At 44.0% G+C, this 72,089-nt stretch overlaps 1 long non-coding RNA gene across 1 annotated transcript; it reads right to left on the bottom strand.

Annotated features, from left to right (window-relative positions):
• Positions 1–29,434: 29,434 nt before the first annotated feature.
• On the bottom strand, positions 29,435–71,856 carry LOC110598695 (uncharacterized). Its single transcript, XR_002484586.3, has 3 exons — positions 71,496–71,856; positions 43,185–43,263; positions 29,435–29,788 (listed from the first exon to the last, which is right to left on the bottom strand). It is a non-coding gene; the product is annotated as an uncharacterized LOC110598695 (long non-coding RNA).
• Positions 71,857–72,089: the final 233 nt, after the last annotated feature.

Genomic DNA, 72,089 nt, shown 5'->3' with positions numbered 1-72,089 from the left:
GGATGTGGCTCAAGCCGTAGCGCGCTCGCCTGGCATGCATGTGGCCCGGGTTCGATCCTCAGCACCACATACAAACAAAGATGTTGTGTCTGCCGAAAACTAAAATATAAATATTAAAAAATTTAAAAAAAAGTAAGTGCCTGTTGTCCAAACTAACTGTATTCCACAGTAATATATGAGAGTTCTGATTTTTCTACCTCCTTGCCAACATTTGGTATGGTCAGTCTTTCTAATTTCTCCATTCTTGTGTGCATGTCCTTGTGTCTTTTTGTGGTTGGATTTGCATTTCTTTGAGGGCTAATTGCTTGTGAACATCTGTTCATGTACTTACTTAACATCCACATATATCTTCTTTGGAGAAGGACCTATTCAAATCTTTTGTCCTTTTGAATTGCTGGTCTCCTTATATTCAAGTTTCACCAACTGTTTATATATTCCATCTACATGTCCCTTTTCAAACAAACTTCATATTTTCCCCTAGCATTATGGTTTACAGGTGAGGTATTCGCCAAAAGCTCATATGTGAGACAATGAAAGAGTTTTCAGGGGTGAAATGATTAGATAATAATGAGAAACGTAACCTGTCCGTGGATTAATCCAAGGATATGGGGTTAACTGGGTGTTAGCTCTAGGCAGGTAGGGTGTAACAGAAGGAAGTAGGTCACTGGGGGTCGTGCCTTTGTGGTTGATATTTTGTCCTAATGAGCAGAGCTCCCTTTGCTTCCTGGTTGTCCAGATCTGAGCTGCTTTCCTGGGCCATGCCCCTCTGCCCTGATATTCCTGGGCCCAGAGCAATGGAGTTGGACATTTATAATGACCTCTGAAACCATGAGCCAAAATAAAATTTTCCTCCTCTACATTGAACTTCTCAGGTCTTATTGTCACGACAGTGTAAAAGCTGACGAAAATATCTAGTCCGTGTCTTGTTTTTTTTTTCATTTTCTTGACCACATCTTTCAAAGAATAAAAGTCTTGAATTTTGGTAAGTCCAGTTTGTCAAGGTTTTTATTTTTTATTTTTATTTATTTTTTTAATGGTTTGTACATTTTTTTTTGTCTCCTAAGAAAATCTTACCTAGTCCCACGTCATAAGATTTTCTTTTCTTTTTTCTTCCCCAAATGCTAATTATTGTGTGTAGTGTAAGGTAAGAGGTGAAGCTTCATATTGTCCATATGGACACATAATTATGTCAGCAAGAGTCGTTGTAAAAAAATCCTCTTCCTCTTGAAAACCTTTGGCATCTTTTCAAAACTAAATCCATTGTACGTGGGTGGTGCCATTTCTGGACTCTGGACTCTATTCAATCGATCTGAACATTTACATGAATACTACATGACCTGGATTCCTGTGGCTTTTCTTCAGGAAGTAGTTTAGATCTTTCAATTTTTGTCAATATTAGTTTTACTTCTGCAGAATTTTTGCGCTTCCATATCAATTTTTATTCAGCTTGTCAGTTTTTACATTAATCCTGAGGTATTTTGACTGAAACTCCACGGAATCTGGAGATTCACTTGAGGGGAAATTAGATATTGATATTGTTTGAGTTTTTATCCATAAATATGGTATAGCTCTCAACATATATATATTTTTCTATAGCAATAATTTATAGCTCAATGTATAATTCTTATGCATTGTTCATTTTATCCTTGACTATCTCAAATTTTTATACATTTTTTGATATATTTTTTTAAATTGTGTGTTGCCTAGTTTTACATATAGACTTTATATCCTGCTATCTTGCCGAATCCTTTTATTAAGTCCATCTTATTTTGTCGATTCCTTGGTTTTTCTTCATAAATTGCTATGTTACCTCTAAGTCTTTTATTTATTTTTCTTGACTTATTGTGCTGGAGGGGACCTCTATAGCAAATTTTACTTAAGATGATAGAAGCTGACATCCTTGTCTCTTTCTCGATCATAAGAAAAGTGTTTAATCTCTCATCATTAAATATGATAACTGTAGGTTTTTCATAGATATCATCAATCAAAGAAATTCCCTTATACAGATGCTCCTTGTCTTACAATGGAGTTACTTAAATGCATTTAATACACCTAACCTAGTGAACATCAAAGCTTAGCTTTATAGTATTCTATAAAGCATCATTTGTTCCCCCTGTGATTTATAATGGTATAGAGACTCATTCTCATTGCCTAGCATCATCAAAGACTATCATATAGCATATCTGTAGCCTGGGAAAAGATCAAAATTCCAAATTTTAAGTTTAAATTTAAATTTTAGTTTCTACTGATTGCATATTGCTTTCACAGAATTGAGAAGGTGAAAAATTGTAAGTTGAACCATAGTAAGTCTGCATTCCTCATTTGCTAAGAGTTTCTTTTTTTTTATCATGAATTGGTGCTGAATTTTGCCAATGCCTTTTCTATATCTATTAAGATGATTGCAACTAGTTCTGCTATAACACGATGCCCGTGTTCCTAAAAAGCATCACGCTCAAGGACTTCAAGCTTAAAGAAAGAAAAGGGTCATCTGGACATGGCCGTGGTTACCTTGGCTGTGAATTCTGACCCTACCTTTGTGATTACTGCCTCTGAACCGGAAGTCTCCTGTCAATCAAACTGCCCCTTGCACCACTGCTGCCATTGCTGCTGCCTCTGATTCTGCTGCTGCCAGCCTGAGACTGCCTGGAGGTCTTCTTCCTAGGTGCTGCTGCCACAGAAGAAATCGCTTCTCCAGATGCTACTGAAGTAGACATTGCTGCTGACCCCCGGAGATTGCCTGGTGATGCTGCTCCCACTGCAGCCACCTACTGCTGACCTACTGCCAACAACCACCGCCACACTGCTGCTACCATGGCCTAAGGGACTGCTCTGGGGGAGACTCCAGGTTTGGTGCACGTGGTTGCACCCATTTTGGAACACCAGCCAGGGCCTGGGGCCTGGGTGCCAGCAGGTTTATCACCATAAGAGCCTCTGTCTGTGGACTCCGCTGGGACCTTCAGGTCCAGTGTGAGGATGCTTGCTGGTTTTGAGGATCCTGGGGTCTTCTGGCTGAGAGTGCTTGTGGCCCTTGTCCTGCTTCTGTATCTCGGGTTGCTCCTTTGCAGAGTGTATCCCTGGTGGTCTCTCTGCAAGTAGGAGCAGCACTGAGATCTTGGGACTGCAGTGTGGCTGAGCCTCGGGTATATGAAACCCACATTGGTGGGAGAGAGGCTGGGTTTGCAAGGGCTGATTTGGGTTTGGTGACCCCGAGAAACATTAGAGACAGCTCTGAGAAACTATTGAACATTGACAGAGACAGTTTGACTTTCCAGCAATATTTATTTTATTTTATTTTTCACTAATCTCTCTACCATACTTGGAACTGGACGTTTTTTATGCATCAGCGTGTGGAGGACAATGATATATGAATGGTGTTTTGCATTTTTATTGTATTCTATGTCTTTAATTTTTTTCTTTTTGTTCATACTATTCCTCCCTCATCTACTTTCTTTCCAACTTTTCTCCAACCAACAGCCAATCTCTGTCAGCTTCTCTTCCACTCTTCCTGTGAATTTTTACTTCTAGCTTCCCTTCTTCTCTTGCGAATATTGCACACTACATTACCTCTGTTCTCTCATCCACCATTTGAAATTGTAAATCGTTTTAACAAATATTCGGTGTGTACTATAGATAGTTATTGAACACATCATTTTGGTTTAATGCAAGAAAGTAGTGGGAGCTATTAGGTTCAAGGCTACATATAGTGGACACTGAGTGCTGTTGATATTGATCTCACTGGTAAAGGCAAAGAGCTGGATACCTTCAGGGACACTATAAGTCTACAGGGTAGAATTTATCCTGCCTTAGATCTATACTTTGAGATAGGAAAACACACACACACACACATACACACACACACACACACAAACAAGCAGACATCCTTGAAATGAATAAATCAGTAAACCAAATTATAAATTCAATGGAAAGCATCACCAACAGCCTAGATCAGTTGGAAGACAGAATCTCAGTCAATAAGGACAAAATATATAATCATGAAAACAGAGTTGAACATGCGGAGAAGGTGGTAAGAAACCATGAACAGAACATCCAACAATCATGAGATAACATGAAAAGAGCAAATTTAAGAGCTATCAGAATAGATGAAGGAGCAGAGATACAAACCAAAAGAATGCATAATCTTTTTAATGATATAATAGCAGAAAATTTCCCAAACCTAAAGAATAGAATGGAAAAATCAAATACAAGAGGCTTACAGGACCCCAAATGTATAAAATTGCAGCAGATTCACCCCAAGATACATTATAATGAGAATGACTGACACAGAGAATGAAAATAAAATCTTAAAGGCTATGAGAGAAAAAAAAATCAAATTACATACCAATCCGGATCTCAACTGATTTCTCAACCCAGACTCTTGAAGCTGGGAGGTCCTGGAATCGTATATTTCAAGCTCGGAGAGAAAATGGATGCCAACCAAGAATTTTATATCCAACAAAATTAAGTTTCAGATCTGAAGATGAAATTAAAACATTCCCTGATAAACAAAAATTAAAAGAATTCACAACTAGAAAGCCTACACTACAGAGCATTCTCAACAAAATATTCCAGGAGGATGAAGATTTGAAAAAAAAAAAAAGTAAAAACCAGAAAAGGGAGGAGATACACTAAAGGGACATTCAACCAAATGAGAAACCCGAAATCAAATCAAAAACCCGAAATAAATCAAAATGACAGGGCACACAAATCATAGGTCAATAATAAGCTTCAATGTTAACGGCCTAAACTCATCAATCCAAAGACATAGACTGACAGATGGGATTAAAAAGCAAGACCCAGGGCTGGGGATGTGGCTCAAGCGGTAGCGTGCTCGCCTGGCATGTGTGCGGCCCGGGTTCGATCCTCAGCACCACATACAAACAAAGATGTTGTGTCCGCTGAAAACTAAAAAATAAATATTAAAAAAATTCTCTCTCTCTCTCTCTCTCTCTCTCTCTCTCTCTCTCTCTCTCTCTCTTAAAAAAAAAAAAAGAAGCAAGACCCAACAATATGTTGTCTTTAAGAGACTCACCTCATGGGCAAAGACATGCACAGGCTGAAGGTGAAAGGATGGGAAAAAACTTATCACTCACATGGATTGTGTGAACAACAGGGGTTTCCATTCTCTTCTCAGATAAAGTAGACTTCCACCAAAGTTCATCATAAAAGACAAAGAAGAACATTTCATACTTTTTTAAGGGAAGTGTATATAAGCAGGACATAACAATTTTAAATATTTATGCCCCAAACAATGGAGCATTTACGTACTTCAAATAAACCCTTCTCAATTTCAAGAGTCAAATAGACCACAATACAATAATATTTGGTGACTTTAACACATATTTCTCACTACTGGACAGATCTTCCAAACAATAACTAAATAAGGAAACTATAGAACTAAATAATATAATCAATAATTTAGACTTAACAGACATATATAGAATATTTCATCCATCAATGAAAAAATATACTTTTTTCTCAGCAGCACATGGCTCCTTCTCTAAAATAGACCCTATCTTATGCCACAAAGCAATTCTTAGTAAATACATAAAAACAGAAATAATACCCTGCATTCTATTAGACCACAATGGAATAAAATTAGAAATCAATGATAAAATAAAAATAGAAGCTACTGTAACAAATGGAGACTAAATAATACACAATTGAATGATGTGTGGATAGTAGAAGAAATCAAGGATGAAATTAAAAAAAAATTCTTAGAGATAAATGAGAATACTGATACAACATCTCGAAATCTTTGGGACACTATGAAGGCAGTACTTAGAGGAAAGTCTATTGCATTGAGTGCACTCACTTGAAGAATAAAAAGTCAACAAATAAATGACCTAACACTACATCTCAAAGCCCTAGAAAAATAAGAACAAATCAACACCCAAAGCAGCAGAAGACATAAAATAATTAAAATCAGAGCTAAAATTAATTAAATCAAAACAAGAGAAACAATTTAAAAATTTGACAAAATGAAAAATTGGTTCTTTTAAGAAATAAATAAAATAGATAAACTCCTGGCCATGCTAATGAAAAGAAAAACAGAGAAAACTCAAATTTCAAAAATACAAGATGAAGAAGGACACATCTGGAATTCAGAAGATAATTAGAAACTATTTTGAAAATTTATATTCTAATAAAATAGAAAATATCGAATACATCAACAAATTTCTAGAGACATATGACCTACCCAAACTGAATGGGGAGGTCATACATGATTTAAACAGATCAATTTCAAGTAATGAAATAGAAAATGTCATCAAAAGCCTACCAACCAAGAGAAGTCTACCACCAGATGGTTCTCAGTTGAGTTCTACAATACTGTCCAAGAAGAAATAACACCAATTCTCCTCAAAGTATTCCATGAAATAGAAAAGGAGGGGACCCTTCCAAACTCATTCTATGAGGCTAATATCACCCTGATCCCAAAACCAGACAAAGACACATCAGGGAAAGAAAACTTCAAACCAATATCCCTGATGAACACAGACACAAAAATTCTCAATAAAACTCTGGCAAATTGCATACAAAAACATATTAAAAAGGTAGTGCACCACAATCAAGTGGGGTTCATCCCAGGAATGCAGGGTTGTTTCAAAATATGAAAATCAATAAATGTGCTTCATCATAATTAGTATACTTAAAAACAAGACTCCTATGATCATCTCAATAGATGCAGAAAAAGCATTTGACAAAATACAGCACGTCTTCATGTTCAAAACACTAGAAAAACTAGTGGTTCAACCACTATGGAAAGAAGTATGGAGATTCCTCAGAAAACTGGGAATAGAATCACCATTTGAACCACCTATCCCACTCTTTGGATTACACCCAAAGGACTTAGAATCAGCATACTACAGTAATGCTGCCACATCAATGTTTTTAGCAGCTCAATTCACAATAGCTAGACTATGGAACCAACCTAGGTGTCCCTTAATAGATGAATGGATAAAGAAAATGTGGTATATATACTCAATGGAATATTATTCAGCTGTAAAGAAGAGTGAAATTATGGCATTTAACAGTAAATGGTTGGAGGTGGAGAATATAAAGCTAAGTGAAATAAGCCAATCCCACAAAACCAAAGTCCAAATGTTTTCTCTAATATGCACATGCTAATTCACAATAAGGCAGGGGGCATGGGGAAGAATAGCATTACCTTATATTAGGTAAAGGGAAGTGATGGGAGGGGAGGAGGCGGGTGGTGGGGATAGGAAAGATAGTAGAATGAAACAGACATTATTATTTTATGTATGTATGTGACTACAATATGATTCTGCAATATGTACAGTCAGAAAAATGAGAAATTATATCCCATCTATATCAAAGTGCATAAATGTATTCTACTGTCATGTATAACTAATTAAAATAATGATTCTGCGATCTTTGTAATGTTTTGAATAACCAATAAAAAAAGAAATAAAATTAATTTAAAAATTAAAAAAAAGAAGAAAGAATAGGATGTCATCAAAGTAGAAGGCTTCTCAAGTTTGATATGACTGGTAGTTCACATTTTAAAAGTTTGGATATTTGAGCTGAAGAGATGGAAGTAAAACTTCATGAAAACTTCTGATAAAAAAATAAAAAGGTGATATCAAGTTAGAATAAAAAATTATCGGTGGAGAAAAAAATTTTAAAAGTCTAAATTAAAATATGAAACTTCCATGGGAAAATGTTTGACAGTACAGTTAGTTATTACATAAAAACCTCATTGCTTTTGATCCTAATGCCACCAAGACAAAATCAAAAGAAACTAGGCTGAACCATGAAAATAAGTAACTATGGGACTGGTCTGCCTTAGCACTTCTAAGTGAGTGGGTAAGAGGAACATGACATTAGAAAATAGGAGGATCAAGAGTAGTTTCTGATGAGAGCTATTTGTTCTCTCCTAGATGAAACAGAATCTGTCAAATACAGATAATGGGCTAATAGCAGGGTGGAAATAAGCTGTCTTCTCTGCATTCTTCAGATTAAAGGAATTTCTGAATCATATTAATGAAATATTCAAATTGAGACTGTGCCAATTTATTGTTTATCTGTTTGAATATAGACTTAAAGATACAAATTTATAATAATAAAAAAGCATCATGCTATTTAAAATCTTGCAGAAGAAAAACCACAGTCAAAACAATTGCAGAGGGATAGTACAACACTCTTGAACTTTGTTAGTGACACACATAAACCTAAGAAAAATGGCAGCACAGTTGTACATGGATTACATGGTTAGGAAATGCATAGGTATTACAATAAATATGGCACTTTTTAATTTTGAAATAGACCTGAAGTTTGCTGGTAGAATTCGGTATCAGAAAAGCTGTAGCTTAGAGATTTCATGTGAAATGGTGGAAAGAAGGTTATCTTAGATTGGGTGGAACACATCTTGTTCATAACATAGGAGGTTAACTGAAGTAGTTGGCAGATGTTTGAGGTGTGTGGCTGTGTGCTTTTTGTATATTACTACATGACTCATTTCAGCTGTGTGCAGCTTTCTACATTCACCTAGTGTTTTGCATAGACAAAAACTGTGCATAAGAAAACGCAAAATTCAAATTGTTACCTAATGTATCAATTGTGTTGTAGTAAATTCACATTTCCAAACAAGTGTTGTAGCAGAACTCATTTGCGGCTCTTTCCTCTTTTAGTTTGTTAATAAGGTGAATTGTATTTATTGATTTTTAAATATTAAAATAATCTATTTCTTAAATAAGCATATTTAGTCATGACATATTATATCTATTGCTAGATTGAATTTGCTAAAATTTTGTTAAGGATTTCTGCATGCATATTTATGAAGTCTATTAATGTGTAGTTTTCTTTTATGGTAATGTTTGTCTGGTTTGATAGCAGGAACACTGGCCACATAAAATGAATGGGAATATTTTCCTTCTGTATTTTCTGGAGTGTGTGTAGAATCAATATGGTTTATTCTGTAAATGGATGGTAGAATTCATCAATCAGTTGGTTTCTCCTTTGTCAAAAACTTTTAAATTTAAATTATGAATTCAATGTCTTCAATAAAGGACCGTTTAAATCAGTATGCATTAATGGTTTGTATCTTTCCAGAAATTTATCAATTTCACATAGGATGTTAAATCTACGGATACAAAGTGTTTCCTAATATTCCCCCATTCTCCTTATTATCTGTAGGATATGTAGTGATGACTCTTCTTTAAGTCTTATTGTTTGCTTTTTTTTTTTCACTGATTCATCTACCTAGTGTTTTCTCAATTCTATTAATCCTTTAAAGAACCAAAGTTTGATTGCAATTGTTTATCTGCTTTGTTTTATTAATTACTAATGTCTGCTCCATTTTATTTCCTTTATTTTTGCTCATTTTGGATTTCAGTTACTTTTATTTTTCTAATTTCTTCAAGTAAAACTGAACTCATTGATTTTAGTCTTTTATTTTTCTTTAGTTTCCCTTGCAGTACTGGGGATGGAACCCAGGGTCTCACACCACAAGAGGCAGCAGCTCTGCCACTGAGCTATATCCTTAGTCCAAGATTTTTTGTTTTTCTCTCTGATAACAAACAGCAAAATTATAAATTTTCCCTAATCCTTTTTTTTTTTGGTGTTGGGAATTAAACTCAGGGGCACTTTACCATTGAGTCACATCCCCAGCCCTATTTTGTATTTTATTTTTAGACAGGGTCTCACTGTGTTACTTAGCACCTCACTTTTGCTGAGGCTGGCTTTGAACTTGCTATCCTCCTGCCTCAGCCTCCAGAGCTGCTGGATTACAGGTGTATGCCACCATGCCCAGCCTCCCCGATCCTTTTTGAGTTATAATCCACACATTTTGATGCTTTCTTTTTATTTATTTCATAATGTTTCCATGTAATAATATTTTATTTTTCTTCCTGTGATTTCTTCTTTAATACATGAGTTATTTAGAAGTGCATTGTTGATTTCCAAATATTTGTGGATTTTTAGATATCTTATAGTTGATTACCACTTTACTTTCATGGTGGTCAAAAACATATTTCCCATGATTTCCATTATTTTAAGCTTATTAAAACTCATTTTATGTCCAAGAATATAGGCTATCTTGTTGAATGACCCATATAGACTTGAGAAAAAAAATGTATTTCTATTGTTTCAAGGGATTCTCTAATTGTCACTAAATGCCATTTCGTATTGACTGATTGATAATAGTATTCTGGTGAATGGTTATCAGGAGAGAAAAAGCATTTGTAGCATTTTATGACTTGGTGGTATAAATACTCTAGTCATGCCAATTTTAAGCTACTAGTGTGATGTCACTGGGTGTTGAGTTGAGAAGAGAGGAATACAACTTGCCATCACAGATCTCTGCAAATTGGCTCTAGTGCACTACTGAGAATGTGCACTCAAACCTTCTACATCTTTACTGATTTTTTTGTCTTCACATTATTTGAATCACTGAGAGATGAGTGTCTTTAAAAATAATTGTTAATTTTTCATTTCTCTTTTCTTTCTTTCTTTCTTTCTTTCTTTCTTTCTTTCTTTCTTTCTTTCATTCTTTCTTTCTTTCACTTTACTTTAAGACTTTACCACTACTATTTGTGTTTCTGGGAGTCAAACCCAGAGCCTTGCACTTGCCTAGCAAGTGCTGCACCACCAAGCCGCATCCCCAGTCCTAAGCTTTATTATTAGATACGGGTAGACTTACGACTTTAGGAATGCTTTGTGGTCTTGGCAAATCAATTATTTTATGCCATTATGAAATGTACCTCCTTATCACTAGCAATGTTCCTTTTGAGGGACAACATTTTAACCCCAAAGGCATGCCCCCAGTGACCCACCTCCTCCAGCCACACCCTACCTGTCTATAGTTATTACCCAGTAAGTTCACATCACGGGGTAAATCCACTGATCAGCTTAAGGTTCTCACACATCTCACCTCTAAACTTTCTTGCATTGTCTCACATGTGAGCTTTGTGGGGGGGGGGACATCTCACATCTTAATCATCTTAACACTGCCTCATGTTAAAATTTTACACAACTATTGTACATTTGTTAAAATTATGAAGTTAATAATGGCGCATCCTTAGTAACTGTAGACTTTATTTGAATTTCCCCAGGTTTTCCACTAATGCCATTTTCTGTTTCAAGAGTTGACATTTGTATTTAGTTGCCGTGTCTCCTCAGCCTCTTTTTTTTCTGTGATACTGTCTCCGTAGTTTTGTTTGTCATCACCTTGTACATTTGAAGAATACCAGCTAAGTAGTCTGTGGACTGCTCTTCCATTTGTGTTTGTCTGACATCCTCTCGTAATTCTATTGAGGCTATAGAAGGTGCAGAGCACATCATAAAAGGAACAAATGATAAAAAGTGTCATGAACTTGGTGATGTTAACTTTGATTACTTGTTTAATTGTCTGGTTTCTCTGCTGTAAAGTCATTGTTTTCCCCCTTTCCAAATTCTATTTATTAGAAGCATGTCACCAAGTTCTTACTTCGATGGAGGAAATTAATTTCCACTTCATAAGTGAGGGAGGAAGTATTTATCTATCTCACATAACTATTATGTAAAACAATCTATACAATTATTATAACATTTGCTGCCTCTTCTCATCCTCTGTCCTTTTGTGTAACTTCTTTCTCTAATAGAAATTTGACTTTTATTATCTGTAAATTACTGCCTTCTTTGTTCGACAACTATTATATATGTTTATATATGTTAAGTAGTTTCAGGCTTTTAACCTGTTCTGTGAGAAACAAGCTCATCACCTAGAGTAATGTATTTTTATACAAGTTTTTTTTTTGTGTGTGTGTGTGTGTGTGTCTGTGTGTGTGGTGCTGGGGATTGAACCCAGGGCCTTGTGTATGAGAGGCAAGCACTCTACCAACTGAGCTATATCCCCAGCCCTATATACAGTAAATTTTGTTTTTACTTAGATCAGCCCTTTCTCTTTACCCAATGGTGACATGCCACCCATTTGTAATAGGGTTAGAATAATTGGTAATGGCTTGCATTCCAGCTTGAATTCTTTCAACATCTAGTTAATTTTAAAAATGCAAAGTATAAGTTTGTTCCTTGTAGTGTACACTTATGTGGATTTCAAAAATATATATATATCAAAGTGATGTACTCACCACCCTAGTGCCATGCAGAACAATTCCATCTGTCCTCTGTGTATCCCTTAGTAGTTGAATCTTCCCCACTTTCTAATTCCTGGCAATTACAGATCTGTTTGATTATTTATAGTTTTAACTTTTCTCTAATGTCATATAAACAGAATCATGTAATACGTAGCCATTTGGTTTATTTTCTTTCATTTAGAAAATTGCATTAAAGATTTTTTCATATTGTATACATTGATAGGTTGTTCCTTTTTATTGCTCAGCAGGGTTATTTCATTTTATAGTTATACCAGTTTGTCTTTCTATTCATTTCTGAAGAACACTTGCTATCTTCTTTATTCTCTATTTGTAAAGTGCACACTTTTTCAGTCAATCTATAGATGGGCTTTATTTTTATACCCGATATGACATTCTTTTTCTTTTAGTAAGAATGTTTAGACCATTTACATTTAGTGCAATTTTCAAAATGGTTGAGTTTATTATCTTGCTACTTTTTAAATTTGTCTCCTCTGCTTTTTGTTCTTCTTCCCTATCTTCTTTTGGATTAACTTTATTTTTTAGAGTTCCATTTTACCTCCACTCTGTTTTCTTTTTCAAGTGGTTATTCTATGGCTTTCAACATACATCCTTAACTTCACTTTAAAATAATATCATGCCACTTCCCATATTTTAGAAGAATCTTACATCAGTACATTTACATTTATTCCCTTCCTTTTTGCTATTTTCCCATGTATTTTATTCCATTTATTATTAAATTTTGATGTGAATGTTCTGAACCAAGAGATCTAATCAGACAGCCCAGGATCAAGTCATGGCTCTATTACTTATTGGCTGTATCACCTTAGGTAGATCACTTTATATATCTGTTCTTCGTTGTCATTGTCTGTGAAATTACCTGTAACATGCCATGGTCTGCAATGTAACAGGTGAGATAAAGACATAAATGAAGTAAAGCATGATCTACCTGCCCCACCAGAACCAGCATACATCATGTCAGGTTAAAGAGTCTCTCTTGTATGCCAAACACCAAAAAAAGGTTCTCAGGGATGTAAAGCTAAAGTGAACAGCTTCCAGCTCTGAGCCCACCCTGATGCTGGCTCCTTATGATCTGACTCTCAATGATAGAAGGCCAGAACACCGAATGCTCAAAGGAACCCTGGTGCCAACCAGAAGGAGCTGATCTGTATCAACTCCAACAGGATGAACTGATTATTTTCCAAGAAGGAAAGCAAATTGAAAATCAGTTCTACTTCATGTGAACTCTCCAAATCACAAGGATTCGATTGCTGATAAAACTTGCTTCTGTAAACCCCAGCGGTTAAGCTTAGGCATCTTTGGTCTGTAGACCCTGCCTAGGCTGCAGGCTGGAGAAGGGCAGGTGTGGGGCCACCTGACTGGTCCTACCTCTTGGCCCTGCTAGCTGCTTCCTCTTCCTTTCAGTTGTTAATTTTGTTTTTGAGGGATGGATGGGCTAAGTGTGACTTTGAGAAGGTGACCCATGGGCTCAGACACCCCTGGGTGTGAATCATGACTGTGACTCCAAGGAAGCCCTGCTTTTCCTGATCCATGAAATGGAAGCAAAAAAGTGAAACTATCTTATGGTATTGCTTTGAACAACTAAATTACGTGTAGTCATCACTTGTTATCCAGGGGAACTTGGTTCCAGAACCCCAATGGACATAAAAATCTGCAGAAGCTCAAATAACTTACACAAGACAGCACAGTATTTGCATATTACTTACTTGCTCCTGTATAGCTTAAATCACCTCTGGGTTACTTATCTCATACAATGTAAATGCTATGTAAATAGGTGTTACTCTCTATTGTTTAGGGAATAATGACAAGAAAAAAAAATGTCTGTAGGTATTCAGTATAGATAAGGTAAGGGAATAAAAGCATAAATCTGGTTGAATCTGTGGCTGCAGAAGTTGCAGATATGGAGGTGGATTCTAATGTCTAAGGAGAGTCGCAAGATAGTACTGTAAATATTAACGGATGTCTTTCCCCCACTCCCTCAACCCACCCCACTTTCATTGTTCAGGCTCTGGGCTGAAATACAGCCACAGAGAGTCTTTCCCTGACTTTAAACTCCCAGAAACCCAAGCTCCAGGGCAGGGCGAGATTCATGAGTACAGCTTCGTGGAGCGAGAGAGTGCTACTGCCCCAAGGAAAACATTCAAGGCATGGGGGAAAGGGAGGCAGAAGTGTGAAGACCCATAGGCTTCCTAAGAAACAACCCTGTTTCCAGCCCAAGACCCAAAGAGGCGGCGCCACCCCCAGATAATCTCGTGGGATCCACCAACGACTGGGGATGGGGAGGAAGGAGATACAGGGATCCACCCTCTGCTAGCCTCAGGGTTACCCTGGATGATGGTGTCTCCAAGAAGACCTGCCTGTGAGGGGGCAGGACCAGCAGAAGAGTGGACTCCACATGCCTGACAATTTAGAGTGCCATGGCTGATGGGGTTTGGGGACAGGTTACACAGAGGTAGGGACCGTCCTCCTGGGACAAGGCATGGGTTCCCAACAAGAGCAAGGAGGGTAGAATCTGAAGTTGCTTTTTCAGACTTTTCCCCCTGTACCTGCCTTTGGCTGAACGTGTGCAGGGTAAACAAACTTATAATTTCACAACATGCCCCCACTGTAATAATGAAACTGTGACTGGCCCTTGAGGCCCGAGGTCTGTGCAGGGAGTCAAACTGTCCAGAGCGCTGCTGTGCTCAGGGCTGCCTTTCATCCTCCCACCAACCCTCCAGCACGCGGGACTGGCTGTCAAAAAGGGAGCATGACCTGCTGTGGTGAAGCCTGGCTTGGTGCAGTGGCTCACGCCTGTCCTTCCAGCCGCTTGGGAGGCTGAGGCAAGAGGATCTCAAGTTCGAAGCCAGCCTCCGCAAAAGCAAGGTGCTAAGCAACTCAGTGAGACCCTGTCTCTAAAAAATAAAATACAAAATAGGGCTGGGGGTGTGGCTCAGTGGTTGAGTGCCCTGAGTACCCAGTACCAAAAAAAAAAAAAAAAAAAAAGGGAGCTCACACAAATCAGAGCACCTTTCCTCCACCCACCCAACATCTTTATAAGACAGAGTAGAAAGAAGAAATTAACTTTAAAAAAAAAAATAGTCGTATCCATGTACCAGCATTTATAGAGCCCCTTCTGGATAGCAGGACTTGGGGCAGGTGATCAAGGCAGGGAGAAAACCTGCCCTCATGCAGCTGAGCACCACTTGAGCTGTACATTAATAATAGTTAAAGGCAGAAGCATCTACAGGATCACTAGATTCCAGTAAGTGAGTAGAGACGTAGGCTCTGGACTTACCTGAGGAAACCTGGCTGCTTCTTCCTGCTCTGGTGACTGTTTGCCATCAGTCAATTCAGAGCTCCTCACTGAGCACAGCGCAGTTACTCTGGCCAAAGTGATCCCTGTGGGAGAGGCCCACATGGGGGTGGGGGCCCATCCACGGGCTATCATGGGTATGAGGGCAGGTGGCAAACGAGAGCCTGCCAGCAGGCCTGGTGATATCTGCTATTTTGACTGCTGCTATGGCAGGAGCATCATTAATTCAAGCAGCCCCCTGCCTCAGAGGAGGCTGCAGCCTGATTGGAAAACAGAACCTGCACATACGCAAGGATCGGGGTGTCTGCACAGAGCAGCAAGCCCAAGACAGAGCAGCAGCTCCTGTCCCCTGGGCCTTGCTGAGCCTCCTCGGCAGCATTCACCAAGCCTTTGGGCCACCTCCTGCACCGTTCCATTCACCTCTTGTACATGAACAAGGGTGTTTTTAAGGGCATAGTCTGCAGTATCATAAACAGGAAACCCATCGTTTGACAAATAGAGGGGACAATAGTCAAATAATACAATGACAAAACAGTATTTGGGAAAAAAAAATGTAGCTAGGTTCAGCTCTCTGCCCAAGCTCTGAGTCTGAGGGGTGTCCCACCTGACACGGAGCCTAGGACTGAATGAGGAATGTAAAGGAAACGGTGTTTTACAGTGGAAGCTGATGCCTCTGGCTAGCTTGCACCTCCACACCTAGTCTCCGGCCTGCCGTTTGTTCTTGGCGTACAGGATGCCCCACCAACCCCAACTAGGTTGCACCCCACATCCCTGCTTCCTGCCTCTGGGTTCCTCCTGAGAACCCCCTTTCTCCGGCCCCCGGAATCCCCTGCACACAAGCCCTGGTCTTAGGCTCTGCTGTCAGCAAAAGCCCATCATGATGTCTCTGTGGCACCTACAGCCACGGGTGCACCCCCAAAGGCATGCTTCCTACCCCTCTGGCCTCGTTCTCTATTAACTGTGCCACCTGGAGCAGGTCAAGGGGCCTCTCTGCGACTGTCTTCTCACGTGAAATGACAATGACTGTGCTGATCCTACGGGGCTGGTAGGGAGATCCGTGAGCCATTGGCATGGAGCCACTAGTTTAAGGATAAGGAAGTGGTTGCCCCTTGTTTGCACCCCCATAGTCAAAGGAGAAGCCTGGAGACCCGTCCGGCCTGTGGGCCATGGCAGGGCAGGGCAAGTGTGACAGCTGCTGACGGGCGGGATTCCACCTGCATCGCCAACCAAACAGGGATACAGGGCGCTGTCGGCCCTCGGCCAGTGCCCACCTGACTGCCCCAGGGTGCTGGCCCAAGTGCGTGTTCTGTGAGAGATGCTCAAGTCCCCAGCATCTGAGGGGAAGGCCTTGGCCTGGGAGGTCTCCAGCCAGATGTGTTCTGTCGGATGAGCGCTCCTCGGGGCTCCCGACTGGCCATTCCTGCAATCGCTGGCAGTGGAAGCGACCAGCTCACCTCAGACAGGTGAGCTCCAAGCGAGTCCTTCTGCGTTCTACGACCACTCTCTTCTGGCCACTCTCCTGCCTCCACGTGCCTCCATGTGCCCAGCCACACTCACAGCCGGTCTGGCTCCCCAGGCTTTAAGACCACACTGCGGGGAGCAGTTCCCACACTTGGCTCCTCTGCAGATTCTTCCTCTTCCTTCCGGAGCCTGTGAGAACCTCCTGTAGTTGAAGGTCTCCTCATGCCCTGTGGGTGTGTTTGTCCTGCAGAGACCTCACGGCACATGCTGGAAGCCCATGTGTTCCCCTCCTTCTCGAAGACGGTAGATTCCTATAGGACGGAACCCAGTCTTTGTCAGCTGCCCAGGCCCAGGGGTTGGCTCTGTGGGTGACTACCTCTTTGGCTCCCCTCATAGTCCACACCACACTCTGCTCTGCAGGTGCCTTGAGGGGCATGAGGTCTGGCCTCATGTGAGTAAAGCGTGTTGGCCTCTGGATACACAGGACGGATTTCTGTCCCCAAGTCACGTCCGACTCCAGGCTGCCTCAGGGACCTGGCCCTTTGCTGCTCACTCTGTGGGGGGAATGTGCTTCTCGGGAGCCCTCATTTTACTCTCAGCTCCTGATTCATCTCTTTACAGATGACCACTCCAAACACCCACTCCAGTGTTCCTGTCCCTCCATCTGCAATTGCCTAAGATATTTTTTTTCCCTTTATAGTGCATCCCCTATCTCCACTCCAAATGTTAGCTTTGTGAGGACAAGGACCATGCCCAGATGCCCCTCCCCTTACCCTAGGCGCTGGCACAGAGCCTGGCCAACCAGAGGTATCTACAAGCATGTGTTGAATGGATGAATGGGGCTTTCAGTGAGAAACCCAAGCAACTGGCTCATATCCTGCAGCAGCTCCCAGATTCCCAGGCAAGTTGACCTCTAGGATCAGACGAAGCAGGTCAAAGAGGGAGCCAGAGCCTCTGTGCTAGGGACGCTGTCCTCTGGCTATGAGCTGCTTCCCTGACACTTCACACCCAAAACACATCTCCGCTGGGCATCTAGAAGTGGCATTTTCTCCCCATCACGGCCATTGCTCCTGCCGAGACCACGCTGGCCTCCCTCTGGGGCTCGTAATTCAGCATTCGGTCCCTCTCTGATCCAGTCCCCTGCGGGGACTCCCTTTCCTTGGGAGGCACCAGCTCTCCTGCCGCACAATCCCAGGCAGCAGCACCAAGTCAGGAGCCAGGGTGAATGAGCTCAGACTCCACTCGCGTGGTCCAGACTGCCGCCCGTTGAGGCCTTCCATCGGGGCGCTGGAACTTATCAGGAAGAAAGCAGGCCATGATTTCAGATTTCCCCCCCTATTTCTCCTTTTTTCAAGATGTGGCCGTGAGGTGCTTCTGGGAAAATAGCAGACGTTACTGCAAAACAAACTTGGTAGAAAAATGCCAAATGAACCAAGATAATATCTTCAGAGTGATTCCTTTTAGGAAAGAATTTATTCAAGGATGGATAAAACATTCTAGCTTATGATTATAAGAGTTTTATTATTTTTTTTGGGGGGGTGAGTTATTGTGAATTGCTTTGTATTTATTGAAAGTAGTACTAAAGATCGTATTGTAATTAAATAGCTATTTGACGTTGCACTGAAGTCTATTCTATGTACTAGGAATTGTACATAGGGATTACGTTCAATTTGATGAGCTCAAACAGAAACCAACACCTGTGATACCTTCACCATCATTCAAGTAATCGACGGTGTTCATCAGCTTTCCATTACTGTGACAAAATACCAGAGATAATCAACTTAACAGAAGGAAAGGTTGATTTTGGTTCGGGGTTTCAGTCCATAGTTGCTTGGACCTGTCATGGCAAGTTACATCTTGTTGGAAACCTGTGGTACCAGCAGCTGCTCACCTTGTAGCAGCCAGGAGACAAAAAGAGAGAGGAAAGGGTTGGGGTACCAAAATCTCCTTCAAGGGCACCCCCTGATAACCTAACTTCCTTCTACTAGGCCCCAATATCCTGAAGGCTCTAGCACCTTCCAGGCTGGCAGCTAAGTCTCCAGCACATGAGTCCTTGGGGACATTTGAGATCCCACCCATGGTGTCGATATGAGAAACAAGAGTTTCTTTGGTTCCCCACTACCCTGCACTTTTTTTTTTTAAAGTGAAGACACTTAACATAAGACCCATCCCCTTAACAAATTTCATGTGCACAGTGCCTGGTTCCCTATAGGAACTATGCCATATGCAGATCTCTGGAACTCTTCATGGAGCACTACTCAATGTTTATACCATTGCTTTTTTAAAACCGATTCAATGGACAGAAGGATTTCCACCTTGCTCTCTATCCAGAGCTCCTCCTTTGGAATTCTTGGCTTTGACATTGAACCTGACCTCCCATCCATCCCAGGTTGCACAAAAGTTTCTTCCTGTGGTTGCCAAGGCTAAGAAAACCACTTCTAGGGGGTTCCAGGTTTTCTCAGCAAGCTCCTTTCCTGGATGTGGCAAGAGAATTACCTTCCGAGGGAGAGAGACTGGGTTTTGGTGGTAAATGTGCAGGTGTTAGGCAGATCACACCAGTGGGCAGCTGGCACCCCAGCTCTGGAATTCAGTTAGAGTTAAACTGTGTTCTTTCCATTACTCTGAAGCTGAAAAATATAGGTGTCCTATTATCCTGAAAAATTAGAAAGCAGGACCTGGCTTTGCATCCTTCTCCACTGAGTGGTGTTCTGGCCGACGGGTTCCTGGGTCCTGCGGTTCTGGTCCCCCCCTGCCCTCTTTGCCCCATAGGCATCTGCCTCTGTGACTCTGGTTAGCAAACTCCATGCTTCCCAAAATTTTCTCCTTGCAGTACATCCGACCAGAGGTCACACCTCCATAAACAAGCAACTTTGGGATGGTTCCTGCATAAGTAGGTTTCTATTTTATCTTTAAAAAAAAAAGATTATATAACATAGTCTTCTGGTTTCACAGTTTCCAACAAAACTCATGCTGAAATTGAATCTGCTTTGTGTGATACGAAGAGGAAGGACCAGGTAGAACAGGGTGGGACCAGGTGGACGTGAGTACTCTGCCCTCTTGAGTGGATGAATCCCTTCATGGGTTAAGGGATTAATGGTTATCTTGACAGTGAGTCTGTCATAAAAGGCAAAGTGGCTCTTTTGGATGTGTCCTCGTCTCCCTGGAGTGTGCCCTGCATCACTCCAGGGTTCGGTAGAATCCCCACCAGAGAGAAGAACGTCACCAGATGCACCCATCTGATCTTGAACTTCCCAGTCTCTAGTATGAAGGGCCAAAATAAACTTCTTTTCTTAATAAATTATCCATCTCAAGGAATTTGATATAGCAACTAAAAAGGGACTAAGACACATGCTCATGTGTGTTTTGAGTAAAATATTTTTTTTTTCTTCCTAGAGCTTGGAATCCATATGCCCACCCCCCACTCCCACCCCCGCCAGGAAGATGTGCTTAGCTGTCCCAAGGGCCTTGAGTAACCCTGGTGGCATTATCCCAGGGTACATTCTCTTCAGTTTGGGAAACCTAGGGCTCTGTGAGTCTTGTTATTCGCCATATTTTTAGTTCTTTTTCTGAATCTTCCAGATAATTAACTTACAGCCATTTCTAGTAACCAGAAATAAAATGCTCTACTTTCAAACACTTTTAACTTCGAGGGGTTGGCCTGGTGTTGGTTGTTACAAGCCCCTTTGGGTACACCCATCGCATTTGTGTGGGGAAGGGGCCGTGCCCTGTGCCCACATGCGGCCTGGCTGGTCCATCCCAGGAGTTCCTGGGCATCCAGACTTGGCTTCTGCAGCCCTGCCCTCGGAAACTTTCGTGGGTTATGGCTTATGAAGGGTTCCGGAGAGTTCAGACGCAAATCGATACCGTGCATTACAAGGAGAGCGTGAGCTAACAAAGGTGCTGGTGGGTCATGCATCTTAAAACAGCTTCTTGGGGACTTTAATTGTCGGGATGTTCAGGAGAAGAATATGACCTTACGGGGCATTTTCCAGAGTAGAATAGTCTATATATTAAAAGGCAGCAAATGATTCATAACTGGTTAGCGGCTGGGCCTATGGGTCCGTGTTTCCCATGTGGATTTTTTTTTTCTGCATTGCAAACTCTTACATTAAATTGTGATAAATGAAGAGTGGGGGCCACTCATACAAATCAATGACTCCAGTGTGTGTGTCATTAGCCTGAGAGATGCAGGCAGCGGTCAGTCCCATAAATCATGTGATGATCTGCTGTCTGCAACACGATGCAAGCAAGCAGGCGCATTAGGGAGGTTAAGGAATGAAATTAATCTGTGCATTTTCCTCTCCCCCCCTTCCTCCTTCCCCATCACCTGGTCATACGGAAAGAATTAAAATCACATGATCCGAACTAAACCGGCTCCAGAACAGTAAATTGGTTAAGTTTGACTTCACCTTTCAACTTCGAGTTAATTATGTATTAGGGGATTAATTTATTCACAGGCACTGGGAAGGGAAATGGAGAAGAGGAGGAACCTGCCAGGCCTCTCATCCAGGTGCCAAGGTTATTAATTGCTCTGGCTGTGCCACAGGCTACCTGGGCAGAACCTGGGGTGGGGGACTGTGGGGTTGTCCACACATGCATTTGGTTGGGTCCTGCTCTGAGGATGAGCTGCTCCGAGGAAGGCTGCAGGGACCCACCCGTCCGTGATGCACAGGATGCCTGGGAAAGCTGCTTTGCTGGAGCCTCCTGAAGCCCAGGTTGGAAGGGGCCTTTGCACAGGGCATGTGCTCAGGGCCCACTTCAGATGACTGATGCCTCTGTCGGAGCTGCCGCTGGCCTTGGCTCCAACACCTGCGCTGCCAGGAAGCTCTCCGCGTGCCAGCTTGCCCATTTCACAGGCCCAGTTCCGATCTGCATGATGCACGAGGCCTGTGCTCACCCTCCGCCACCTTCACCGTGCAGACTCCTGGGAACAGGGATCCTCTTTTTTCAAGTGCCTCCTGAGCAAGTTCATTTGCAGGCCTCCCTCTCACCGAGACAGTTTCCTACTTCAGAGGTCCCTGGTCCCTTTGCTGTGACGTGGCCCCAGCTAGGTGAAACAGCTGTAGGCGAAGCAGGTCCCAGTGGGCCTTCTAGGGGTGAGAACTGAGGCGGAGAGGCGAGCTCCTTTCTCAGTGCAGCTGCCTGGTGATGGATAGGCACCAGCACATGCAAAAACTCGGGGCCCTCCTTAAAAAAGAGAATTTCAGATTCTCTTGAACACCTGGAATCTGGCCATGGGGCTGACATTTTACTGCGGAAATGGTGGACCAGGGATGAGAAAAGGTTCCCACTCGGAGGGGCACTAGCTCTCCCTGGCCAAAGTGCAACATCGAAACGGGGGTCCAAGGACGATCTCACTCTTGCTGCCCAATGACCTTCCTCTGACCCCCCGCCTTAACCCAGCTTCCTGCTGCTCTCTCTCTTCCTGGGAGGCCCCCCCTCCATCTCTGCCATGTGACCTCTTCCCTCTGGAACTCAAACAGGATTCCTCCACAGGATGTCACACAGCAGGCTGGGGCAGGTAAGAATGCCAGAGACGGACATCCCTGACCAGATCGGAACCCTACTTGCCTAAGTGCAATTAAGGCCCAGAGCTCCCTGACCTTCTGTGTCACCCACCCCATGTCCGGGCCTCCTCCTGGCTCCAGGAGGCCTCCCTGGTTACGTTGTTCTCTGAATATTCTTCTCACTTGCTCCTCATTTTTTTTTTTTTATTCTTTTGGGAAAGAAATCATACCAGAAAAGTACAAAGAAGAACCAAATACTTACTTCTCCAAAATTCAGAATTAAGAAATATTAGCTGGGCACTGTGGTGCCTGCCTGTCATCCCAGCGGCTCGGGAGGCTGAGGCAGGAGGATCGTTCAAAACCAGCCTCAGCAAAAGCGAGGCGCGAAGCAACTCAGTGAGACCCTGTCTCTAAGTAAAATTCAACATAGGACTGGGGATGTGGCTCCGTGTTTAGGAGACCCTGAGTTCAATCCCTAGTATCCCCCCAAACCCCAAGAAAAGAGAAATATTAACACTTGTCATATTTGACTCAGATATTTTAAATAAAATTGAGTCCCATGCCCCCTCTGGGGAGCAGACTCAGTTATCCATCTACGGTCTCCATACCACACCCTGGTTCCCTTCATTCTCTCTTTCCAGAGGTGGACCTCATTGTGATTTTATCACATAGCTTTCCAATCCATGCTCTCAACATGCAGGCACCCTTACATTCTATGTTTTACGTTTACATGCATGTGGTGAAGCCTCTTTCCCAGCAGCATTGCCGCTTTGAGGTCTTTCTGCACCTACACCTATAACTCCAGATCAGCCAAGTGGTGTTCTCTGAGGGGGTCGCTGTGCCTTTGATGGGCTTTCTGATTTCCATCATCCCCAACCACGAAGCCCCATCAACACTGTGCAGCTCTTCCAGGGCACATGAACGAGGTCTGCCCCGGTTGTTTTATTCGTTCTGCAGACACAGAGGGACTGAGACCCTCTGGGGGCTTGTAAGGATCCTGTGTGACGGATTCTCCGCAGAACTTCAGCCAGTCCCTCCATCGTTTTGCCCTGGAATGCGCAATTGTTATCTTTCCAACAATTCCCCCAAGAGACTGTCATGGGGTGGGCACAGGAACCCCCTCTAGCTGCCTATGCCCCCACATGGAAGCCCCAGGGAGTCCCAGCCCACGGCCTGCTTATCTCAGGCCCATTAAACCTCTCACTTTGTATTTCCTAATTCCTTTAAGAAATCCCCAACCTGTCTCCTTAGATAGAAATAAAATAAATGTAATATCTATTGCTATCGCTTAAACACAAATTATAGTATTTTTTATTAAATACTCTGTTGTCAAATGCTTGACATTCCTCATAATAGATAAAAAAGCAACTAAAACTAGTTATTTTCTGTTACCTTAGAGGCCTGCAAGGTAGTTTGTATTGTATTTACTTGTTATGTTCTGCTTGTCGCATTTCATTATGAGCATGTGAATTATTTTCCCTATTAAATTAAAAGGCAATCTCCCCTCCCCCAGCTACCCTTGAGCTTTTATAAAAGGTGAAGGTCTAGAGATGGGGGCGCCTGCAGAAGCCATCTGGTGATCAGAGTTACAGACCCTCCTTCAGGGCACCAGCCCTGCCCTGGCATAGGCCAGCCCCCCGACCCCAGCTTGGAGATGGGGTCAGCGTAACCTCCCCCAGAGAACTGAGCCTATGGAGAAAGACTACTTGCATCATTTAGCATGGATTTTTCTCCTGTCATCTTTACAGCAACCCTGTAAGGTATCCGGTTGGATCTGTTGTACCCATTTTTCAGATGAGGAATCGGTTCCCAGAGAAAGAGTTTCTGAGTTGTGGTCGGGACGGGGTGAGAGTTCTGTGTCCCCCCCCCAACCCCACCTCTCTGCCACCACCATCACCCACACTCCTGTTGAGGACAGGCTGCTGCGTGCTGGGAGGTTGTCTGATCATTTCGTGCACAATGCCTTGTTGAATCCTCATGACAGTTCTTTGAGGTAGCAGTATTGTGATCCTTCTGTGTGCTAGTCAGCTGACCAAAACACCTGATACAAACAAAGTGCTGGAGAAAAATTCCTTTTTTTTTTTTTTTTTTCTTTTATGTACCAGGGATTGAACCTAGGGACACTTAACCACTGAGCCACATCCCCAGGCCTTTTTCTTTCTTTTCTTTTTCTTTTCTTTTTTTTTTTTTTTTAAATTTTGAGACAGGATCTTGCTAAGCTGCTGAGGCTGGCCTCAAACTTGCAATCCTCCTGCCTCAGCCTCTGAAGTTGCTGGGATTACAGGCACACAACACTGTACCCCACAAGGAGGAAAGATTTTTTTTTTCACTCATAATTTCAAAGATTTCTGTCCATGGTCAACAGGCAGCAAGGCAGAAACATGGTGGAAGGGTATGGTGGAAGAAAGCTACTCTGTTCATGGTAGACAGGAAGCAGAGAGAGAGAGACAGAGAGGGGAAGGGCCAGGCACAACAAAATATCCTTCTAGGGAACCCCAGTGACCTATTTCCTCCAAATAGGCCCTAATTCCTAAAATTTTCCCCACCTCTTATAATTCCATTAAATTAATAATACACCAGTGGATTAATCCAGTGATGAGGTCAGAGCCCTTATGAACCCATTACTTCCCCAAAGCCCCACCTCTAGCCATTTCTACACTGGGGACAAAGCCTTCAACACACGAGTCTTTGGGGGCACACCTCTTATCTAAACCATAGCAAGGAGCTTCTGACGCTCTGGGGTCACAGTCTTCTTTGAGACCCAAATCCCTGAAATCCACAACCCCCATCCCAGGGAGCTTACATTTCCCATGTGAACAATTTATCTATCACTTTATGGTCTTCCCAGACGGTTGGAAGCCCATCTACGGATCCATACAGATCCCTGTGTTCCAGGTCAGAGACCTCCCACTTGGGAGTTTGGAATGAGCTCCGTTTGTTGTTTATCCAGCCTCAATTGAAACCTGACCACATGCTGTCTCTCCGGCCCCTGCCTTTCTTTGCTAAATCCTTTCAGGCAGCTGAGACTGACCAGACAGAATTTGAAATGGGTCCAAGTGTAACTGAAGAGAGTGGCTTCTTTCAGGGTTGAGCCAAGACCTGATTTACTCTTGAGTTCTTTAGGGTTTGGAGGGTAATAGGTCTGTTCTCCCCTCAGCTACTCCAGCACACTCTCTCTCTCTCTCCTGTCACGACATTTCTTTGGAAGAAGCTCTCACACTGTCAAGGTCACCTTCCAGGCTCAAAGTTGTCCTGCCAAGAGCCCAGACAGGTTTGGTGTTTGGCAGAAGGGCAGGAAGGCTCAGTTTGCTCATCTGTAGAATGCAAAGAACTCTTTCCAGGTACTGCCATCTAAACGGAAGGGCTGTGACTCCTTTATATCAAAGGACCTCATACGTTTCTATTTCCCCTTCTCCCTACGCATTTTGCCTGTGGGTCCCTGGTGTGACCTATTCTTGCTGTTTAATCTTACATAGAACATTCTCCGGATTCCTGCTATCTCGATATGTCTTTCAGCACCAGCCACTCCATCATCTGAAAGCTTTGTAGTATAGTACAGCAACTCTCATCCGGGGCTGGCTTCCCTAACACAAATGCTTCCCAGAGCTGTGCTGATAACTCGCCGCCGTGCGGGGAGAAAGGGAGCTGATAAGGCCACAGGCGCATCAGAAAATTATGCTTCCTAAACAGAGCCGCCACCTGACTCTGGAGCCAGAGCAGAGCGCTAGAAAAAGTCCAACAGGTACCTACGGAGGGGGAGGATCAAAGAAATCCAACTTGAAATTTGGGGGATGGAGAAGAGGAGGCCAAACAAGAAGTATATGGTCCTCAGAATGGACTTTGTTAGGGTCCCCAATTGCCACCAAGGCTGCTGTGATGAATGTATTTTTTCTCCCAGGCCAATAGATATAAGAGCAAGGAAAGTTGTGAATGGCAAAGAGGAGGCCTCTGCTCCCTCCTCACGTGGGAAGCCCTCGTTGGCAGTGAAGTTCCCCCCCATAGGGAGAGGGCTCTCAGAGGGCTCTTCTCCCCAAGGCCAGCCCAGTGGCACAGTGGTCCCCTGGGATGTGGCGCTCCCTTGGAGAACATCTTGATGCAGATGAAGGGCGCTCTATGAATCAATAAATCATAAGTCTGCTGGACAGCACTTAGGTAGGTAAATGCATGTATGTTATTCACTCAGCGAACCTTCCTAAAAAAGATAATACACTCCGTATCTCACCGTGCTGACATATTTCAATTCAATTGATAATGGGTCAGGATTGAGCAAAGCTGAGAGAGTGAATTACCTTTTAGCCATCCCTTCAAGTTTAGGGTTGCCGTCACCAACAAAAATCAATGTCGAAGGAGTCCTGTCTCCGGCAATACCTACAGTGACTCCTAATGAAATAAACCATTCCAGCCTTTTAATCAGACCACCTGCCTAAAAGGAAGAAGCCATCCAGGAGGAGGCCTGGGGACTCGGGGGATCTATTTTCCTCTCACCGGTCAACGCATGAGTGATTCTTTAATTGTAGTAATGATGCGCTTCCCCTGGACCCAGACACTCGGGCAGCAGGAGGCAGCAGTCCTCTGGGGCAGAGGGTTGGCGTGACCTCAGCTGGGCTACACAGGTCTCTGAGCAGGGCTGCATCATCAGGGGCTGTGAGAGTGCCTCCAGGTTAGGGGCCTGTTTCGCTCCCAGACGTGTGATAAATCTCTATTGAAAGAAAGCCCTGCACTCCATGAGGCCCTGTTCTCCATCAGAATTCCAGGGTCAGCACTGCAGACCCAGGAGCTGGCTGCACATGCGACACTAATGGGCTCCACTCCTCTACCTCTGGCTCTTCCCTCCTCCCCTACTGCATTCCCTCTACAAAAAAAAAAAAAAAAAAAAAAAAAAAAAAAAAAAAAAAAAAAACCAAACTAGTTAGTATCTTTTTAAATATATTCAGTTGTTGGGAAGCTCCAGGAAGTCTGGTAATATCAAGATTAGTCTAGATGCTCTCTGCAAAATCTCCTTTTAGGGTCCACTTATCCCTGGTGGGATGCTTAGGTGGTTTAGGTTGCCTTTGGGGACCATCCTCTGATTTTTCTTTGGAAAAATCTCCCTCTCAGCCTTGAGCCTTGAATGTGCTCTTCCCTTGGATGCACAGGGGACATAGGATCCAGCTCATTCCCTAACCAAACTCAGCTTGCCAACCAGATTGACACCCAGGACTCTTGGGGTGACTAAGGCATACTTCTCTCTTTTCAATAAAAAAAAAAACGTGAACCTGCAGAATGTGCCTCTGGTTGTCCATCAGCAGAGCAAGAGCCCATGGGAAGGTGACCTAGGAAGCTGAGCCAAGAGGCTGGCGCAGGGATCTCAAGCCCCTTGATCATGAGCAGGGCTCCTGTGTCCATCACACTCAAGAAGACCTTTAAATTCTTCTGTTTGGAGCCCCAAATTTCCCTATTCATTTTGCCCAGTTAGATTGGGTTTCCCCTCTCTCTCTCTCTCTCTTTTTCCTTCCTTTCTTTCTTCTCACTGGCGATCACAGCATCCTAGTGAATTTCTCCCTCCCAGAAGGAAAAAGCCATGAATATCAGGAAGTAAGGCTTCCCAGAAATCCACTGCAAAAAAAAAAAGCCCTGAGTGGCCACAGCATCAATCCATGAGGTTCTGATTTCTGAGTATGCAAAAAAATATATATATGTATTTTTTTTTTATAAAAGCCTTTAAATAATCACCAGGGAAGAGCAAAATGCACAGATGGGAAAAGGCACTTCTCTTCTTAGAAAGCAAAATTGAAAAGGAGCCACCTGAGTAAGCTGGTCACACTGTGTGGCTCCTGATCCCTGGAGTCCCGCTTTTCTCGTGGATCATGACGACGGAACCAGGTAGGAGTTCCTGCTGTCGATAACTTTGATGAAGTGCCAATGTGCCTAGAACAGCCGAGGATGAGCTTCTCAGTAGCCAGCTCTCTCCACCTCTGCCCTCAAGAGACCTCTGAGGTCTCTGGAGTAGATCCGTTCATATTCTGGATAATTGGATCCACAGAGATGTCATAGAAAGAACCAGACAATAAAGAACGTTAGGAAAAAAAAAAAAAAAGAAGGTCAAGTCAATGATGTCCAAATTCTCCTCTCCCTTGGATCTATATGGAGGCTGCCTTGATGTCTAAGCACGCAGACCTTAGCAACTGCCCCCCACGCTCTGCCCTCTGTTGGGGGGCGGGGAGGTCAATGCCAAACAGGGCTGTTGAGAGCCACAGAGACACAGCCCCAGACCACACGCTTTCTGCGGGATCTCCAAGTAGGAAGCTGGTGGGGTGCCCACCGCCCTTTGTCTACCACGGTGATGAATGGTTGTTGACATGACTAAACAAAGGTATTATTAGTAGATTACATCTGAGAGCCTGGTCTCGTGTAGAAAGAGGGCAACAAGGAGCCGTGGGCCTTGCTCGACTCCCAATTACTCCACAAAAGCCTAAACCACCAGGTCAGGGATAAAAGTGAATAAATGTTTCTAAATTCTTATCTTAAACACACTTAAGCTTAAAGCTATTTAACTGGGGCTTTAAAAGCATGTGAGCTTCGCGGAGCCCAGCTACCTGCCTCCTTCTCTTGCTCTTATTTTTGCTTTTATCCTTTTAGTCTTGAAGAAGCCTAATTAGAAGCTTGAACAGGGCTCTCTCTCCCTGCCCTTAAATCAGTAATTGGCTTCAGTGCAGAGACTGTCAGGAAATTAACACATCACAACATGACAGCTGTTAATTTTTTCTCCTTATTTGTCATATGAATCACCGCTGATTTGCCGGAGTGCATAACAAATTAGTGGGCTGTAATCAGCGGCCTCTCTTCTGTGAGCTGCACCTCTCTCTCTCTCTCTCTCTCTCTCTCTCTCTCTCTCTCTCTCTCTCTCTCTCTCTCTCTCTCTCTCTCTCTCTTCCCCCCTCTCTCTTTTTTTCTCTCTCTCCCTCTTAAGTCCATTACTTCACTGCTTCAGCCGAGATGACTGTTCCTAGGTGTGTCAATGTCAATAAATCAAAATAAGCAAATGCTAAAAGCACAAGAAGCTCTTTAAACTTTGATGAAGGCTTTTAGTTACATTTTTAAACTTACACTCATAACTGGAATCTTTTTTTTTTTTTTTTTAAATTGTCACTCCCTGGTAGTGATAGACTGTCAGGTTTCCAGTCATTTCCTCATCCGACGTGCCAGGGAAGGTGGAACTCCAAGTGTCATTTGCACAAGTTCTGGCTGAGAGGAGGTGGAGGAGGTGTGAAGCGAGGCGAGGGGAGGGGTGGTCAGACGGAAGGTCTTTCTTTGCCACATGAGAGAGAGGCGAAGGGAGCAATAGGAAGGAAACAGGACAGGAAGAAGCGTCGTAGAATCTGGGACTCCATCATCCCCAACAGGCTAACTTGACCCGTCATCCACTGCGTATGGATCATCTGGGAAAAAAAAAAGGTGTGAGCCTTTGTTCCTATGTCTTTGTAATGGCAGCTGGGGCCACCAGGAACAGTTGTGGATTCTGGGACTCTTTTCCTAACTCAGCCGAGCAGACATGCCATTGGTGGGTCCTGCACCTAGCACACTGTGGCCTCTGGGAGGGAGGGGGTACAGAAAGGCGGGAGGAGCCGAGGGGTGGCTTCGCAGTGTGCATTCTGTTACGGATTCTGAGATTTGACGAACGGGTCTATGTTCTCTGCATTTTTACTGTGAACGCGAAAGAGAGAGGGAACTTTTTTTTTCCTTCTCAGTCTGGATCTTTCTGGGCTGTGAAGTCCTTACCTTTCAATCTGGGTCCAGTGAGCAGTTGGTGGCAGCTTCCATGGGCTTTGTTGCCAGGTTCTCATGGATATTACAGACGGATGTCAAAGATCAAGGTGAGAATATTTCAGGGGCAGATGTCTCCTTTCATTTCTTGTCTCCTCCACCTACTCACTCATCTATCTACCCATTCACCCTTCCATTCACCCATCTACCCATCATTCATTCATCCACCCATTGACCCATTCACCCGTCTTTCTATCCATCCATCCACCCATCCGCTCACCCATCCTTCACCCACCCACCCATCCATCCGTCAACCATTTGTTCATCCATCCATTTGTCCATCCATGCATCTATCCATCTACTCATTCATCTTCAGTGAGCTTTGCATGTAGCAGCAGGTCATGTGTCCAGCACACGGACAAAGGGGACAGAGAAAAGGAGCAGAGGATGGGTGTGGGAAAAGCTAAGCTGTTTCAAGATAGGACACTTGAAAAAAAATCACAGCATTGGACTAATAGTCCTTAGACCCAGCCCCTCTCCTGCTATCCTGGGATGGCCCCCTGGGAAAATATAGAGGAAGAAGGTCAAGGTTTTGCTTCTTTGGGCACAGCCATCAACAGATTATGGTTATACTGTCCACCACACTGGCCTTCAGGTACCTTTACGTTAAGAATGTCCCTAATGACTCTCTCCTGCTGGATTTTAATTTGGTCCCTTGAAAACTGAGTTTAGTTCCGATTACCCAGCACATTGCCATGTGTTAAGACACTGTTTAGACTTCAATTCAATAAATTAGGGCCCCGGCCCTTCAAAAGTGTGCACTGCTTAGAAAAAATGGTCCTTTTAAAAGTGTCTTTTTTAAAAGTAAAACTTTCAACACTCAGTACAGAGAATACAGACACTGCCAGCTATTCTTTCCCTTTCCTGAGAACTGAAATGCCCCATTCTAAGAGTCACAAAGCTACGATTCTAGTGTCAGCCATTTGCTCATGTGAAGGCCACTAACATCTTTTGGAAATAAAATAATTGTATTTTCTTTTTTTCATTTAAGATAATTCACACATGTTCTGCTAATACAGTTTAATAAGCTGTTTCATATAAATCTCTGTTGAGAAAGTTTCTCTTTCATACCATTTTTATCAACTCAAAAAGTTGACTTTGGAGCCCAACAACAATTTTATAATTACTCTGCCAAAAAATATCCTCTACCCATTTCATGAAGCAGAACAAGTTTCCTGGTAGAGACTTAGCTTGACCGTGGAGGAGCATAAGCTGCATGGGTGCCGAGGTTGTGGAAGTTTTGAAATTCTGCAAATTCTGCAGGAGTTTTGAAACTGTACCATCGGCTGGGCCCACTGGGTCGGGAACACATGGTTGGTCTGTGGGGGGGGCCCTATGGGCCATTCCCATGGCCTCCCCACTTCCTGACCACGCCATAGGCTGAGCAGCTTCCCTCTGCCACACCCTTCTGCCTTGACGTCCTGCCTCATCTTGGGCCCAGAGCCGTGGAGTTGGCTTTCTATAACCATGAGCTCCAGATAAGCTTCTCCTTTTCTACACCGTTCTCGTCAGGTAGTTTGGTCCCAAGCTGACTAACACAGCACGAATCCAGGGGACCAGTGAATCCTACAGCCCACTGGCTGGCTTTGCAGGACAAGCCCACACCACTGGCACCTCTAGGGCTGACCTCACTGTTCCCCGACTCCTGCTGTCCCTGACCTCCAGTCACCTGGCCTCCTGGGGCTCTCATTCCTGTGTGTGCTGGGCCCACCTTTCCAGGACCACTTGATTCCCTTTTGTTCCTCTCCCCTCCAAATTGCTAGATGGAAGCCCTGTCCCTGATGAACAGGCCTCCCCAAATCTACCTTCTCTACCCAATGTCCTTGTTCTGCTGTAGCTGAAGTCCAGGTCTTGGTGGTTCACTTTAGGAACAAGCTTCCCCTGTCATGTTCTAGGACGGCGTATCAGGATCAGGAGATGGTGTCTTCTCTGCTTCCTTTTTGAAGTCTACCACTGACTGCTGCAACCCCCTGGCTAGGCGAACCTTTCTCTTGTGATTTCTGGCATTTAGCCATTACCCAGACACTTTCCTCCCTCGTCAGGTGCCAGCATCTCCCCCTACATGCCACCAGACACATTGTCGTCACTGGGGGCTTCTCCATGCCTAGCATAGGTTACCTACCACTTATTGCTGAGGTCACACAGGTGACCGGCCCACCTGCTCATCTCCATAACCTGTATCTCACCCTTCTTTGGACAGCCAAGTTCCTGGCACCCCCCGGTTGAACTGTCCCTTCCTCCAGAAACAACTCTCAGATGCTGAATGGTAGAAGCATCACATTCTCTGGCCCAGTGTCCTGTCTTAGTTGTCTTCAAAGTTTTCCTCATTTAAACTCTTCCTTCTGTTTTCCTGGGATCTCCGGGTCCTGGGTGTCAATATGATCTCTTTTCCCAGCAATGTCTCCACCTTTGTTCCTCCTCCAGGTCTCCATGGACTTGTGCTTCAACCCTTCTAGCACTAGTTCTTTCATTGTTCATTTCCTACTGTGGCCACTCCCAGACCCCCAGACCTGAGTAAATCCGTCCTTCCTCCTCCTTTCCTTCCACTTGGGGTCAGTGAGGATCAATGGAGACACATCACATATTCTTTTGCAAATCGGAGACCCTACAAACACAAGGTATCATCAGGCTGAAGTGAGCGCTCAGTACTGATTGCTCCTTTTCTGAGTTTTCCTACCGAAATTTCTCTTTAGGACAGGAAACTATTTTGAGTGATTATTTCAAAGCTTCTCTATGGTTTCACAATCTTCCAGCTCCTATGTTTCCTCCTATTCTCTTCTTCCTCCCTTCATCACAGGGTTAAACCCCTTCCCACTCTCTTCTCCCCTTTACTCACATTTAGCCTCCTTCCACTCCTGTTCCCTGAGGGACAGGGCTGGAGGGATTCTCTCTTTCTCTCCTATATTGTGACTTGCTCTGCTCCTTCCTTTCAACAATTAACAATTAAATAGACTTAAATATCTTCCAAATAAATAAATAAATAAATAACTCTCCTTTTGCCCTATAACCATCTAAGTTTCTGACCTAGTTTTCTCTTCTTTCTGTCCCCACTTCCTTCCTCTCCATTCATTCTTTAACTCAACTATGGTTGGACTTCTGAGTCCTTCATCCCTGGGAAAATCCCCTCGCCAACATGGTCAGTGCGCTAAGAGGCTGTCCAATTCTTAGATAACCTGATTTTTTTTGCATTAGCACAAGGTTATAACAACCTGAAAGTTTGACTTAGCAGACACCGGACACCATATCCTCCTGGGATTGGGTTGTGTGTGTGTGTGTGTGTGTGTGTGTGTGTGTGTGTGTGTGTGTGAGAGAGAGAGAGAGAGAGAGAGAGAGAGAGAGACACCATCCTTCTTCATAGACTTCTTACTATCCCTCTCTCCACAAAAGAAGACTTGCTTAGGATTTTACTGCTTCCTATCTATTTTCTGTAGGCAAGCTTGACCTGACCTCTTTGCTTCAAATATGACCTGAAATCTAAACTTTCTGGGCATTCAATCTTAGGAGCATCCCCAAGGTCAACCCTATATGTCTCCACATCCTCATCTACATTGGGTTCTTCATGTAGGGACCACCCAGAGTTCTCCCTGGGTTCCTTCTTCTCCAGTACAGCCAAACCTGTCCACTCTTGCCATTACTACTGCCATGACCCACGATCCCCACTCTCCCTTTCTCTCCCTTAACCAACACAACAGCTTTCTCTTTGCTAGCCTCCATACATCTCCCACAATGAAGCCAGAATCCTCTTTCTCTAAGCAGATTCGACCTCATGGTGCGCACGCACAGGCACGGCTCCGTAGTGGCTTCATCCTTGACAGGGCTTCCAAGGACTTTCATTATGGGACGCACTTGCCTCACTAGGGTGGGCCATCATTTTCCACCCCATAACACACGTTATACTGCCGAAACACTGAACTCATTTAGTCCCTTGAAAGTGCTAATTTTTCTCTTCTGCCTGGGACTTTGTTCCCTCTGCCTAAGATAACTTTGCCTATACACTGACCCCTGAGCCTAAAGCTTCAGTGTTCCTCCCTCTGTGCAACCCTCCATGATATATGCCTGTACTCTTCCAGACCCAAGACCCAGAGCTTAGGGCCTTAGTTCCTTTCCTGTGTTAGCACAGTAACCAGAAATGGCAGCTTACACCACGCGACTCTGCTGTGTACACTGGTCCCCACCCCAGGAGTACAGCACTCTGTGTCATTGCAGAAGTTATATTACACTCATGCCTAGAGTTCTGGTGTGAAGCACCATGCCTGGCCCAAGTTCCCTGGATGGGTTGGGTCAGGTCGGCCAAATGCCTCAGTAATTAGCTTCCACAGTGACAGACGTGGGCAGTCACTGAAAATCAATCTCTATCCTGGGCTCTATTGTTTGGATTTAAATGTAGAACCTGAACATTTTTCAGTTTTCATTTTATTTAATTTTCTAGGACAGCTGGGTATGGGAAAGTACCTCTATATCCGCCCCCCCCCCCAGCCCCCAATAGAAACTTATAAGTACCTAGGGTTTTATTTCTCTCTGCATGCAGCTAACTAGCTGGTAATTTCAATCTCTCAACAGATGTTTGGCCCTGCAATTGACCCAGCTGGGCTGTGCCCCAGGGCGACCAACCCTCACACATTTCTAAACCCACCCCTGGTATTCTGGAGAAGGCCTCTCAATGAGGATTCTTTTCAGTTCATCTGTTCCTGAAACCCTGGAGCCTACAGAGGGAAAAATCTGAGAAATGATTTCCAGACTGGAGCCGAGGGAAGTGAGGTTGGATGGAAGGAGGGAGAAAGTCAGTTCTATTGGGCAACATCAAAAGTCAGTCCGCGCTGTCGGCAGAAATAAACAAAAGACACACAAAAGTCAAACCAGCAAACATGCTCTGGGCAGACCCAGACCACCCGCTTTGCTGAATGGAAGATTCACTCCACTATGACCCCACCCTTCCCTGCTCTCCCCCCAGGGACAGAAGGCTCAGAGAGGGGCACTGGCGGCCGATCCAGCAAGAGGTCAGGGGTTGGCAAGTTCCCTGTCTAGCTGCCTCAGTTTCCCCCTGAGGTAGAGCACGGCTTTTTCCCTTCACTCATTTACCCTGCTGATTCTCAAACAGGTGGCAGCAGATCTGTGTCTGTGGGGAAGGGCCATGTTCTTGGAAGAGGTGTCTTATCTCTTTTAGAATTAAAAACAAATGATTATCTTCCTATTCAACTTGAGACAAAGTTAAGTCCAATTAAGGCATCTGGCCTCCTTAGGGAGCCCAGAGATGGAGTCCTCATTAGCTCCTGCAGCCACTCTTGGGGGAAGGAGAGAAGGGGTGGGTGATTTCACTTGATGTACTCGTTCTTATTTTTTTCTATCTCACTCCATCAGAAGGCAGGGGTAGAGACTTGCACATTTTATTTATCCCTGTAGCTCCAAAGCCTAGGACTGGACCTGGCCCATGCAGCGTAGCTCTCGGGTGAACTGATAGATGAAGGAGAAGATGAGCGGTGAGTGAATGAATGAACGTGAGCCCCACAGGTCTGGGAACTGTGATTAGAGCATCCTGGCATCTCCAGTGCCTGAGACACCACAGAGGGTCACTGAATATTTGTTATGCAGTGTTTATCAAAACAAACATAAATGAAAAGAAAAAAAAATTTTTTTTGAGCAAGCTTTTGTAGATCAAGGGTCCTGTTTCTCAATTGAGACCCAAGGCCCAGGGCAGGAGGGAGAGATGCTTGCAGTGTCTGAGCTAGTGAGCTGCAAGGATATGGCCAAGGTACGATCACGGAGCCCCAGAGAAAGGCTCTACCAGGGTCTCTCACCGGTATCTGTTTCAGAAGGGTGACACTCTGTGTCCACCCAGGTGGCCAGTCTGGAGTTCAGGCCCTAAGATGGGTCCTTCAGAGCCTTCCAGCAGGAGGGCAGAGAGAGACGTTTCCTCTTAATATTGCAACCTCATTGCTCCGCTTTATCCTGAGCACCTGGCCCCAAATGCTCACTTGCAGGCACGTGTCTGGATCGTGGACAAAATGAAGCCTGTATAGGTGTCACATGAAGGCCAAGGAACAAGCATAAGAAGTGTTGCTCCCTTGCCCAGAGAGGCTCCAATGACCTGGCTTTGGCTCATAGCACTTAAAAGAGTCACGGATGCTTTTGACAACTCAGAAGGATGGGTGAACTCTCAGGAAGGTCACCTCTCCCTCCAGGCCATCCCAAATGCTCTCCCAGAAGCCTTTGCTGCTCTTAGCACTTGGGTGATTCACCCCTACTCTGTGAGGTGCAGCCCTCTTCTGCGTCTCCAGACACTTCCCATTGCCATCTGGCTCTGGGTGCTTTAGCCCAAGTGCAATGCTTCTGATGTCCTTGAACTTGCTGTGTCCAATACAGTGCCTGGCTCCTGAGGAGCACCCAAGAAATATTTGGGGCAAGTGAACAAGGCCCCCTGCATCTTTAGGAAAAGGGAATCAGAAAGAAACCAAAGATGCTGCATGAGAGGCTCAGAGGCCATAGGGCCAAAGGCAGTGAAGGAATAGGACAAGGCCCTGGGTGATAAGTGGGAGATCCAGGTGTCCCCATTCTTGGCCTCAGGACCATGAGGCCACTGGACACAATGAGGCTGACTCCTCATGTCTTCCCTGTTGTCCAATCTCCCTGATTAGGTCACTTTCCATATTGCATAAAAAGAGCTAAGGAAGATATTTAAACCCATTAGCAATTAGCTATCCCATCAAGCGCTTGGTACACCCAGTAGCACCAATCAGCCTGGCCCATCTGAACCTAGGCTGAGGCCCTGAGCTAGCCCTCAGGAGGGATGCAGACACAGAAAGAGGCTCCTGCATCTGTCCTCCGTGTGAGCCTTCCTTCACCTTCTTCCTTCCCTACCCTCTTTCCTCCTCCTTGAGGCCAGTTGTCGGTGCCCATGTTGGGATTTTTGAGAAGCGGCCTCTTGAGAAGGGAATTCGCATGGAGGCGTTGGCCAGCCAGTGCTCACGGCAGCTTCATCTATGGCAGAAGAGGAAGGGAAGAAGCAGGATTGAGCCCAGGTGGAAGTCGGGCTGCCAGTCCACCCCCAGGGAAGGTCACAGCTAACCCTGCAGAGAGTCCAGGGATGACCCTCAGGACTGGCCAGCTCTGGGAGACGGTGCTGGCAGCCTTTCACACGCTGCATGCCGTTGCCTGGGACAGCAGTGGGCCTCGGGCAAGTCTGTGGTCTTCAGCCAAGGCACTGCTTAAGGGAGCTGAGGGCTGTCTTCTGGGGGCTCTCCCAGCAGCTGGGTGTGTAAGTCCTCTCCTCCCCAAGAAAGAGCATCTGGACAGCTTGTCCCAGCATCCTCCACGTGGGGGCTGAGTGGTTTGGTCAGAGTGGGTATCCTGAGGGGCCAGGAGAGACACTGGACTCAATATGAAGAAATGAAAAGAAATAAAAATGGAATTAACCAATGTTAATTCTTCTCCTATTTATCCCTTTTCTTAACTCGAACACACTCATCATCCCTGGCTGAGGGAGGGGAGGAAATCGAGTGTCAGATTTAAGACTATTCTATTTCAGTGTCCACACTCCGACTTCCAGACCAGAAGCCGAGGCCCAGAGGGGGGGAAGGCAATGGCGGAGGGCCACATCGCAAGTCAGTGTGGCACCGGGAGCAGAACCAGCATCTTTAGGACAAAGGAATCAGAAAAAAACCAAAGATGCTGTATGAGAGGCTCAGGGCCCATAAGACGAAAAGTAGCTCCTAGGAGCCCTGGAATATGACTTCCAGGGAGACAACAAAACCTGGACAAGCTAACGCCATTCCAGATACATTAACTCCTAATCCCCAGGAAGCGCACACTGCCCATGAAGGAAGAGGACGCTCCCCTCTCCACCAGCACTAATAACCATGGTTAATCCTCATCCCCATAAAAGGCTCTCGCTCATGCGTCTGGAGAAGCTTCACCAATGTCAGCACAAGGGCCCAACTTGCCTGGTTTCTGGCAGAGGGACTCGGCTCTGATTTGGAGCATTGACCATTTCCTACCAGACCAGGGTGGAGCAAAACCATCTTTTTAGCCTTGTAGATGATGACCTCTGTCCACACCCAACACTCCACACCTAACCCTGTGACGTTCTCGCACTTTCACAAAACACAATTCAAGTCAATGAGCCTTTCATGAGCGCAGATTGAATGCTCAGGATTGTTCTCAGGCCACAGGGAAGTAAGAGGAGGAAAAGTCAAGGTTGTTGCCTTTGGCCCAAGAGTCAAGAAACCCAGCCAGCAAGCGATGGGAGAGAGTCACCAAGAGGCCAATAAGATACCCCAAGAGTATATTCCCACACCCAGGGTCAAGTCCAAGCCATTCAGGGTGGGTCAGAGGGAGGCTGTGGGTAAGGCTTAGGAATGGGACATTGTCCTCACAGTGGTGTAAGGGTCTCAGACAGAAGGACAAGGACATCGACTGGGAAAGGTGACCCAGACCCTTCGGCTCCTCACTTCTCAGCAGAGATCAAGTAGACAGGTAAGTCACATTGAGGAATGTTGAGAGCCACAGCCGAAGGGCCCCAGCAAACTTCCAGCTGCCAGCAAACTTCCAGCTGCCGGCTGATGACTGGCTCACAGTGGCCCAGCAACATCTAGCTGATTGGCTCCTCTGTGGTGATGCTCATTGGAGATGCTCATTGAGCTGTTTCCCCGCCCTTTCAGACTGCCAGCTGATGATTGGCTCACAACGGCCCCAGCAACATCTAGCTGATTGGCTCCTCTGCGGTGATGCTCATTGGGCTGTTTCCCTGCCCTTTCAGACCACGGAGCTGCTCATTGGGGGACTTTTTTGGCTCCGCCCATGCGACCCAGCCAATTGGCCTCAAGAGCAGGAGGATTGTGGGAGGTGGAGAGGCGTGTGTTGGTGGGAGAGGCTTGTGGGAAGCTGGTGATGGCAGTTGGGCTCTGAGGGTTTTTCCTGAGGAGCTGTTTTGTTTGGCCTGTGTGGTTCTAAAAATAAAGTTCGTTTCTTTTGACAAGTGGCTCTTGAGTTGTGCCCAGCCAGACTGCGGCAGAGGAAGTCATAATTTGGACTAATATTGTTTAAAAGAACGCCTCCTCAGCCCAGGGAAAGGCTTCTCTCTTTGGAGTCCAATTATGAGTGGCCACTCTAGAGGACAGATTCCTTCATGCCCCCCTAGCACCCGGAGGTTTCCAGAGGACATGCAGAGGGAGGCGTGTAGTTCATGAGGACCCCACACACTCTGGGCAGGTCAAGGCTGTAGAAAAAGACATCAGGGAAAGAGAAGGAAAAATCACCCAGGAGGGATGTCCACAGGGTAAACATCATAGTGGTTGCCGCCCTGAGGGAATCGAGGCCACCAAGGATGAGAGTCCATGATAGCATTTGTTCTCTGAAACTTCTGGGTCATCCCTGGATCCTCCATGGCCATAGGAACATCTAGTGTTTATGTTGTCAGGCCACCAATCCAGGAAAATGCCTTCTCTGGACTGCCACAAAGGTGGTTAGCATTGCATGTCCACAGGCACCGAACAGGCCAGGAGTAGCCCAGGAGGATGGCCAAAACCTTGCCTTTCTTCATGAGATCACCAATAGTTGCAATCTCAGGGCTCCCTCCTAGCTTGTATGGAATAGGACAAAGCAAAAAGTATGGTTTCTATATCACAGTAGCAAAGAAACTCAATGGCTAGATGATGAACCTTGTTGGGAGATGGAGAAGAGCAACGTTCCTCACCAGGTGAACAATGGAACATAGGGGCCATGGCTGCTGGAAAACCAGTGGCTATTGCTGGATCCCTGGGCTCTCCCTTTACCAGCGTATGCCCTTCATGGTGACATTGGTGCTAGCAACAAATATTTCGGAGACTAGGCAAGAATGTGTGACTTGCTTTGTGAACGAAAGGCAACAGAAGTTCCTTATGTTACCCCCAGGTGAAAGTTTTTAAAAGACAGTTTGTACATGTCCTTCTTGATGCCCTGGGACCCAGCTACTCTCCTTGTTATGAACTGCATTATCAACTTGAGACTGCTATGAGCATGATGAGGAACAGATGCCCCCAGCATTGACTTAAGATGTATTTGAATCCTGAGGGAGAGAGAGTTTTAAGTTCTTGAATTTTTAGTGTTGTTTGTTATGGCAGCACGATCTCTCCTATCCTGACCAATATACCACATCTCTGCTTGAAGATCTTTAGTGGTTTCTGTCACAGCCATAATGCAATTTCAGATCCTTGCCACGGTCTACAAGATTTGACCTGCCTTCCAAACTCATCCTCCCTGGTCTTGCCTTGCTCACTTTTTTCCAGCCACACAGTCTTTCTGTTCTTCAAATATAACAAGCTCATTCCTGTCCCAAAGTCTGGCAATTGATATTCTCTCTTTCTGGAATAATTTCCTTTCTGACACTCAATCACAAGTGGCTCTAGATGCACTTAGATGCTAGTTTCTTCAGAGGGACCTTTGCTAACTATGTGTAAAGTGGTACAGCTACTCTCTATCCTATTAACCTCTTTTTTTGTTGTTTTTCCTTCTAATCCTTTATAACTTTTTGAGATCCCTTAGCCTTTGGTTAATGTCTGTTTTCTTCTCTAGAATATAAGAAAGAAATGTTATCTGTTTCCAGCACCTAGAACGGGGCTGGCCTATTGCAAGAATTCAGAAGATATTTCATAAGTGAATGGCTACATATGCAAATGAGTGGAATTTGTTGCCTGGTGGACAAGATCCAAAGGAGAAACTAAAAGAATGGCATTCATTTTTCCAAACAGAAAAACTCGTCCCCACATCCAGCAATGCTAACCTTACCTAGTTCCTGGCAGAGGGACTCGGCTTTGATTTGGAGCCTTGACCATTTCCTCCCAGAGTTAGGCAGTAGACTCACTGTGATAAATGGCCCCAGCTCCTTGCTGCGTTTAATGGCAAACCCTGATCCAAGTAGAACTGCAGCCAGGTGGCTCCTGGGAGCCCTGGAATATGACTTCCAGGGAGACAACAAAACCTGGACAAGCTAACGCCATTCCAGATACATTAACTCGTAATCCCCAGGAAGTGCACGCTGCCCACGAAGGAAGAGGACGCTCCCCTCTCCACCAGCACTAATAACCATGGTTAATCCTCATCCCCATAAAAGGCTCTCGCTCATGCGTCTGGAGAAGCTTCATCAATGTCAGCACAAGGGGCCCAATGCAGACACAGACAAGGGCAGCCAGCCTTGGTGGTTTATGCAAAACTTTTGTTGGGGGCTCAGAGCATCCCCAAGCAGCCACCCAACCCAGCTCACCTGCCTGCTCTCCATGTCCAAAGAAAGACAACTGTCGCTGCAGCCAGGATTTCAGCAGCATGCCTTTATTCCCAGTAGGGATGCAGGAGGCTGGGTCTCTGCCTCTATAGTGAGGAGGACGGACGGGGGCTCCCATGCGTTTGAATCATGTTGACAGCCCAAGATCCCATACAGCCAACTGGGCTGGATTAACCTTCCAAGCGCTCTCGGCTGAAGCTCCTCCTGCTGCCCCACCCCTCCTTTGTCTCCTGCTCTGTTCCCTCCTCAGGCTTCTGATGGAGAGTTCTCCAAGTCTTGGGACTCAGCCTTCTGCTGTTTGCCCCTGACCTTTCATGATGATGGTGCTGGGTTAGGGAGCTCCTCCCCGCTCCCTGATCTACCATCCCTCCTTTTGTAATGATGTCTAAATTCCCCCTTTCCTCTCGGCTATGTTGGGAGGTTTTCAAACCAATGTTTTTCAAATAGTAATCCGTGGACCAGCATCCATTTGTGGTATAAGAAAAAAAATAAGTTTTTTTTTAAATAAAGGTAATTATGTTTACTGTAAAAGATTATCTATTATGAGATGTGTCCTTTATTTGGTAAGATTTTTTTTTTTTTTGGTCCTCCCAGAGCCAAAATAGAGATGGTACCTATTTCTTTTTTTCCATGTACTCCCCTAGTCAAATAAAACGTTAGCAGCCCCAAATTGGAAACAAAGTTGGTCCCAGTTTTCATAGTGTTTTTCCTCTGTGATGTCCAGAAACCTGAGAAGCTCAGGCTGTAGCATCTTCCCACCTGCCTGTCCTGTTTCTGCCTGGTGCCCGTCATGCGGAAACCGTCATTGTCACCCTCCCTGGGTGCCTCATCCCACAGGCCAGCTCTCCCCTCTCCTCTGGCCTCACTCCATGCACCGCTACCCTCCCGACTGTGGGATCTCCAGCTGGAACCATCTGGGACCCTGCCCTCCTTCAACGGACTGCATTCATTTGTTCCTCCACCTCTTTGGGCTCCCGTGAGTCAGGGCCTGTCACCTTACCCTAAAACCGGAGCGAAGCCTTCAGCTGCATGAGCTGGTGTGTGTTTCCACCACCCACAAGCCAACGTGCTAGTCTTGTTCACACATCTTTAGGATAGAAGTTACAGACTAGAGACCTCAGGGCTGTGGCCAACAAGGAAACACATTAAGCACACAGGGTCTGAGAACTTTTTCTCCTCTTTTTTTTTTCCAGGCAATATTTACATATGTAAATACTAGAAGGTGCTGTGGTGTGGATTAGTGCCTAGTGGCCCACTTATTACAAGCCTGGTCACCAGTCTCTGCTGCTGTTGGGAGGTGGTGGAACCTGCTATTGGAAGGTGGAATCAGTGGGAAGAAGTGAGGGCGCTGGGGGCAGGCCCTTGAAGTGGATATTTGGACCCCAGCCTCTTCTTCTCCTCTCATTTTTTTTTTTTTTGCTTCCTGGCCACCGTAAAATGAGCAGCTTCCTCCACCACATGCTCCCAATGATGTGTTGATTCACCACAGGTCCAAAGCAACGGGGCCAACTGACCATGAAGTGAAACTTCCAAAACTAAGAGCCAAAATAAACCTTACCTCTTTTAACTGGATTACCTCAGGTATTTTGTCGTAGCATTGGAAAGTGGACTAAAGGCAATGCCGGGTGGGCATTCTTACATATCCATCTGGAGCTAGGATCCCCCTTGTCAATGGTTGGCCCTCTCCAGTTGGCTCAGATCCTCCTTCTCCCTGTTATCTTACACTTGACCTGCTCCATTCAGTAAGATTCCCTACATACCTGAAGGCCACAGCTGAGCATCCTCTGTGGGTTTGTGACTCAGTAATGGATCTGTGCAATGGGCATGTGATCTTTGTTTCTGGAAGGCAAAGAGATAAAATAAGAAGCAGGCATTTTTTTTTTTTAAATGCGTGGAGCTCCTTAGAGAGCAGGTAACATAAGAATTCAAGGTGTTATTATTAGAGAGTAAGAAATTTTGTTCTATGCTAATTAAACTCACACCTTACCTCTTACACACAGGAAGAGGCAGCCTGACAGCCTGACATGTTACAGAGCAGGAAGAGTTCTGCATGCGAGCAGGAGACAGGCCGCCTCTGCCGCCGCTCGCTCGGGGCCGTGATGTGTGTGTAAATCTGCCTTCCTGCCCGCTCCTACCTCTCCTGCAACCCGGGACTCCGACATTTGCAAGAGAGGCAGCGGATGGAGCCTTGGGCTCTGCACAGAACATTGACGGTTCTGGACGCGTGTTAAAAAGTTGTCAGGCTGAGGTCAGGCAGGTGAAGATTTAGTAAGGCAGCCCACAAAGTTTCCCCACCGCCGGGTTGCCACCACTTACGGAAACGCCTGCAGGACGCACGCGGAAAAACAGATATTTCTCTTGCCATGGCTTTAGCACCCCTGTGGGAATGCGAGCATTAAGTCTTCCTCTGCTTCCAGGAGGCTGCTGTCAGGGCAGGCTCCCAAAGACTGGGTCGGGGGCCCAAGGAGGCAGAGTGGGCGCCGGCTCTATTGATCCGGTGGCACTAAGGTAAGGGACAATTGTGGGAGAAAGTGCCATTTTTTTTTTAAAAGAAATTCTCCTTTTTATTCTAGGGCCAAAGAAGAGACTATCCATGGAAGGTAATGGAGCTGTCACGGAGGAGAGAGAAGTGGAAATTCACGGTTCTCTTGTGAGGCAAAGACATCTGTGTTATTGCACCCTAAGCCAATAGTTTTTAAAACAAAGTCATAAAACAAGCTACTGTATATAAGAGAGGTGGAAGCTAGGCAGGGCTCCCCTCTATTCTGTGGGGGGTTTCTGAAAAAGAAATAACCTTAAAAAAAAAAGAGTAGCAGAATAAGGAGGCCACAGATCTCTAGGGGTGGCGGTGGGAGCAGAGAGGGGCAGAGCACTTGGGCCTGGCTTCTGCCTTCCAAAAAGAAGGACCCCCCTTAGTACTATAGGATACAAGGTTCACAGGGACGTGGACAGTGAGGAACAGGACAGAGGTCAGGCTCTGGACCTCCTTCAGCACAAGTCCCGGAGAGAGTCAGAACTGTGATCACCGTGAAAATCTGCACACACACACACACACACACACACACACACACACACACGCACGCACACGCACCCGTCTGTAAGCACACTCAGCTTTCACAAACGTCCACCATTCCACTCCCAGAACCCCCTGGGAAGCAGGTCAGATGGAATCATCGCCCTCATTTTCCAGACAAGGAATATGACAGTGTGGAGGGACACTGTCATTAGCCCATGTCACAGAGCAGGTCTTCTGATCTCAAATTCAGTGACCACCCCACCCTTTTATAGCACATTCTTTCTCTTTCTTTTCTCTTAATATAGATATGTCTGTCCGCCTCTCACCAGGGCAGGGCTTTTTGTACCGATTCATGGAAAACCTGGGGACACTGTAGACCTCGGGGACCTCCTACGAGCATATATACAGCTTTTGGGGAGACCGTCCCAGAAGGCTGGACTTCAGCAATGGAACACTGTCCAGAGGTGAGCTCTTGTCCTCTTTGCTTGCTTTCCCGAGGTATAGTCTGGGACTCAGAATCATGGAGTTTAGAGTGAGAAGGAGCCTTGCTCCAGCCTCATCAACATGAGGATCTGTTCCCAGCCTCTCTGATAAGTGACCATAGGAATCTGTGCCCCAGAGGGTATAGACCTTGTCTTACTCACAGACAGTTCAGAAAGGGAATGGTCACCATTTTGCATCCTGTGTCCCGGCCAGACTTCATGAGTCAGAATGGCACCCAAGTGCAGCCATCCATAGACTTCAGAGTGACCTCCGACCCAACATCTAAAGTGAGCTGAGGGAGCCTCCTTCCAGGAGCAGAAGCTAAGGAAAACGCTGGAGGGCAGAGTTCCCACCGGCAGGCCAGTCTGAGGTCTGGTTGGAGCCAGAGCCATAATGATAAGCCAAAACTCGATGCAAGCTAAAGTTTTAAGGAGGAGATGCTTCGAGGAGAAAGTGCAAGTGGTCGACTCCAGGGCAGAACGCAGGAGACCAGTGGATTGTGGCTGAGTCCCGCCAACAGTGAGTCTCTAAGGTCACTAGAGTGGCCTGACTCCAGCTCGAGTCAGCATAAGAAGGAACAGGGCCACTAAATATTGCTGCAAAGACTGCAGAGACTATGTGTGTGGAGGGGCGGAATTTGGGGGCGCTTTTGCCTCCAGGACCCTGGGCCTCTCCTGGGAGGGTTATGTTTGAGCCCGTTCTGACGGAGCAACTTTTGGTGGGGACTGTCTCTTTTAGGGTTCAGTACTCCCCTTCTGTAAAATAGAATAGCAACACCAGCTCCTGTATCCCCTCAAGGTGGTCAGAAGAAAAGAGGAGATTGGGATGAGATGAGACTTTAAAAACAAGCCCCATAAGTTATTATTCTTTATTTTTAAAAAATGTATCTGTTATTTGACCACCAAAGGTGGATTCAACAATTAAGGCAGGCACTCCATGATGGGCACAGAACGTAAGGGGTAAGGTTTATGTCTGGCACCAGAACAAGTAACGTGGTGGACACTGTGCTCCCCCACCTTGATGTCACTGTGTGCCATACCTCCATTCCCCAGGTGCAGTGGGTGAGGGTGCCTCTTCTGTGCAGCAGTACCTCTGCCAGTGGGAGCTGCTACCCTGGGTAGCTATTCCCCTGTACACCCTCCTAAGGTAGCACGTAGTCAGTGGCCCACTGATACAAAAGGCTCACACTGTTTTAGTTAATCCTGTGTTTCTGTGACCAGAACATTCAACAAGAACAACTTAAAGGAGGAAAAGTTTATATTGACTCATGGCTTCAGAAGTCTTAGTCCACAGATGGTCAACTTCCCTGCCCTGGGCCCAAGATGAGGCACCTTGGTGGCTTCATGGTGGAATGATGTGGCAGAGGAGAACAGTTCAAGACATGGCAATCACGAAGCAGAAAGAGCTTTGGTTACCAGGGACAAAATATAAACCACAGAGCACAACTCCAGTGGCCTACCTCCTTCAGCCACAGCCTACCTGCTTTCAGTTACTGCCCAATTTATCAATCTCATAGTCTCCATCACCCACAAGCTTTGTCTCAGAACACACCTTGAAGAGTCACGTCACAGGACTCCCTGGGGCAGGTTCTGCTCCTAGGGAAATGCCAATTTATGGCAGCAGGGGGCAAAGGACTGAGAGTGTGGATTGTCACCTGGCAGTGTCCTCCTTATAACTCAGCCACTTCTCCAGGGGACAGGGTAGAGGAACTTGGAAATAGACTGCCCTACATTTGCAAGCCCACATCTTATTGAGGAGCTAAGGAGTGCCCTTGGCATTAGCACATAATGAAGGAAGGAAAGCCGGATGAGCAGAGAGGGAGGTAGAATTGGGATGGAGTCAAGCCAGATCCTAGGGTCAAGCTCCCAGGGATCTCTGGAGGTGTACTACAGACCAAATGTGTCCCCCTACAACATGGTGGTATTCAGAGTTGGAGCCTTTGGGATGTAAATACATCTAGAGGGTGGAGCTTTCATAATGAGATGGTGTCCTTATGAACAGGGACCCCAGCGAGTTCCCTCCAGCCTTCAACCATGTTGGGATACAGTGAGAAGACAGTCACCTCTAAATCAGGGTAGCCGTTCTTGACGGGCACGGAATCTGCCAGAGTCTTGAACTTCCCAGGATCCAGAACTGTGAAAAATACATTCCTGTTTCTTGCAAGCCCACCCCCCGGTCTACGTATCTGTGTTATGACAACTCAAACCTATTCAGACTAACGGGGATGGACCTGTGGAATTGTCCTGCCTTGGTACTTCCACTGTAGCAGGAAGGTGCAGGCGGGCTGCCCCTGGGGAGGGGTCCGAGTTTGGGGGGGGCAGCTCTTGGGGTGATCAAGAGGAATTCAGCTGACAGCTGTGTGCTGCCAGTCTTCCCTGAAGTTGCAGGAATGTGTCTCTTGGTCCTAGAGGGGTCCCCTGCTTGCCATATCCTTCCATTCTGGGCAAAGCAGGGCTTTCCTTCAGAGTTAAGTCCCCTCAAGTACAGAGGATTCAGAGTTTGTTTGTTTTTAAAACAACGTTTTCAGGACACTGCTTGGCACCCAGACCATGCAGGGGAGTCAGTCAGGTTGGGCCTTTTCTCATGGGGAGATCTTCCCGTGCATGGGGGGGGGCTCATTCCTGGCCACACTGACTCTAAGTCTGCAGGGGTATGCAGACCATTCTGCCCACCTGCTTCTCAGCCAGGAGCCCTCATTGAAATGCGCCCAAGGGATCCCAGGCAGCAGGTGACCAGCGGTTCCCCAGCTCCGGTGCTGCAGATGTTTTTCTAGTAGTTTTTTCTCATTTCCTACCTGAGGGGGCTTCTCCTGTACCTTTTTAAGCAGGTGGATATTCTGAACAGTGTGAAGAAAAAAAAAAAGAAGAAGAGGATTCAATGTATATTAGTAACATTTAATTGGCCTTGGATTACTTATTAAGTGACGATTATCCCTATGATGTCTGTCACAGATGAGCGACTACATACTGTCCATGGTTGATGGGCCTGAAGTTCTCCACCGAGTGTCACAAATTCCCATTATGTCCCCAGCGCTGGGCTTTGCATTTGGAGTTTGAATAGAGGCAAACGGTCCCCTCCACATGGCCAGATGTTTCCCCATTGACGTGGCCACGAGGCAGTGCTGGGTCAGCCTTCCTTCTGGTAAGTGCAGAGCACTCATTAGCAGACACACCCCGGATGGGTGTTCAGACTGAGGGGAGGGAATCCAGCCACCAAAACTGGGCAGCTCCCCTTCTGGGATGTCATTCTCGGGAAGGACTACAGTCGGCCTGGGTCTTATGGACATGGCACTGAAAGGCCCTTGGAGGTCAGTGTTCACACCCTTCATTTGGTCATTGGGAAAAGGGAGTTCCAGAGAGGAAATGTGGTGTGCCCACGGACCACAGCTGCAGCCCTGAACTTTCACGCTACACTGGAGGATGCCCAAGGTGCAGAAGCCTGGACTCCCACGAGACGAAGAAATCCTTCTCAGCCAAATAGCTCAGAGTCCTCTTTCCCTCCCATGTACCCTCTCCAATGATGCCCTTTCCATAGATGCTGGAGATCCCAGGAATAACTGCCAGACCCCCTGTGGTCCCTACTCATCCCCACCCCAAAGGTCAATGTGATACGTGGACTGATGGACACTCAAGTCCTACCATCTCATCTTTCCATTTTTTTTTAAATGTGGAATTCATCATTATCTTTTAAATATGGATGATATCTTCAACACAAGTCACTGATTGTAGCACAAATGAGTTTTCCAATGGGAACATAAGTTGGGGGAGGAGTGGGACTCAAGGGGAAACCCAAGAAATCCCAGCCTGAGAGAACTAACTGGCCAAGGAAGGAGGTTTGCAGGCCCACCTAGGAGGGAAGAGGGCGGGCAAGGAGGGAATGGAAAGTGAGCAACCTCAGGGGACTCCTGCCACCTGTGGGGTGACAGGAAGGGAAAACGGAGGCCACTGAAGCATCCCAGGCCCCTTCTACCCACCTAGTGTCTGGTAGAACTGAAACTCAGAGCTTTGGGACAAGAGCAACCCAAACAGATTTGCAAACTGAGTGTACACAAAACTCCAAGACAATTCAATTTAAATAACAAATATTAAAAACCAACGCAGTTTAAATAACACTATTGATTCAGCAAGATTGATTTGTCCCATTCTAAAGTAGAAGGCCATTGTCGGTGTTGGAGTGGCAGGAAGTACCCCTGAGCATGCCGTATCGTGGGCCCTGGGACCATCCGTCCTCCCCTAACACAGGGCCCACTGTGCGCCAGGCAGCCCATCCTTGGAAGGAACGCCTCCCTACTCAGTCTCTCAGTTCTTCCCCTTAGTCCACAACAACTACAACTGGATTATTTCGCCAAATGGACCGAATCATAAAATGAAACCTGGACTCTGACATCACATAGTGGCACTCAGAGGGTCTCGTCTATTTTGCGTAAGCAAAACCGATTACACAATTCACCAATAGTAAACACTTATGATCTCACGGGTAAAAGCTGAGACGTAAAGATCAATCCAAAGTTCCCTTGGATCGCTATTATTAACTTCAGCGCATCCGAGTACCAGGTGGTCAGAACAAGAGCACGTGGTACAGGGTTATACACACGGATTTCCAGAGCCCATGGCCTGGGGTGGTGGCCTGGGGTGTGTGTGTTTCTGCCTCTTTGTGCTGTGTGAACTTGAGCAAGTGACGTGACCTCTCTATGCTTTAATTTCCTCCTCTGTAAAATGAAGATCAGGTGGTAACTTCCCCCATAGGATTATGATGAGCATCACAGACATATTAATATATACAAAGTATTTAGAACAGTGTCTAGCACAACGTGAGCACTGTATGATATTAACAAGTGTTATTCGCAGGTTGATGTGGCTCGTTCTAGATCATTTGTGTGCATATACTAACATGTAAATATATTCAGTATGTTTTGTTGGTTTTAAAAAAATATTAAGGTAAAACTATGCTTCCAGGAATCATCCTGCATCTAGCCTTTACTCTAAGTACCCTACGATCTTCAGCATTTCCTCCCCAGCACACTCCTAAACACAGGCCAACAGGATCTTAAGTAGCATTTATAGACACATAGAATGGACAGAAAAAGTCATGCTGCCTTGTTCCACTAATCAGTCAGTCCACTGGCCAGTTGGTTCACTTCAGAGCACAATGTTGCAAAAGTCCCATATGCTGTCCCTGTTCCTCTAAAGACAGCAGGTGCCTATGACATCACAAAATAGCTCCAATACTACAGGCATTGAACTTTCCTTAGCTTAAGCTCATTTCAGATGCACCAAGGTACAGAAAAATGAGGAGCAAACTTAGCCCATTACTGTGTGTGTGTGTGTGTGTGTGTGTGTGTGTGTATTCACGTGCACTGTGTCACATTGCAATTGCTCTAGCTCATGCATGAGGACACGTGTACATTGCACTGTGGGGGCAGAGCCACCTACAGTGGTGACTGCTCCTTGTTCTCATGTCTAAAAATGCCTGGGTTCTTGGCAAATAGCCACCATCTCCACCACTGGAAGCCTGCTGCCCTGAGTTTGCCGCACCTTACCCTACAGGATGACATACCCAAGGACACACGTTTGGAGAATGGCAGGGACAAAAGAGAGCACAGATCCAGCAGCCGAGCAGCTGCTCAGCTTTCCTCCGGAGAAGATGGAGCAGGAAGGACAGTGCAGGCATTTAACTCTGCACTTAGCTGCTTCTCATTAACGAGCTTCTCCAGTGTAAGCCTTCCCAGCAACTCCCCGGCTCCCAGGGCTGTGTCATCCCACCCACAGCAACCTCTGTTAGTCAATAATAACAGCTTATTTAAAAATAGCAGCCTCAACTTGTTTGCTCTGTTATTATCGGTGCCTGGCTTCTATCCCCGGAAGACTCGGGAAAGGTGTGCGACCTTCTTCTTCTGGAGCGTCTCTTACTGAACCTGTTTCCAGATCCGGGGGAAAGACAGGCCCATCTTTAGCAAACACTCACAATGTAATTGCCAAGCAGTTATGGTCCTCGACAGTAAAATACAGCGGTTGGCGGCCCGGTAGGTTCATTAGTCAATAAAGCATTGCCACGTGTTTTATTGAATTGTAACCCTATTTTGCCCCGATGGGGGACCTTGTGGAGCTTCCACCTCCATATAAATCTGAGTGATTCATTTAGCATTCAAAGTCGGGTAAAAAGAGGATTTGGTCCAATTCCAATGCAACCCTGCTCCATTAGCTATCTCTGATTAGCTGCCTTTGCGCCCCTGCCCACCCTCTTGTCAGTGGGGACATTTTGATAAAAGCTCACATCAGAAATAAATCAGGGAATGAATGGCAGGGTGTGCAAGAAAGAGCTCTCCTATTTGCCTCTGGGCCCGTTTATGTATAAACTGACTCTCTTCCCAGAATGCCTGGGAAGGGCTCCCGCCTGGTGGGGACACCAAGTGGCCATCTCGAAGCTGCCTCGCATCCAGCCAGCCAGCCCATTCTAGGTGCCACTGGCACACGGAGAGAGCTTCTTCTCATGTTTCTAACCTCTGACTTGAAATAAACTTGACACGATCTAATTAATGTTAGAACACTGAAACATGTTTCTTCATTTAAGTCATTCATTTGAGGGCTGAAATGTCACCCTGCTACTAAATCTGCCCCTCGAAAGTCGGCAGAACAGTAAAAGCAACAATAATAATAGGGTGTCAGTCAATGTTATCCATTCCATGTCTGTGGAAGTATCACAAATAATTCATTACTTAAAACATCATATCCTATTTGTAAACAGTCTTCTCCTAGGGTTGTGTCTCAGATAATCTGGGCAAGGAAGAAGGGTTAAAAAAATGCTAAGGGGTGAAGATAGAAGATCCATAAATTATTATGAAAATATGGTGAAAAACATCCCTTTTTAGCTTTTGGGAAATGTTAAAGTATAGGACACGTAAAATTTATTAGTAAGAACTTGGGCCTATGACCTAATATTTTTTAATAAGCCAGCAGGAAATATGAGGGAAGTACTAAAAAATTAAGGTGAAGTCAAAACAGGAGACAGGAAGAATGAGGAATGTCAACAACTTAACATCAAGTGTTCACTCTGACCTGCCTGGCCAAGAAGAAGTAAATCGAGCACTATCTTTCTACCCGCTGCTTGTCTGGTTGCTTGTCAGTTGTTTCTAGGGCTTGGACATGGTATCCCCTAATCCCATTTTGAGGTGCTGCTTGGCTTTTTAATTCTAGTGATGGTATGTTAGCTCCTTGAGAGCAGCCTCCGGTGTTCCCATTCACCTCCGCACCCTCCACAGAGGCAGCGAGGAGAGCAGCAGGCAGCAAAGCATCGGCTACAGAAGCCACAGCTGCACGGGTTCTTTCAGATGGTACTCCCGGTCTCCAGATAGCTGACAGTTCCACCAAGTGAATTAGCAGCACACGTGAGCAAAGAGCAGAAGAGCCTTTTTTTTTTTTTTTTTTTTTTCCCTTTCCTTGTCCTATGTACATCGTAAGAAAATTTGTTGCAGTAGCAGCTCAGAGTCCTGGCTTGGAGCAGGTGACAGGCACCCTCCCTTCCAGACCAGGCTCAGGATGGGGGTGTGGTTTTAAGAGGGACATGCAACGTGAGCATGACAGGGGAGACTCAAAGCAGTAGGACTCAGTGAGCTATGTGACCTTCACCAGATTTCAGGGTGTCCGATTCCCAAAAGGGGTGCCCATTGCCCTGCCTGCTGGACTCTGGGAAGCAATCCCTGTTTGCAGGCAGCTGGGGCGAGAGCGGCTCCTTTCTCTCTTTCTTCCTCTCTTCTTCTGCCACATGCAGCCCTGATGCCCATAATTAAAAATCAAGTTCATAATTTAATTTGGGGGGAAGGGGGATCAGTTGGCAAATGCTCATTAAACAATTGGGTCTTTGGAAACGCTATCTTTAGATTTTTTTTAATTGACCTATTATTTTGCTTTCTCTGGCTGCCAGAACCCCCACCGCAAACAAGGAGATGCTCACTACCTGGACTTTCTTTGATGAATAGTTTTAATTAAAAAATTCTGTACCATAAGTATTTTAATGTTACCAACATACCAAAGGTATGCGGTCATAAATTTAAAAACACATTTAAATTAATCTATAAATATGCTGCAAAATTGACAGGGTATATTTAAGCAGGGGGATGTGGCATAGATAGCTAATGATGACAATTAAGAATCGTGTAAAATAAATGAAAATCAATACTTAGAACAGTTTGGCAAAAGGGAAAAAAAGAGAGGAATTGAAACAACATGTAGTTTGTCTATTAGGGGAAAAATTAGTAGCTGCTTGTAGTCTTGAAATATCTGCTATGTGAAGTAAGAGCTGCTTGGTAGCATTGCTTTCTCATTTTCATGGCTCATAAAAAGTCCCTTGGAATCCTTCTGGGGTGACAAGACAGACCTACTTGTGCTAGGTGGTAGGGAGGACTGTATATAGATGCATGACCCATGGATATTTGGCACTGAATGATCTTTTTTTTTTTTTTTTTTTTGCATGTTTAGCACTATGACACATTGTTGGCATGCCCATGCTCCAAGAGGTGGAGTTTGGGGGGGGGGGCGAGACAGTTATCTAACTGTACTATAGGCACTAGGTACTCTCCACTCAAAAGGGCTGGAGGATGCTCAGGGCGCTTCTCTGCATCCCCTTGCAAAAAGCACCATCTGTGAGGAGATGTGTGTGTGTCGCTCCCACTAATTCGCAGAGCACTTTGCTAAGCTGAACCAGGAGATCTGCGCTAACCTTCATTACTACATTCATATTAAAAGACAACTTTGCGTCTTTCAATCATGTATTTCCCTCTAATTAAGGCATATTCACTTTTTTCCCCTAATTAGGTATTCTTTGTTGCATAATGTTTGCTCTAATCTTTCGGAATCTTTCTCAATATCCAGTCATTACAGGCTCCCCTCGAATTCAACCAAAGCATGTTATTTTTTCTGCTAATTATATCCTCATTTACAGATTGGCGCCTCTTCTGATTGGCTCTGTGCACCAGTTGCTATGACTTCATTAGTTGTGTCTCCTGACCCTGTTATTTCTTGTGACAGGACTTGCTCCTTGTGTCCTGTGGCTCCGGATCCCTGGGTCACTTCTCACCAGGGTTGAAATAGTGTCAAACACAGGGGGGTTTAGGGTGCAGGCATCACGGCTGCAGTGGCTAATTACTACACACAGCAATGCTACAAATTACCCCTGCTGGCTGGGCCTTTCTTTCCTCTTTTTTTTTTTTTTTTTAAATGAATGTTTTAAAGGTGTCATTAACAGGTTAGTTTCATTTTTTTAAAAAAATGTGTCTGATTAAAAAAAAAAAAAAAAAGCTAAATGTGTCTCTCTGCCACAGCTCCCACAGAAAGCATCTTTCAAGTTCAAAACCTCAAAACCTTTAGTTTTGAATGGGGCTGTCTCTGTGTGAGGAGAGAATTCCAGCTGCAGCTTAGTCATCGCCAATATCAAAAGAAAAAAAAGAGAGATTGGATTTTAAAAATCAGAAGTGGTGTAGATATCATTTTCTAGTTCGAGGCATATACAAATAAAATAAAACCACATTTTTTTTTTTAAATCATATAAAGCTAACACACGTCAACAACACAAATTGTGATTGTTAAAAAAATGACAAGATGAAAATGTCTGGGCCACCAAATTAAAAAAAGAGAGAGAGAGAAAATTTAGCCAATTAGATAAGATAGGTATATTAAAAGATAATTAAAATGAATGAATTACATTTGAGTACTGATGCTATCTTTTTAATAAGCAGAAGGAGGTAACCAGACATGAAAATTGGGGGTACCCAGGGCAAAGAGCGTGTTGTGATCCCTACCTTTGGATTCTAGGCCATGGGAATAACCCAGTTTTCTGAAATAAGAGACCGGGAAGAATCAAGCCTGCAGAGTTTAAATGCAAGTTAGTTAATATGAAAAATGCTGTATCTAGTTGTTTGCAAAATTACTTTTGTTGATTAAAAGGCTCTTCAGAACTTCCGGCTGGTGAAAGGGTTTTAAATTGTCTAATGCTGATTGTGATTGCTATGCAGAAAAAAGGCAGCGCAAAGCAAACCATTATATCACTGAATCTTTGTTAAGCAGGCCTTGAAAGTGTCTGACAGCATAATTAATCTTGTGATATGAACAAAGAAACCAACTCAATAGTATTGAAGATGCTTATTAAAAATACTAAATACCTTTTTCCACTTAAAAACCTTTTGAAACAGTGTGGGAAGTGGCATTACCTTTTTGTTTTTGCAGCGTTTTCAACTAAAATTGATACTAGGGTCTACAGCAAAGCCGTAGAACTGTGGACAACAATAAGAATTCGTTAGGGGGAAAAAAAAAAAACAACGTGATCCCAACCAAGAACACCGGCTAGGCCCGCTGACCTGGCAGCTGCAGGCTCTGCCTACACCCTTTGTGGCAATCCTACTTGCCAAAGTTTAGGTGGAAAAAACTAAGCCATCCAGGGCCTTCCTAGAAATTGCCCTCTCTATTGAGAGATCTCTCAAGTGAGATCTGCACCTACAACCTTTTATGATTCCAAAGAGCTTCCTGGGCTCAGGGCGTTTTTGAATTATCTGGGGTTCTTGTTTGTTAGGGTAGGGTTTAAAGTCCAGCTCTTTAAGGTTTCCTGGTTCCCCTGGGGGAATTCAGCCATACCCAAATGCTGGGGCAATAACTGAGACCCCCAGTGAGCTTTGGCACTATTTCTAACCTGTGCTCAAAGTGGTGAGTGGGACAATGATGAGTCCGCTGTCCTCCAGGCTGTCATTGGGGGAAGGAGGAGCAGACTTGAGGACACAAGTCTTTCCCTTTATTGGTTAGAATTTTTATCTGGGATGGTGACAAAAGAGAGCCTTGGTATGTGACACATTTGCAGTCGGCAACTCGAGTTAACGAAAAGCCATATCATGCAGCCACCCCAGTGTATCAGCAATTTCTTTAGTTCACATATCTGTGGGTTGACTTGGGGGTTGGCTGATCTTGGCTGGGTGGGTGCCTGCGTCTGCAAATCAGCTGGACCCAGAATCTGGGCTGGACTGCACTGGGGTAGCTCATCTCTGATCCTCGCCTCCCTAGGCATGTTCTTCTTCTCACTGTGATGGCAGAAACACAAGAAAGCCAGTGGAAACACAGGAGGGCTCCTAAGGCCTTGTCAGTGTCACAGGATTGAGGAAACATAGTCCTTGAAACAGAAATATTTGGGAAGCAGGTCACAGAAAGGACCAAAAGACACAATAGGCACATGTATGTCTCACATCCTGCACTCTTTGGTCAAGAAAAGTTCTGACAGTTACAATTCACACTCTTTGGTAAACTAAGAATAACAGGCAATTTTTGTTTTTTCCTTGGTATTGAGGAAAGAAAATTAGAATGCAGCATGTGCTGTCCCTAAAGCCAGCAATGGTCAAAAAAGAAGGTGAAGTGCCAAGCGGTCATTAGCAGGTGAAATGATAATGCACCACACAAACATACTAGCAGAAAATTCCAAATCTTCAGAAGAATCATTTTCACCAACAAGAAAGAACTTTATTCATCCATTATATCCCAATAAAGATGGTGGGAGGAGCTCCGAAAGGCAGCTGGATGGAAGCCTGGTGTGGTGGTGCATGCCTGTCATCTTACTGGTTCAGGAGCTAAAACAGGAAGATCGCAAGTTCAAAGCCAGCTTCAACAACTTAGAGAGACTCTGAGCAACTTAGTGAGACCCTGTCCCTAAATAAAATATAAAAAGGCTGGGAGTGTGGCTCAGTGGTTAAGCTTCTCTGGGCTCAATTTCTAGTACGAAAAAAAAAGATGGCTGAATGATGCATGAAACAAAAAAACCAATAATGTCTCTTTTTACCAACTAGGAAAAATAACTTTAAAAATATGACACCATTCACAACAGCAATAATATGTAAAGCACAAAGAAATAATACTTTGAAAACTCTGATGGCATAACTTAACATGATAAGCATGGCAGCTCTCTTCTACTTACTCCAAAAATTCAATCCAAATGAAAGGTCCAGCTGGAATTTTTAGAAAATTGAAAAATTTACTCTAAAATTTAAATTTTCCTTTAAAATTGTTCTAAAATTAGGTGAAGTCAATATATATAAAAATCACCAGTTTGATACTAAAAAAGGAGATTAAAGAGGGAAGAATCGCTGTACCAAATATAAAGTCATATTACAAACTCACAGTGATATAAATGGTGTGGTACTGGCAAAGGGAGGATAAATCAGTAGACACACAGAAATGCAAGACTAAGGAGAAAGGCCAAATGTGTTTTGGGAGAAAACTGGATCACTCATCACTCTTTGGAGGAATATAAAACAAAATCTCCGCTTAATGGCACATTCAAAGTGGATGCTTAAGGGGTTCAAATATGAAAACTCTGAATGTTTAAAACACGCAATTTTCAGAAGAAAATGAAATATCTTTGTGACTTTGAGAGCAGGGAATACTTTCTAAATAGAACTTGAGAAACTCAAATGATGGGCAAAAACCAATCTGACAGATTCAATCACCTGAAAATTAAGTCTTTTGGTTCAGTAAAGGACACCTTGGATAAAGATAATAAGCCCAAACTGAAGAGGGCTAATACCTAGACAGTCACCCCAAGAGGAAAATGACCAAATGATATGTTTACAGGCCACTTAGAAGAGAAGACTCCAAAAGGTCATAAATGTACAGAAAGAGACTAAAAAAAAAATAATAATAATTAGCCACCAGAGAAATGAAAATTAAAACAAAAAAAGACACCATTTCATACCCAATACATTTGCAAAAATAAAAATGGGCTTCTAGAAAATTCCTAGTGTTTTCAGGGAAGAGGAATTAGTGGACACTTTTGCTGGGCTTGGCGTCGTATTGTTGGTGCATCAACACTACTGAGTCAAACCAAAGGCACAGCCCATCTACGACTCAGGTTGGTTCCCTAGAAAACAGTCACTCAGAGTAAGCAGTACATCAGAAAGTTGACTGGGGGGTGTGCTCACAATCAACATTCGGAAGAGTGAAATCTATAGACATTGGGCTGGAATATAGTCTCCACAAGGACCTCAGATATTACACCCTCCTACAGGGAGCCTGGGAGCTGGGGTGGCCCTTCAGAACCATCCACTTGACTCACCAGACACAGGGGCAGGGACCTTGAGCAAGGCAGCTCTCTTCACCCCCATACAGACAACTTTCCCAGTAACTGGGCTCCCTCCATTTGAAAGGCGATGTCTGAGTGTCCCACTATCTCATCTATCACACGCTGTGAGCCAGAAAATCTCTTGAAGATATTTTCACAGAGAACCATAAAGGACACATGGATATTGGTCTAAGAGTAATTATAGAAGAAGGAGTTTGGGGCCTATATGTCCATCCCCTGGAAGATAAATAAAATGTGGAGCTGGACGCAGTGGCACCTGCCTGTAATTGCAGCAGCTCAAGAGGCTGAGGCAGGAGGGTCGCAAGTTCAAAGTCAGCCTCAGCATCTTAGCGAAGCCCTAAGCAACTTAGCAAGACCCTGTCTCAAAATACAATTGAAAAAGGGCTGGGAGTACGGCTCAGTGGTTAAGCATCCCTGGGTTCAATCCCTGATATAAAAAAAATATGTGGAAACATACATCATGAAGTATATGTCTATGACATTTATGTAAACTAAAATGCATGCACACTAACAGTATGTACTTGTCAGGAACACATACTAATGTGTTCAGATAGCAGTAAACGATGGAACTGTTCTTCTATGGGGGAAAGAGAACCAGATTAAAAGATAATCAATTGACAAATCAAAAGAGGGGGTCTTGCAGAGATTTGGTGGTTATAAGAGCCAATAAGCTAGGATTACAATTGACTTCACTCTCTGCATTTGAGTCTCAGAAAAAAACAAAAAAAACCCAGAAGTCACAGCAGTGTCCAAAATTGCTAACCATTATTTAGGTCAGCCTGGGATCATCCCACATACCATGTTTCTTTTTCTTTTTTTTTTTTTTTCACATCTAAAACCCTCATGGAGCTGCAGCCCAGCTGGTATATCTATCTTCCAGGGAAGCAGGACCAGGGTTTCTTTTCCAGATGTTTTGGACTTCGATTTTCATATTTGAATCTAATTAAGGGTTTGTAAAGGGCACAAGGAACAAGTTTCTCCTCTTTCTTCACACTCTGTATTTGGTTGAAAGGGAAGAAATCCAACCATGGAGTTTGAAGATACGTTGCCAATGGAAAGTAGGCAGGGAGAAAAATCAGGGATTAAGAGAGGGAGGAAGAGAGAGAGAGGTGCATGGCCCCAGCAGGGTGGATGCATTCCTGGAAGAAGCAGCAGGGAAAAAGTGAAGTTTTACAATGAGGAGGAGAAACAAAGTTAAAGAGATACTCAAGTATTTTTAAAAACTGTGAAACTGCCAAAGAGAATTTGAGGCAGAAAGTACACAGTCCACATGGGGAAAGGTTTTTTATAGAAAAATCCAGTTTCTAGGATATTCTTATCACAGGGCTAGGAAAGCAGAGAACAGATTCAGAACAATGGCTTTGGAAAACTCTTCATGCCAAGAGATTCCAGCACCCCCCCGCCCCTCTCTCAAAGTCTGGACTTTGGAAAGTAAGAAAATATGTGCATGAAAATGCATTAATAGACAGTCTGGTTCTAGTACTGACAGCCACAGCCACGTTCTGAAGCCTCAGGCAAGTCCTGCCCTTTTTTCAGACGAGGCTTGCCCATCTATAAAACAACAACAAAAAAAGGTCAACATTTTGGGTTTTTGGTTTTTTTTTTTTCCCTTTGAAATTCTAGAAGTTGATGCAAGAGGGTGATGTAAGAAAGTGTTGATACAAATCTCTGCCCCAGCTGCCAGGGAGTGCCACAGGAAAACAGCTGAGTCACATCCTACAAGCATGGGATTCTCTGCTTAACAGGGGGGAAGAGGGGACGGACAAGAGAAAGAGATTGTACAGGAGGAGAAAGAAAACTAATAGTTGTCCATAGTGTGACTGTAGTTTTTACCATCCTCTAAGTTGGCTGTAGTGTAAGCGTCCACCACCCTTGTGTAAACTTTGGGTTTAAATACATACTATGTCTTTAGACACACACGTATATATCATATTATATGGCCTCTTAACGTAAGCCAGCTGTATCATCTGCTACCCAGCTGAAGTATCAACAGTTTATTCCAACCTTGGAGGAAAAAAAAATAAGAAAAACTGGCTCTGATGGACTACTGAACATTGACTTCTCTCTACATGGGCTTTCAACTGGACTCATGTTTTAGTCAGTTTTTGTGTTGCTGAGACCAAACAACCAAAAAAAAGAAAAAAAAAAGAAAAAAAAAACTTAAAGGAGGGGGAGGTTTATTTTGGTATATGGTTTCAGAGGTTCAGTTCATGGTGAGCCAACTCCATTGCTCTGGGCCTTCAGTGAGGCAGAACATGCTGGATACCGCTCAGGACATGGCAGAGAGAGCTCTGCTTTCCAGGGACAAAATACATACCTCAAAGGCACATGTCCAGTGATGAACTTCTTCCAGCTACACCCTACGTACCTTTAGCTACCATGCAGTTAATTCACATTAGTGGATGAATCCACTAACTAGGTTAAGGTTGTCATAGCCCAGTCATTTCATCACTGAACATTCTTGCGTTGTCTTGCACATGAGCTTTTGGAATACACCTCATATCTAAACCAGAACAACTGTTTAAGGGATTTTTTTTTCTAATGGTAATTTTGATCAGACATAATATTTTTTCCCCTATAGGTGTTACTAGGCACATGTCATTACAATTGCCCAAGCATCTGGTTCCCCTTCCTATATATGAGGTCTTCTCCATTTCATAAGACAAAACCCACGTGACACCATAGAAGTCAAAATTATCAGGTACTTTCCATCTTGCCATGTAAATAGGGCACAGGGGCATGCATCTTTGAATTAAACCTTAATGAAGCCATAAAGGGGAGATAGCATGGGCTCCATTCTGCAGAACATAGAGCGGCAATACTGCCCACATCTTATTTCCTGTGGCACCAATAGCATAATGACAACATGGGTGATGGAATGTGAGATCTAGGATGTTGGTAGTATAGGCTATGATATCTGAGCTTCACAGTTGTGACCACGTACCTCTGTGGCACAATTGGGGCAGGATTTCCGATCATATCACTTCCAAATCTGGCTCTATGCTCTTTTTTGGTTATAAAAGTTATTCAAAATCCTTTTAGTAACTTTTCTTGTTTTTAAATTTTTCTTCTTCTGATTTGGTTTCTGATGTTTGAAGCTAGGAGTCCACACAGCATTTAGAACTTAACTTCTTATGCAAGGTGCAATTCTACTTCTTTGATGGTTAGTTTAATTCACCTTTAAAATGTCATCAGTGAAGCCATCTGGATTCGTAGTTTTCATTGTAAGAAGTTGTTTAATTACTTATTGTTGTTGTTCATAACTAGAGCTATTAACATTTCTATTTCATTTACATCTTTGCCTTGTTTTTTGTCTCTTCAAAGTTGTTGAAATTATGTACATTAAGCTCATATTATTCCTTTATTATCTTTGAAATGTCCGTAAGACCTGTGTAAGATTCTCCCTTTTGTTCCTATTATTGTTCATTTGTGTTTCCTCTTTTATCTTGATCAGTCAATCTAAGGGCCAATTGATTTTATTTAAGTTAAACAACTTTTGGTTTCATTGATTTGTTTCTACAGTTTGTATGTTTCTATTTCTATTGATTTCTGCTCATTCTTTTGTCTTTTAATTTGGGTTTAATTTGATCTTCTAGCTTCTGAAGGTGTAAATTTATATTTTTTCAATTTTTTAAAAAAAATAAACACTTATTATACGTTTTCCTCTAAAGAATTATTTTAACTTCATTTGACGAATTTGTTATGCTGTGTTTATATATTCATACAAATTAAACTTTTTTTGAATTGTTTCTTGTGGTTTCCTTTTGACCCACGAGATTCCCAGAAACATTTTCCCCAAATATCTGGGTATTTTAAAAATGTCTTTGTGATCATTGATTTCCAAGATAATAGAAATATACCCTTTATGATTTCAATTCTTTAAATGCAATCACTCTTTTAATGGTTCGGTATATTGTCTACCATGGTAAATGTTCTATATGTATTGCAAAGAAAATATATTTTGTTGATTGCTGTGATTTGGATCTGCTGGGTCTCCCAAAGTCTCATGTGCTCCGAGGTAGTGTTTTTGGGAAGTGATTAAATTATAAGGACCCTGACCTTATCCATTATTAGCTGGATGGACTACTGGGAGGTAGGACCTAGGTGGAGGCAGAGGGTCACTGGGAGTGCCCTGGAAGAGTTTACTTTTCCCCTGACCCTTTTCTCTTTTGCTCTCTGCTTCTAGACTAGCATGAGCAGAGCAACTTCTCTCCACCATGCCCTTCCGCCATGTTTTATCTCAGGCCCAGATCGATGCAGTTGGGCAAGTGTAAATTGAGAGGTGCCTCTGAAACCACAAGGCAAAATACATTTTTCCTCCTCTAAGTTGTTTTTGTTAGATATTTTGGTCACTGAAATGCAAAACTAATGAACATACTAATTTGGCGTGTAATGTTCAACAAATGTCAGTTAGGTTCCATTGATTGAATCAGGATTTGATGCATCTTATAGATTTTGTATTTCTTCTATCAATTACTAAGAGGAAAGAGTTGAAATCTTGAACTAGTTTGTGTCTTCCTCCCCTTTTATTTTTGCCGTATTATATTTACAAACTTTGAAGATTTATTTTTGGTGCATACATGTTTAAATTTTTGTTTTTCTTTTTTTTTTAAATTTGAGCATTATATATATATCCTTATGAAACAACTCTTTTTATCTCTGGTAATAGCCCTGTACTGATGTCTACTTTTCATAGTGACAGCAATCTTCTCATAATTAGTTCTTACATAAAAATTTTTTTCTTTGCTTTTCTTTTAAGCTACTTGTGTATTTATTTTTAAAGTAGGTTTCTTATAGTTGAGTGTTCATCTTTGGTATTCTGGATATCATCATCAACATCATCATCAAATAATAATAATGGAATTACAAGGATAACTTGGAATTTCTTAACATTATTATGTACTTTTTATAACATTTTCTTGCTAAAGCACATAATTATAACACAGATATTTTCCCATAGCATATAGAAATTATCTCTGCCTGACATAGATGTTTGACTGTAGAACATATTTTTTAAAAGGAATATTTCACCATGGGCCTTTCTCTAGTTTAGATTTTAGATCAGTTTCTCATCTTAGAGTACTCCACAGGCACATATTTACAACATGGCAACAGCGAGGATTAAGACTAAGTGATTAGATTTATGGTTGCTTCTCCCCAATCTGCTCCTTCCTTGGTTCCTATAAATGTTTATCTTAACCTTAGACTCTGCATGTTCACGTTTCCTGCTCTTACTTTTCATCTAACATCAGTAGATTCCTTAAAACCAGTAATGTCCCTGTATTTATTGTCAAACTTTAATTTGCACCCATGATTTGTACTTTTCCTATTTTCCTAATTTCTTATCTGAAATATATATTTTTTTCCAAAACATAGGAAAGGAATTTCCACATGAAAATATTACTAAGTGTTTGGGTCTTGCTTCTTCATCAAGTCTGATAATCATGACCTTTAAATTGGTATGTTAGACTATTAACATTTCATATTATTATTAATATAGTCTTATTATTTATCTTATATTTCTCACATTGGTTCCTTCATTTTTTTACCCTCTTTCCTGTTTTCTTTTGAATCAAATAACTATTTTTTTACTATTCTATTTTATTTCTACCTTGAGCTTATTGGGTATACTGTTTTATTCCTCTTTTGGTAATTGCTTATAGTTTGCCATGTGTTTTTACCTTCTTATAGGATGATATCAAGGACTATTATGCCCCTTCATGTGTAATATGAGAATCTTAGAATAATAGCTTCCATTTTTCCCCTTTGTGTAATTGCTCAGACATTTAAATTCTGTAGATACTTTGAACTACACAACTATCTACATCTAAGTCTATATATCTACATCTCTATCTTTATATTTAAAAAGTTCTCACATAGGCAAATTTTTTTAAAATTTTATGATTATTCACTTATTTACCATTTCTGGTTCTATATCACTTATTGTATCTGAGCTTCCATTTGGTCTACCTAAAATACTTTGCACATACTGTTGCCTCCGCTGAAAGGCTCTTCTTAGCTACCTGGAGGGCCAGTTCCCTCTCTATATCTTTTGCTCAGATGTCAGTCTATATGAAGTCCTTTAGCCTTGTATTTAATATTGCAGTGTTCTGTCCCCTGTGACACTCTCTGTAATTCCTCATTGATTTAATTTTCTTGTAGCACTTTATACATTCTTACCTGTCTGGTAGGTTTTTATCTGACTCCTTACAGATTGAATGTAAACTCCGTGAGAGCAGGTAATTTTGTTAACTGATGTGTCTACGTGCTTGTGTGAGCACGTTCATCCCTAGTGCCTGTGGCAGGGCCCAGTGCTTGGTAGAAGACCAGTGGTGGTCCATTTGAATGAATGGATGAGGTTTCTCTCATGTTCTATGAAGAACAGAGATGTTGTTCTCGACCTCTTAGTCTGAATGTACAGTCAGTTGTATAATAAACTCTCACTAATCAACTCATTCTAATCAAGTAGTTAACTAGGGGTGAGTCCAGACCAATGATCTGATCCAGTAATTAACCAGGGCTGAATGTGTTCCTTCAGCTCAACCTCACATTTTCTGAAAACCATCTCAGAAACAGTTAGGCACTGGGACTACAGAAAGAAGAGGATGACATGCTGTTCGAGGATGCTCAGTGTTCCTTAGTCAGAAGTCCGAAAATTTTACCCAAAAGGTACACACAGGTCACTGAAGTGGGATTCATGTGGAAATGACCATCAGAGTTGTAAGGGGGGGTTTACAAAAGATGTTGACAAGAAAAAAAAAATACATTAGGATCTTACCTGCATGGATATGTATCTAACGTGGGATTATTTGACAGTTCAAAGAACACTGTGCGGCTGAGGTTTATGCCTACTGGCCAGAGCCCAGTTCCAAGTCTTCCCAGGGACTGTGAACTTTCCACAACCACTATACACACTTTCCCATGCTCAGCTGACAAAAGAGTGCTTATTCAAAATAAGTTTCTGCAGCTTCAGAAGCATGGGTCCTGGCTCTACAGGTGGCATGAGAAGACCCAGGGAGGAAAGCATATCTTCATGGGTGAAAGAAGTTCTCCTGGCTCCTACTGAGGGTGAATAGGACCGAGCAAGCTCAATAAACTCCCTTAGACAACATCTGGTTTCCAACAGCTGTCTAACTTCCCAGGCTTTGCTCTCTCCACTCAGCCATTGCCAAAATGACATCCTCTGGGTTGAAGGTTAGGTACTGGAGAGGCTTCTGCCAGCAACTCTTGATGTAATCAAGACAGCCATGGACTTGCGCAACTTTAGGATGTGGGATAAAAAGCCTCCTTACTCAGCGCCATTTGTGGGCTGTCTTTCATATGATGAAATAGTCCCATACTTGACTTTGAAGCCAGATTCTTGGGTCAGTTCCCACCTTTTGGGTACCAAACAACTCCGTGGAAATTTTCCCTCCTCCCCCTCTTCCTTACAGACATGTATCCTAATGTCCTTAACTTGTCCCTAATCCAGTAAACAGGGTTTCAGTAACATATAAACATGATTTATGAAAACAAATCTGCTTAGAGAAGCTGTGTCACATAGCTGTAAGCAAAGATGAAAGACCATGATTAACAGGACCCACATCTGCAGGAGGGAGGATGCAACTGGAGTCCCCGCCAGTCTCTACCTCAAAGAGAGCATGCACTAGATTGATAATGAGACTATGTCCACTCTTTACTTCATCCTTCCTGCGTTCTAAGCACTGGGCTGAGTGCTTCCTGTCCACTTGAACCACGCCATCATCTGAAGAGGTGGGCCCTGTTTTCACTTGCATATTACAGGTGAGGAGACTGCGGCTAAGAAAGGATGAGTAGCTTATCCAAGGTCACAGAGCTGGTGCATGAAAGAACTGGGACATTGCCAGTAGGAGTGGTCTAGGATCCACATAGGTGGACAAACCACATAGATGAAAATTAACAAAACAAAACAAAATAACTCTGGGCCTGATATAACTGATTGGAGTGTCTTCATTGATCCAGTTACTTGGGTTATTGCTAATTCTCTATTATGGTTTCTTTACTTAGGCACCACCTGTCTACCACCCAGGGAGGTGGGATCTACCACACTAGATCCATAGGAGCAATAATCAGGAAGCATTTGAGGTAGGGTGGGGTGGGGGAAGAGGAGGATGCAGCCTCCTAGTCAATCCCAATAGGAGAGAATATTCTCTGTGCTCCAAGCTCCTCAAAGGCAGAATCTGTATGTCATTTGGGGAAGTTCTGAGATAATAATCAGAGTCCTTCCCTTCTGGGTCCTCAAACAAATGAGAGGTAGACCCAGGAATCAGGGAGGGATTGAAGTATCAGCCGGCATGGTGGTTCACAGAGCTGCACTGGATTTAGAGCCAACACAAGGTCCCTCTCTTCCTCTGTCAAGTCCCAGGCCACTTACCCAGCCCAGGGCAGAGGCAGCTCTGTACCCCTAGGTGCTGAAGGTGGAGGCAGATACCAGAGCTGCTTGGGAGGCCTTCCTGCCACACGGAACCGGGAGCCAAGAGAAGTCTTGCCCCAGGCTGCCAAAGAGAAACCTACAGAAGACCACAGGGCACAGCAAACCTCCCATAATGTCACCCACACATGGACATCGGACCATCCTCAACATTCTCAGCAGTTAGATCTTCCCTTAGCAAAGAGGGACAGAAGAAAAGAGTGGGAAACTTTCCTCCAGTACTTTCAGAACTGAAGTCACCCTTTGCTAGGTCTTAAAATCCACATGTTGAAATCCCCACCCCACCCCATAGGGTGATGATATTAGGAGGAGGGATCTTTGTGGGGTGATTAGTTTGTGGGGGACACAGCCTTCACAGATGGGACTAGAGACCTTAAAAAGAGGCCCCAGGAAGATCTTCCACCATGCAAGGTCACAGCAAGGAAGTACCTTCTATGAGCCAGAAGACAGGTCTACCACTAGACAACACCTTGATCTTGTACTCCCACTCTCCGGAACCGTGAGAGCTAGGTCTCTGTTGATTACATTCCGCTCAGTTTATGGTATTTTGTTACAGCAGTCAAAATAGACTAAACCGCCATTCCTTTGTCCATCAATGGCATGATGAACGTGAAATAATGATTTCCCACAGCAGGTTTAACCATTGGTCTACGTCAGACCTTCCTATACCCACACTCCTGCTGTGGCGTCTTCATGGGTGGGGTCAATTTCCCTGAGATTGGCTGAATGATTCACTTTTAGCCAATTATATGTGGATGGAAATGACCATGTGCCATCTTGGAGATGAGATCTTCAGTGATACACACATTTCAACAGATCTTCTTGAGTCTCTGAGGAGAACATGGCCAGTTACCTCTCTGGTTCAAAAAGAATGAGAGACAGGCCATGCTAGCCACCGTAAAAACCCCAGCTTGAAGCAGGGCTACCTTACATATCTATTCTAGATCAATTCGACCCCGACCACACTTGCAGATGCACAGGGGATAATATGTGAATGTTCTTTAAGTCCTAATCTTTGGAGTTGTTTTATTCAGCAACAGCTAACTAACTAGTTGATGTACCTTCCAGACTCATTTGTAGACCCCAGGGACTAGTAAATCCCCTGGAATAGCTCAGGTCTCCCTTCAGTATTTGTTGTTTGCATTAATGAATGAAGAGCCTTAGTTTTTAACCCACCCATCATTTTTACCTACTTATCCAAACAGCTCATCAGGCGTTGTCCAACATCACGATATCCATCCAGGCCATTTTGGAGGAACAAAAATAAACAATGAGACAAGACCAGACCTTCCCTTGAAGTGGTCATTAAACATCTAAAGTCCTGGGAGTCTGAGCCTGGGATCACGGGGCCACTTTGGCATCATGTGGGGGCAGCTGACACATCACACAGCACCAGCCTCTGCGCCTCCCACTGGATTCTTAATGGAATGAAATGCGCCAACATGGTCAGGCCCTCACTGGGACTCCGCGCCGATTCCGAATGCAGGGCCACCTCTACCGAGATGTAAGGGTCCAGCCCGAGGCTGCCCATGGAAGACAGATCCACCTTTTCTTCCTATTTTTTTCAGAAGGAAATTTTCCAACACGACGGAGGGAATGCACGCCTTCCCCGACTGACTCGATGCTGTTTCCCAAGAGCAGCGTTCTGGAAGGTGGACCATCAGGTGGAAGAAGTATTCTCCAGAAAGCCGCCTTCCCAAGGGACTGGTGACAGCTTGAGCGTGACGGGGAGTCCTGTTGTATTCCGAGGTGTGAAGGGAAGGCATGAACTGTGCATATGCTGTACCATACAGTTTTGCCTACAAATGCTTGTAGCTTCATTGTAGCTGTGAATGCTCCATTCCTCTCCTCTTCACCCTTGAAGATTCGCGAACATACAGGATTTGAGCTGTGTGAGGCACAGCACTCCCCACATGGTAGGCACGGGAGGATGCAGGTCTGATGGCTTCACCCACGAGGGCAGATGGGCAGGTGTTAGGGAATCTCAGAGCTTGTGGCTAAAGAGTCCGTCCTTCTATGGACATTCCTTTGCACCATGGCACTGTCCAAATTCGGGGTTTCATGAAGGTATTTATTGGTATAGACTACCAAAACCAAATGCATCCTAAAGGAAGTGGACAAACACGATGTGCATCTAGCAGAGGCTACATAAACCGTGGGGCCATCATTTGAACAAAAGGAAACACAAGATTGATGGACCCTCTCTATACCATAGGTTTTTACATTTATATTAGTGATAGTTGTATATGATCTTGGGGTTCACTATTTTAAGGCTGTGCTTACGTAGGCTTAAAGATACCAGCCTAAAAACCCGAATGCGTTCCTGTCTTTGCCAGCTAGGACAAGAAAGCCTTGAAGCCTGACTACAGACTGTGAGAGAAAGAGAGGAAAAAACAGGAGGAGGAGAGAGAGAGAGAGAGAGAGAGAGAGAGAGAGAGAGAGAGAGAGGAGGAGGAAAGGAGGGAGAGTAGGGAGGAGAAAATCTTGTCAAAATCTTTTTAGTGCCTAAAACTAATTCTGTTCATCTTGGATTTGGTGAGCTGGATAATATTCTACGCACGGCTCCTAAATGAATTATTAAATGTCAACTCAAGATGGCTTAACTAAAATCTCCAATTTAATAACCAAAAAGTATCTAAGGTAACAATAACAATTTTATAGGTGCATGTAGAGTTGTCAAGTCAAACCATTATAGACAAGCTTTGGGGGTTTTCACACAATCTCCTTCCACATCTCATCTTCTGTCACTAAATATCCACTCTGGAGAGCATGTTCCATTTCAATAAAGATCACGCCTTTCGTGCGAGCTTCCCTATTCAGATCAAGCCAGCAAACCCTTTTTTTTTTCCCCCCTAAAATATAAAGCTAAACAAGATCTCAGTCACAACCACCAAATCTTTATTAATGCATTCCTTGTGCTACTTCTGAATATTAATAAAAATTAATAATTAATTTTGCCTTTGGCATTGCAAGATATACTAGTTTTAATTAGTGTACTGTACTCCTATACAATTAAAAAATAATTGATGTCCACGCTTATTGGCGGTGTCTGTGATCTTCTTTTCTGTTGTTGTCAACAAATGCCTTAAAAAACAAGTTCAAGAATGTTGCGCTGTCCACTTGATTTACACACCCAAAGTAACAGGCAAATCTTTTATGATGAAACAGAACAGTTTTCTGTTTAAATTATACACAAGTATATTAACTAGAAAGAGAAAATTAAAAGCTGATGGCTACAAGGAATAATGGAAAGTCTATAAAAATGTTTTATCTATCAACAAATTTGCCTGGAAAATATCAATGGCTGGCACCATCTCTCTGCTGAAACACGGAGAGGCCATCTTGGATTTGTTATGTCAATTCCATCAAGCATTTAATTCTGATGTCCTCCTTAATCAGCTTTAGTTATTTAAATTCAGCATATCATGTTACTGTTCTACTACATCATTTTAATTGTGCCATGAACTACTTTATTATAGAATGCTAAAGTATCTCCCTGTGTCTCCTTCTTCCTCCTTCTCTCTTAACAATGCAGACGGTAGAACTCAAGAGAAAACGCCTCTCGTTCAAGGGGTGGGGGGGGGGACTAGCTTTCTTTGAAAATATTTGTATCAAGGATCTGGAGAGGGTGGTGGTTGTCTTAGATGGAAATGATTCAAATCCCACAGCGCATGTGTTTCTGGGTTTTATGTGTTAGAACCGGGATTCTTATTTTTAAGAAATCTCCCTCCACCGACCACAGTTATATCTGTAATACCAAGAGGCGATGTACTAAGAGGAAATAGAGTTAGTAACAACAAAGGGCAAAGAAGAAAGGGTCCATACATGATCTGGATTTTATGATTTACCGCCCCCCCCCCCCCGTCTCATTGGTTAGTAAACATTTTTAAGGCAAAAACTCAAACTGATGCAAATGATTCTTTTCCAGATAAATAATTTAATAGAAATTTTAATTAAAAATGACTATACCAAAGTATCTGTCCTAATAAGGTAATCTCTGGGGCTGTGTGTGTAGCTCAGTGGCAGAGTGCTGGCCTAGCATGCATGAAGCCGCGAGTTCAATTCCCCACACTGCAAAGATTTTTTTTTACAAGTATAATCTTTGGTGTATTTTTCATAAGAGTAGTGCCTTTATGAACTTATCACAGTCTAAAATTATTTTGGTCATGGGCCTGCTCACTTGTTCATCATCCACATCTCCTGCCCGTCTCCTGCAATTGCAGTGAGACCAGGTACACCAATGGTTTTAATCACAATGGCACTTTCAATGCACCACATAATGTCCACCATAAAACTGACATTTAATTGACAGCATGGAATGAATTTGTCAATTCTGGCGCAAAACACATTTTTTTTTTCCTTTCTTGAATCTTTTAAATTTCCTTTTTCCATGCCCATCAAAATGTGCATGGACAAACAAGCTGTGGTATAACCATACCATAGCCTATTACTCAGCGATAAAAACATAAATCCATGAATTACTCATGTACACCATACCATGAATGAATCTCAAAAAGTGTAAGTTGAGCCTAATAAACTAATATCAAAAGAGTATGCACTGCATAATTTATTGTGCATGGGTTCCAGAGCAGGGACTGCTAAGCCATTGTGAAAGGAAGCAGAACTTCTATTCTGATTTCTGTGGCTTCAGGAGGGCATTCCCTGGAAAGAGGTATGTGAGAATGCTCTGGAGCACAGAAATGTCCTAGATTTTAATGGGGCTGGTGGTTAGATGAATGTACATATTTGTCAAACTTCATCACACTGTATACTTAAGAGCTGTGCATTGATGGTATGTAAATTATGCCCTAACTTAAAAAAAATTTTTTTGTAATACGCATTTTCTTTTTCTAGTCCATTGGCAAGTGAAGGAGGAAACTCAGAAAATGTATACAGTTGAGAGGCTTTGGAATTCCTCTTCCCACGTCACCACCTCCCTCGCCAGGTCCTTGTAACAGTGCTAACAGGCAGCAGCGTTGACGAACATTACAACCTCCCCCTGGTGTATTATCCTACCTGGATTCCCCTTGACCCCGGGGGTGGTGCTGCTGTGTCTCTCTGGCCTCATGCAGGTGATGAAGGCCGGGGTTTCGTCATCACGAGCATGCCATTTTGGATGCAGAGAAGTGCCTGGCTCCTCCGCCAGAAGCTGTGAATAACACTCTTAACAGTCCATGCAAATGCTGTGGTCCGTGTCTGCATGCCCAGCTGGTCTGCTGATCAATTTTTACTTCTCAAATTGGGTCAGTGAGAAAGGATGGAGCTTTCTGTTCTTGCGATCTACATTCTCAAGGCGATCTCAATTCTATTAACACCGGGAGACCTGGAAATTCCATCCAAGGCAAGCCTTTGGCTTCCCTGGGACCACCTTTCAGAAAGGTCCATTGACCTATTTTCTTTTTCAGACTTTCTTTCTTTTTAATTAAAAGGCCCAAATTTCCTGGGTGTTAATCGAGGATTAGCTTGAGAATTAAAATGCTGTGCATCCCTCAGAGAACCACCAGGTCTAGGAGTGAAACGCTCCTAATCAGTACTTAATCACCTCCGAAGGGTCTCCTCACTCACAAAATCACTGTGCAGCTCCCTCATCTCTGTAAGAAGAACCGAAAT

The sequence above is a fragment of the Ictidomys tridecemlineatus genome, chromosome 15 (assembly GCF_052094955.1).
Source record: "Ictidomys tridecemlineatus isolate mIctTri1 chromosome 15, mIctTri1.hap1, whole genome shotgun sequence".
Lineage (NCBI taxonomy): Eukaryota > Metazoa > Chordata > Mammalia > Rodentia > Sciuridae > Ictidomys > Ictidomys tridecemlineatus.
This window is presented reverse-complemented; position numbering and strand designations above follow the sequence as displayed.